The 72,089-nt window shown below is 28.5% G+C and overlaps 6 protein-coding genes and 1 pseudogene across 15 annotated transcripts in view; 3 read left to right on the top strand and 4 right to left on the bottom strand.

Moving 5' to 3' along the window:
• Positions 1-17,669: 17,669 nt before the first annotated feature.
• Positions 17,670-22,468, top strand: LOC111031009 (cyclin-dependent kinase 1-like). Its single transcript, XM_022310777.1, has 7 exons — positions 17,670-17,856; positions 19,277-19,480; positions 19,557-19,692; positions 19,761-19,919; positions 21,177-21,340; positions 22,101-22,242; positions 22,308-22,468. The coding sequence occupies exons 2-7, from the start codon at positions 19,287-19,289 to the stop codon at positions 22,422-22,424; spliced, it is 912 nt and encodes a 303-aa protein (XP_022166469.1). The 5' UTR covers positions 17,670-17,856; positions 19,277-19,286; the 3' UTR covers positions 22,425-22,468.
• Positions 22,469-24,912: 2,444 nt separating this feature from the next.
• Positions 24,913-32,090, bottom strand: LOC111031008 (protein AATF). Its single transcript, XM_022310776.1, has 5 exons — positions 31,784-32,090; positions 26,969-27,033; positions 26,696-26,903; positions 25,223-25,624; positions 24,913-25,147 (listed from the first exon to the last, which is right to left on the bottom strand). Exons 1-5 carry the CDS (start codon positions 31,948-31,950, stop codon positions 24,949-24,951), a joined length of 1,041 nt encoding a protein of 346 aa, XP_022166468.1. The 5' UTR covers positions 31,951-32,090; the 3' UTR covers positions 24,913-24,948.
• A 7,394-nt stretch (positions 32,091-39,484) lies between these two features.
• On the top strand, positions 39,485-45,381 carry LOC111031006 (dual specificity protein kinase CLK2). Of its 2 annotated transcripts, none has more exons than XM_022310775.1 (10): positions 39,485-40,649; positions 42,238-42,319; positions 42,806-42,872; positions 43,313-43,429; positions 43,496-43,586; positions 43,658-43,828; positions 43,903-44,029; positions 44,092-44,236; positions 44,305-44,410; positions 44,474-44,766. In XM_022310775.1, the coding sequence occupies exons 1-10, from the start codon at positions 39,960-39,962 to the stop codon at positions 44,657-44,659; spliced, it is 1,782 nt and encodes a 593-aa protein (XP_022166467.1). In that variant the 5' UTR covers positions 39,485-39,959; the 3' UTR covers positions 44,660-44,766. The 2 variants fall into 2 exon arrangements, with proteins under 2 accessions (XP_022166467.1, XP_022166466.1); XM_022310774.1 differs by having other exon boundaries at positions 39,960-40,649; positions 43,900-44,029; positions 44,474-45,381.
• Positions 45,382-45,541: 160 nt separating this feature from the next.
• LOC111030993 (kinesin-like protein KIF3A) lies at positions 45,542-49,847 on the bottom strand. Of its 2 annotated transcripts, XM_022310746.1 has the most exons (9): positions 49,504-49,841; positions 49,221-49,427; positions 48,954-49,159; positions 48,547-48,737; positions 48,353-48,492; positions 48,088-48,285; positions 47,258-47,980; positions 46,046-46,168; positions 45,542-45,727 (listed from the first exon to the last, which is right to left on the bottom strand). In XM_022310746.1, the coding sequence occupies exons 1-9, from the start codon at positions 49,504-49,506 to the stop codon at positions 45,638-45,640; spliced, it is 1,881 nt and encodes a 626-aa protein (XP_022166438.1). In that variant the 5' UTR covers positions 49,507-49,841; the 3' UTR covers positions 45,542-45,637. The 2 variants fall into 2 exon arrangements, with proteins under 2 accessions (XP_022166438.1, XP_022166439.1); XM_022310747.1 differs by lacking the exon at positions 45,542-45,727 and having other exon boundaries at positions 46,167-46,236; positions 49,504-49,847.
• Positions 49,848-50,570: 723 nt separating this feature from the next.
• LOC111030994 lies at positions 50,571-58,850 on the bottom strand (annotated as a pseudogene).
• Positions 58,851-62,587: 3,737 nt separating this feature from the next.
• Positions 62,588-71,227, bottom strand: LOC111031003 (probable serine hydrolase). Of its 6 annotated transcripts, none has more exons than XM_022310766.1 (7): positions 71,180-71,227; positions 68,749-68,825; positions 68,253-68,413; positions 67,698-67,930; positions 67,418-67,604; positions 65,696-65,988; positions 62,806-62,915 (listed from the first exon to the last, which is right to left on the bottom strand). In XM_022310766.1, the coding sequence occupies exons 2-6, from the start codon at positions 68,816-68,818 to the stop codon at positions 65,719-65,721; spliced, it is 921 nt and encodes a 306-aa protein (XP_022166458.1). In that variant the 5' UTR covers positions 68,819-68,825; positions 71,180-71,227; the 3' UTR covers positions 62,806-62,915; positions 65,696-65,718. The 6 variants fall into 6 exon arrangements, with proteins under 6 accessions (XP_022166462.1, XP_022166458.1, XP_022166459.1 ...); XM_022310767.1 differs by lacking the exon at positions 71,180-71,227 and adding an exon at positions 69,742-69,789; XM_022310764.1 differs by lacking the exon at positions 71,180-71,227 and adding an exon at positions 68,928-69,054.
• A 311-nt stretch (positions 71,228-71,538) lies between these two features.
• The window catches only part of LOC111031005 (protein anon-73B1), a 1,693-nt gene continuing 1,142 nt past the window's right edge, over positions 71,539-72,089 (top strand). The window contains exons 1-2 of one of the 3 annotated variants that reach the window (XM_022310772.1): positions 71,539-71,795; positions 71,867-72,062. The gene's annotated coding sequence lies outside the window, so the exon portion shown is untranslated. Of the gene's footprint in view, positions 72,063-72,089 lie in introns of all 3 variants that reach the window. The other 2 variants (XM_022310773.1, XM_022310771.1) reach the window with 2 other exon arrangements.

Consider the following 72,089-nt stretch of genomic DNA (forward strand, 5'->3'; position numbering starts at 1 on the left):
GTGGTCAAAGTGTTTCAAAATAAGTGGAGGGATAGAAAAGGAAATTATAAAATGTGGAGGGATGCAATTACACATTATTACCAGAACCTAAATCGTAGCGCCGCAGATCAATGCGACTTAATCGTCGTAAACCTCAATTTAAGATTTTGTATTTACCAAAAATTATTAAAGCTTAACACTTTGTGCATACCGTCTATTTTCTAGATTTTCGTAAACATAATATTATTTCTGCGAACTTATTTTCGACTCCTCGATGCAGGATGAATGTAGGAAAATTTAATAAGATAAATCAGATAGATTACCCTCAGTATTATATTATAATAAGAAAGTAATAAAAATTATGTATGTTTATTGTTTACCACAAATTTAATAACTTTAAAATGAGTGGAAAAGGAATGAGGAGAAAATCACAAAATCAAAGACTTTTTGCAGAACATAGTATTTTTATACAATATTTATCTTAACTATTAGCTATCAAAATATTTGGTTTGCAAAATATTTTAGTTGCTATATTTTTATTAATGATATACTATGCTCACTGTTTGTATTAAACTTTACTTATTAATTTGTGAATAATAAATAATTATATTTATTGAAATTTACATTGTTTAATTTGAATGCACATTGTAGGGAAAAAAATAATTCGTATTCAAATAAATGTTTAAAAAAATATTGGAAGAAAATGTCTTAGTGGGAGGAGAAATGTCTGAGTGTGGATTTTTCATTTATCCGCTTGCTATACAGCTCTATTATTATTACTACGTTGTTATTAGGTAAATTGAAGAGAGAGAGAGTACTCCGTGTATGCGAGTAAATTCGATAGTAAAAAACTTTGGCAACGTTTGATAACGGCGAAATGCTGTCTTTCCATCCATCTGCTAGACGGCGGAGTAAACTTTATTAGCAACCACATTATTGAAAACACCGGGAAATGATGACTCGTTAGCAACGTTGGCGCTTATGTTATTTAATGTTATCCACATCGACTTTGCTCTATGTATATTATGTATATTATGTATATTCAGTGGCGGCTCGTCAGGGGAGTCTTTGAGACGGCGACTCCCCACAAAAATAAAAAGTAGGAACGCAATATAAAAGTTTGAAAGAAATTGTATTATAATTTAATATTTTTATGTTATATCCATTCTGAAAATAATTATTATGGTTTTCGATATTAAATATTGATAATATTTTGTATTCTATTTTTACATTAATAATGAGTGTCATTCAATAACAATACAATATATAAAATATATCGATAACGACGATAACAATAAGGGCTAAATATATCGATAACGACGACGGTCGCTAGTTCGAGAGTCTGCCGTCCGAAAGACTCAATTATGTATACAAATTTCATATGCATGACAAGGCGAAGGACGGGGATAGATTGTATAGATGTTATTCAGTACACTGAGACTAGACTCATTCAAAGTTTTTGCCGTTCGCATTGCGGTCGTCACATATTTTTCTGTAAACACGAAAACTGCAGCGTGTCGTACGTCCGTATTAGACTATTAAATTTAGCTATTTGACATTGTATAGCAGCGTGTAAGTAATTAAATTAAGTTTTTTTTATATTATTTGTATTCATTTTTTTTTTAAATTAAATTTTCAGTCTCCCCAATGAATTTACTTGCGAGCTGCCACTGTGTAAATTATATACATCGATAAAAAAAAACTTAAATGCAATTAGCTCATTTGATTTTAAAATAGAGATACTATAACGACTATATCGTAGTAGTACTACTCGTACAATAATCAGTGGAGTACATTACATTTTCTAATTGGGAGGGGGGAGGAGGATTCAATTATACATAATATGTTAATCGGAGTACAAATGCAGTAATGTGTATCCGGGAAAGCTTTTGAAAAAAAAATAAATTTTGGATTGCTGGTGTAGTGCTAACCAAGTGCATTAAGATTTTAAGACTGTTCACAAATTAAATCATACAAATGACTTCCCTTTCAGATTATTATTTCAGTATTTTCTACTAGTATTAATGTGCGATATAATATCACTCAGACCGGACAATCAAATATCGTTCGTGTGTTAAACAAAGACAGAAAACCACGGCATCGAAATATCGAATCCCAATTAATGTGTAAGGAAAGAAGAAATCAAATTATAAATTAAAATAATCCCCCTCCCCCCTATTTGTACGCAACTAGCAATAATAAACATTGAGATTTTCACCATGTTTGCCAGACGGAGAAGAAGGTCACTTGATCCTTTTATCTAACACTGTATAATGTACAGTGAACATAGTATTCCTTCATGAGATTATATATCAACACCTCTCTCGCTATTTCCTTGACAATCGTGGCCTCGATGCTTCGAAAGTAAAATTATATTTTTAAGTCAGTTTTCAGTCTTCTGCGTTAAATAGTATGTCATATTGTCATTGGATATTACGTCCGGCGCATGGAATTTATATACATACGTATACAGCTGCACTGCGGCAGTAAATTATTATAAATGACGCTTTTAACAAATTGGTTTTTTTTCAGATTGTTTATATAGGACTACTTTTTGTAAGAATTATACCCTGGGCGGGTGAGCATCGACAACAAATCGTTCATTATACGATTCAGTGAAGCGGAACAAAACAAAACTGTACGGCGCAAGTACAAATCACCATTAGACTAATTATGTAAGGTTCATAAAATATGTAATGCGATACCAACTGTACTATATTGAAGTAAATTTATCACTAAGAAATATTTTTTTTTACTAATTATTACTATTTTATTAAACCAAACTAGCTCTTCGAGCGTCGATGGGGGAGACCTCCAGAGTCCAGACCCCCCGTGGATTTCGGTCCAAGGAGACTGAGTCGTTAAAAATTAAAATTATAAAAGTCGGATCCGTAGGTGGGTTGAACCTCAAAAGTCAGAGAAGGTGATATTATTTATTATTATCTATTATTTTTTTTTTTCAAATTTGTTTTCCACCGCAGGTGGATTGCTTACCTGATTAGTTGTAGGACATTGACTGCGATCCGACGAAGTCGAATTGCCTACCTATAGGTGGCCGACTTGAATGTTAATGGATTTCACTTGAGGTGACCGACTTCATATACACTCAAGCGCGGATTTTGAATTTACATTTTTTTACATACGATAAAGCACCCGACATGCGACGGGGAACCGTATTATTCAATTGCCGATTTTCGTGGGTAAAAAGTGAAATTTCTAGACACTGAAACTGGAATTTCAAACATTCCCACGCTCAAAACGAGACCTCCAAGACTTATCAAAAATCCTTATCACTTCCTAAATTTTTGTTTTTTAACCACCCATGACGTCAACAGGAGTGAGTTCTATAAGTAATCTCAACAACATTGTCGTCTGCATCGCTGAGTCTCACAAGCCTCCGAGTTTCATTGACAGCTAGTGTTATTATAATATTATAGTATATACAGTGATATTTTGATAATTTTAAAATTTAAGCAATAAGTCGCTTACTCGTTTTCAAGTTAACTCTATGACCGTATTTAAACATGTTTTCACTTTTCAGACATTTTATCCGATAAATAGTTCACATACTACAATCTGCAAGATATTGATACTTTAAAAATAATAATAATAATCATAATTTATCATGTGGTGCGTTTTATCAACTGTGCTTCACGTGTGGTAGAGGGCCGCAATTAATTTTACGTTTTACACTTCTGTTACACACACAACTATGAACACTTACTCATAAACACACACGACACACAGTTACACGACAAGCACACAAAATACACTATCACTTTGAAAATTGACTATTTTAAACTTCTTAAAAACTGTCGATATCAAATCCCGTTTGTAGTCCTGTTTAAATCTGAGCAGTTTTTTTGATCGACAGTAGGTACAATGTTATAATTTATAGTCACTGCGCTTAACAAAGTTAACAATATGTATGAAATATAAATTTATATTAATCATATAAGTACTACAAACGTAAATACGTGATTATATAATACGATTGGTTCCAACAGCATCGCACGACCGAGAGATATTGTCAGTTATAACCCTTTCCTCAGTCCAAAAATAAATATAGGGTTGCGGCTGCTCTGCAGGGTTCTGTGATCTATTAAAATAATGATCGTGTACAAGTAATATGACCTCCACATTTTGGAGAAATGTCTGTCCGGGCACAGACGCGTAAACATATAAGCTTTCCTAGACGTCAAGCACAGCCTTCGGGACCCGGAGGGGTTGCCGTTTGTCACGGTGCGCCAAGAGTCGAGACATGGTGCATCTATAGTGTGTGGTTGACACTTGAAGTACTTAGAAAAACGTTTACCTTAACACATCGCCGAAAATTTAAATACCACATTATTAATAGGTAGTGAATTTATACCTGAACCTACAGTCTCGGTAGTGATAATATTTCGAGTAAAATTACTGACTATCATATTCATACACTTTACATAGGCGTAACTATAGGTCTCTAACTTAAAGGAAACTATAAGTTAGGGTTAGGTCAGCGTCGTCAACCCCTATCAACCATTTTTCGAGAAATATGGGAAAATCCTTAACCCCCCTCCATTTACCTCTCTAAAAAGTACTAACCCAATTAACATATATTATAATAATAATATGTAAGCCTATACACAATTCTGCCATGGGTCGATACCGCTAGCATTAATTACAACTAAAATTTACTATACTACCTATAGTATTATAAATTATAATGTGGTAAATCCGCGCTATATTATGTGTACCTATGTTAGACATATACTTATGTATTTATTAAAATTAAAACCATGATTGGAAGGTAGAAATTGTGTTTCAATTTTACACCACTCCTTGAAGCTGTTTTTATAAATACCAATAAATATAGACAAATACAGCGGAGAATATATTTACCGATGGTAAATTCTAAATTGGAATGAGCTATTGGAATATTTATAGATAAAAAATGTGAATACTAATATAGATTTCCCCAATGGATAAATAAACAACGCAATGTTCTATAATATAAGTATAGGTACTATACAAATACGTTAATTGCTAATAGAAGGTACTTATTGCGTTATTGCAATGTGTTAAGATAAGACTCAACATTACATACGATATAGGTATCATAGCTATCATGCTTTCAATATTTGTATCGTTTCTACGTCTTTATTTAAATATACACATTATTATGGTTAAAACAAAATAGAATACCATTAATACTTACCGTGATTGTATGTATTGTTTTATACTTCATTATGGGGACTATACTCTAAATTTGATTAATGTCTTGCTGTGACAATTTATGCACCACATAATATTCTACCAAGACGTACTACAAAGACGACGATATTTAACTTTTAAAATATTATTCAGTTATCATGAACATGAAAAAAGAATTATCATGGTATTGTCGTATTAACTATTATTGAAATAATTTTCTGTCAACATTTTGTTCTAACCTATTTTTTCAACAAAAGTTTTGACCTTATGAAAAATAAAATTTTCATTTAAAATTGAATGTTTAGTCGACACCACCGGCAAAAATGTCAGAATTCAATGGAAAATTTAAACATGAGATGGATAGGTAATAGTTTATCATTAATATAAGTAATATAATATTATAATATAATATACAACATTTATGTCTACGGTAATTTTGTATGGACCTGAATACCTGATACTGACGCGGAATTAACTAAAACATACGTAAACTGCTATATAGGCTGAAAATGAAAAGTCGTCAATTATTTGGCACGTATTCCTCATAAAATAATAATTTCTATACTATAAAATAATAATTCATATGCCATAAAATTACCTAATTCATATTCGTATATTTGTATAGGTGCCTGCATAGGAATATTTCGTAATTACTATTAGTATTGAGTTAATAAAATATATAAAATATATTTATATTCTTGTGATAGAGAGAGAAAATTAAATTTAAAAAATACATAGAGAAAAACATTATTTGCACGGATGAAATTGTCTCAATATTATTCACATTATAATAATATGTTGATGATATTGTCCCAATATTTGAAATATTTTAACTATTAAGTGCTTTGATGATTGTAAATTATAATATACACAGCCACCAAGAATATAATAGTACATTTAAATTTTAAATACAATTTTATTTTTTTATGAGACAATATTTGAACAATATAAATTATAATTTATAGTCATAAAGTATTCAATTAAGAGTAATCATTTAAATCTATGTGAACAATAATCAGTACAACATTATCAATTATCAACAAAATGTATAATCTCTAATAATCAAAATGTATTTATATAGAGGTATCGCTAATTGATATTTAAGTTAAAAATATTTACATATTACTACCTATATTAGGTAAATATTATTAAAAATATTGATGTGCCTTAACATTATTATAATTGCAAGAAAATAAATTGAGAACTTCATTGGGCTTTTTATATGTTTAACGCATGTACTTGTAGCAATACAATTCATTTACAGAGTGTTCGCCAAGAATGCATTGTTTTTCTTTAATAATGAATTTGTTTGTATTACTTAAGGAGTGACTTAACTAGATTAAGAACTTCGGTTTTTTAGATGAGAATCTCCTTTTTTTACTGTAAATTATTTAGTCAATTATTTTTTGAACATATTGATATGATATCTAATTCAAAGTTCGAACGAGTAGTTCCTAAGTTATTATACAATGTTATAGATAATAGTCGTTTAAAATGGTTTAAAAAAATACAAAATAGATTTGATACTGGATCTAGTATTTATGATACTCTGGCCATTTTTACAAATTTTGCATGTTGACAGATTAATATTAATTACTAACAGTTTAAAATCAATGTGGACTATACATACCCATATGAATATATCTTACAAGGCCATTATCGTGAACTTATAATCCTTGGTACACAAAGTTCAATAACTCAAAAACTGCTATAAACATTTTCATTTTAGTATTTCATTTTCACAAAAAATATCTACTACATTTTTTACATTGAAAAAAGGAGTTCTCATTATAAAAAAACAGTAGTTTGTATCTCGACAGAATACTCCTTCAGGATTCGATAATACCTACGAAGAGTCTCGAGACTTTGAATATTATATGGTATATCTTAAAATTTTAAAAATCAGATTTTAAATAACTCCATTATTAAAAAAAATAAGACGAGCATGCATGGTGAATCACCCTGTATATATATATGTAATATGTAATATTAATATTTTGTACTTAAATATAAAATAATAAAAAAAAATTTTAAATAAATAATATTTTAGGAACGTTAAAAGTTTTAATTGTTAAATTCCTTTTTTATTTTATTAGTAAATCACAAAAAAAATAACATACACACAAATATTATATATTCATTGTTTTCCAAAACTTTGGTATAATTAACAAAAAATAATGAACATTGGGCTTAAAACTTTGACAAGAGATTAAAAACATTACTAAATAAGAACATCTTACCTTCTTAGTATTTAATATATATATATATCATTATAATTTCACTATATAAAGCAGGTACTAAAACCTTAAGTAAAAAAAAATGCGGGTAAAGAAAATCTTACATCATAAAATATAAGAATTACTCTCAGTCTAAAATTAAATTAATTTACACATCCCAAATATTAATTGCATATTTTATTGATCCAAGCGGTAAAATGTACGATTGTATTCGTTTAATCTAATAAATTTAATACATGGCGTTGTCATCTGAGAGCCAAAAAATGAAAAGAATTTTTAAAGAACATTGTTTGGCTCTAGTTTCCCTATGATTTATGACCAATGTAAGAAAAAAAAGATATAATACTTTTACCCCTTCAAAAAAAGAACAGGTCAGATACAAGGATATATACTGGCCCTAAATCTCACCTCGCCGCGGTTGAATAAAAATATTATCTCCTAATATAGTTACACGTGGAATAAATTAATAGTTTCAAACACAATAAAAGAATAATTCATCCCTACAGTAAACAAAATGTAAATGTCAAGTTATTATTTCAGCCAAATTTAAAATTAACAAAATAAAATATATTTTTTTGAAAAATAGTTAAGGTAATGCTTCAAATTTAAATATAATGAATATTTCAAAACCATATTATGAGTAATAAATAACATTCATAGGCAAAAAATGCATTATTAATCATTACATATTAATATTTAAATTAAAAATATAGGTAGATAATTTCAAAAAAAATAAAATTATCTTCAATTCTTGCTGACAAATAACAAAATCTATTTCAGTAGGTAATCTATTTCTGTTTATAAACTATTAAAGATGATCGGTCAAATGTCTTGATAGGTAGGTGTACGAAAAACCTCATGGATATAAAAAAAATGGTCAAACATTACGATAATGCCACAGTGGGAACAATTTTAGATTTTTAAAATTCCACTCAATTAATCATCTTTGAATTTCTTGCTTTAAAAATAAGTGCTGGTCGATCGAATCCATCGGTCAAATATCGAAAATACATTAGACTCGATTTTAGAAAAAAAAGTGGCATGCTGTTTTTTAGATATATCTGTGAGTATTATTCGTCATCGATATATATTTTTATGGGGGGACATTATATTAGACCTTTTGGAAAAAGTATGGTTTAAAAAAAAGCTGTAACCCTTCATTCAGACTTTAATACTGATTAACCGTATACGTATACCGTGCGTCGAAGAGCATTAACGCTAATGATTTTAGTTAATCAGATTTCAGACATTTAATAGCGTTATTTGTTACAAGTTTTTCTAGAAAAAAAATGTGAATAATATGATTCGTAGTTTCAAATGTGTGCCTATTTATTTATATACATCTATTTTAATAGTATATTATTTATAATTTCAAATTTTTATAAACGATAAAATAATATGTATAGGTACTAATATTATATACGATATTATAGATAAACAAAAAATAGTATGTATAGGTATGAGTTTCACCGAATAGAATATAAAGTATAAACAAAGTTTATGCATAAAAATGAATTTTATTACAAAAAATATTCGTTGTATAACAGATTACCTCGCGATATTCTGGCCTTTTTTAGACTCGTGAAAGGTAAAAAATGACATAAATCTGACGAGTAAAAAACATCAAAACGTTGCGAATCGTGTTGTATACGAGTATATATAGTCACATAGGATAGAACAAAATAAAAAATGTTATGTATATTTTTAAAAAGTAGACTTTTTAGGTTTTAGTAATAAAAATGAAAAAAAAAGAGGGAGAGATAATATATAATACCCAAATTATCCACTTGTGTCTTATGAATATGCATAACGGAACATTGTTACACATATAATACATTGAACCATTTAATATGTATGTACCTAGGTATATAATTTATTTATACATTATATCAGCACTCTTGAATATTTCTCTCGTATCATAAAAAAGTAATAGGATATACTATACAAACATTTCAGAAGTGTGTTGTGTGTAGGTACATTAATATAATATCTTAGCTACATTCTAAAATTACATTTCTAAATATTTTATTAATAGGTATACTACATAAGATATGATATACAATGTAGTATGAGTACTCAATAACTGACAATATAATATTGACTTTTTACATAAAAACAAAAGAAAAAAACACGAAATACAAAATGCATACGTATTATAAATTGTAATATACATAAAAGAAACGTCCTTAAATTTAAGGCTTAAAAACATATTTATTATAATTCAGTAAAAACAATGACAGTTTTACATAATATATAATTTAATTATTATAAAATATTAAATATAGGAAGTAGCGTCATAGCTATATATAAATATATAAATCCATATAAGATATTAATATTATGTTTAGAATTAAGTGCAATTCAATTTAAAAAAGACTACGTCTACCTCATGAACCACTACAATAGCTTAAAAAAGCTACGAAAATAAAGAAATATTCATCTCGTACCAAATATGTATAAGTATAAAGACATCCAAAATTCCAGTTGGTTATTTATTATACTTAAATAATAATAATTATCATAAGATATACAATATACCTACATCATGAACTCATTTTCATTTTATTAAATGCTAACTGCTCTTTGGTTTTTACTTTTTATGTACTGTGGTTTAAGTACTCAAAAAAGTCAATAATATAAATTATATTATTTACCCTTAGAAAGCTAGAAGCTTCCCCTCTATTGGAAATCGAATTTAATTGGTACTTAAAAAAAGTATTTTTTTTCAGTAATAATTATTCTTAAGCTTACAAGGAAAAACTTCAGTTAAGTATGAAAGAATCAAAAAGTTAAGAAATTTAAACAAGCACAGAATCATTTCAATGCAATTATTTCTATCATTGCTTTAAAACGATATAATAGTATTATAACAGAGAAGAGACGATCGAAGTGAGATGATAATGCTCAATACCCGGTTATTCAAGTCTTATAAGACTTTGATTTCTTTTTTCTTTATTCACGAATCTAATAAACTCAAAAATTATGTTAATTGTTAAATGTGTTCAGCCTAAAACGTTTCAAACATACTAATTATACAATTCTATAAAAAAGTATTATTAAAAAGAAGTAAATTAAAAACCATTTAATTCAAAGCCCATGGTGTTTCTTAGAAATTTATTTTTTTTTTTTTATTTTTACAAAATAAATTATGGTTTATTCTCCATTAGAGGTACCTACATTAATGAAATTGAACCATTTTTTAATTTTGTTTTATAGGTTTACTAATCTAATTCAATGATCATAACTTTTGATTGAAAAATAAACTGAAACATATTTTACTATAGTGAATAGTAATTGTTTATTTTCAAAGTGAATTAATAATTATTTTTTTCAATATACCTACTTGTGTTTTTATAAAATGAAAATTTGTTCTATGTACTCTTTTAAGTTCCAAATATTAACAACCTAATGAATATTAATACCAACTAGGCATTACTAGTATAGTAGTATTATATATTAGAATTACGAATTTAATTAACTTAAAGATTAGATTGATTTAATAATATTCCCACTTTCCCAATAAAAAGTCCTTCACAATTACAGTAAATTATTAATTATAAATGAGTGTGCAGGACGAGTAATCAAATTTAGGAAGTTTATTTTTTCTTGGTATTTCGATCACGCGCAGACCGTCAGTAAGTTAGAACACCTGCAGTGGGCAGCCACTGAACACCGAAAACGGTACCAAGAGTCAATGAAAAAACGAACGTCACTATTTTCCTCCATACATGAGATACCGTATTCTTCTATTGTTTATTTTCCTCTAAAAAAACATAGCAAATCTATACCATTTTCCTCCACTTTTTAAATAAAAATTTGTCACTCACTTATTAATTTTAAAATTTTAATATATCATATAATATGTGTTTTGGACTGGAACAAATTTGTTTTCTTACTGTTACAGTTGCCATGGCAACCAAACAATAACAAATAGCTACAGTTATACCATTTAATCATTACTAGATTATATCGATTATTTCCTTAGAGATTTTATGTAGCATAATTGCCTTACAATTGAAATGGCATTACCAAATAAATAAATATCTAGTATTTTGTAAGCAAATTTTTTGCTACACGATATAAGATATTTTTCGATTTATTTTAATTGTATTGTTGCTATATTTGTTACATAAGAAGAGCAATCACCAAAAATATATATAATATGATTCAATGTTTTTCCATGTAGTGAAAAAATATCAAATACTTTGTAATCTCTATACATCATGAAAAAAACTTGTGTCGAATCAAAACTCCTATTTTTTTGGCGAACAAAATACATGCAAATGCATGAACTCACCACAGCCTGATAACAATTGAAATAATTAAACCAATCGGCGCTCGTTCACTTTCCTTTTTCCCTTCGGAAAATCTAATATAGTAATATCCCAACGATAATAACTGATAAGAACGACGTAATAATTAATAAATCGTTTAAAACGCTTTATACGATAAACCGAGCGAGGCATTGAATATACTAGTAAGTTAGTTATACTAAGTACTATAGTAGTAAATAGTAATATAGTAATTATTTAGTAATACAATAGTTATATACATACGTAATAATCATTATTGTTATGAGTTATTCATTCATTGCCTATTATATTTTATTATTTTATGTAAGTACTTTTGATCTATTATAGTTATAAATCTATCAACTACTAAAAATAAAAATATATTTGTTATATTCTAACAGTATAGTCTCAGTATCACTCTATAGTCTATAGTCAATAAATCGTGTAAAATATTTTATGGGACATGACTATATAATTATTAGACAATATTAATTACCAATGTTGTACCCGAGAACAGGATTTTGTTATAATTACAACTTTTTATTGATAAATTATTAATATTCGACAATTTGTAAAATTAGGAATAATAAAATATCATGAATTTCAGTGAATATTGGTTCTAGTATAATTATAAATTAGTTGTTTTAATTTATTGTTAAAACTTACAAGCATAATTTTTTTTCATTTGTCACAGGGACTTTTTTTTGAATAAATAACGAAGAAACGTTTTACTATTTTGATTTCTATTTAGATATTTCGAAAAAAAAATATTTTTTATTACAATAAATGAATAAAATCCTTTTCTTAGCTATGACTACAATCATTATTATGATTTATAAATTATAGCGTCTATATAATATCTAAAACTAATAAAATATAAATAAGTGGTTTTAACTAATAACGGTTAGTCTGATGTACCAGTATACCACGTAAATATAATACAGAATCTTTTTAACATATCACGAAATATCACCTTTTTCGCATTCTCTAATTCGTTTCATTTCGAACATTCCTCTACGATTGCACATTTACAGATTTATCCTTTATTTTGGTAGGTACAACGTTCCAATTTTTAGTAATAAAACTCAATTAAAATTTAAACATTTGACGCGTGTTTCTTCGTCAATATTAGACACTACGAAATAACTTGCTACTAACGACCCCATACGGTCATACGTACGAAAAACCACAATAGTCAATTACAAAAATGACAATAAGAATAATAATAGTAATATACACATAGCTCAACACAAGTAGGTACTACAACACACCGACGACGCGCGAAGCCAACACGAAACGGGCACACACACGCGGTAAGCGAAAACTATTGCTAGTTACTTACAAATTACAATAGTTACAAACTTACAACTGATGTAAAAAATAATATAGAAGTCGCTTATTTAAGTGAGCAAGTCGTAAGCACCTAAATAATATTATATTGTTGTCGGGAGTTATTATTTCACGAATATCCAATATCGGGGTTTAGTTAGTTTTTACTTATTAGGTAGTGCTACAATTTTTCCACTAACTAGGTGTAATAGGTATTCCCAAGTTCTAACAGTTTTTAATATTACTCGTAATATTAACTGGCATACTATCTTGATTCTTGGTACGTTATTCTGACTATTGACTATATATCACAGTTAATCAACGATTCTAATAAGTTATAGTAATAACTAATAAACTTATGCAAATGTACTACTATAGTCTATATTAGAGGTCTCCACCCTTTTTCTACGGCTGGCCAAATTTCAAATACGCTTTGCCATCGAGGGCCAACATTTTTAGAGGAATAGATAGGTTATAAAATTGAGGTATTGATAAGATTTATTTCGAAAAATGTTGGTTTGAATTACCAGCTTCGCTTGTAAATGTTCGTCACTTAAGTTAGTTCTGTACTTAGATTTTAGGTATTTCATTTTCGAAAACATCTGCTCACATAAGTATGTTGAGCTAAGTATTGACATAATTTCAGGCTCTTGTTTTTTGATATTTGGAAATGATTCCTTTGGCTACATGGTGTAAAATTGTTGGAGAGTATTTTCCTTGAAATAGTCTTTAAAATATGTGTTTATATATTATGTTTAATATGATATTAGCTCTATAACTTCAATCTTAAGCTTTGTCGGTAAGTTTCGAATTTTATTGAAAAAAAGATTTTCGAAAATTAAAATACAGTCTTCTGCAAGTTTGAAATTTCTAAACTGGGTCTGGAACTGCTTTTTAAAATAAGTGAGAACTAGAACAGCAAAATATATTACAGTAGACTTGCACAGTTTGTTAGAAAACCCGTCGATCACAAGCTCGATAGCGTTATTATTATAGCGGAAAAATTCGATCGTATCTTATCTGACCATTGTGTAACTTCCGAGTACAATGTAAGTCGGATAAGTGTGATTCACGAGTTTTTCTATTATTATTATATAGTGTCAGTAAATAATATATGAATGACTATTATAAGTTGTTACGATTCATAACTTATGAAAAGTACCGAAAGAAAAAATAATAAATTAAATTTGTTTAATTAGAATTTAAAAACGATGAAAACTTATAGGTATATGATTTTCAAAACATTAAAGCTTGGCGGGCCGTAGGTTTAAGACCCCTGGTCTATATGATTCATAATATAATATTTCTATACTCCTACCTATACCGGCTACCCGCCATTTCAACATGAAATAATAAAGATTAGACGAGTTATAATACTAAATAGGACTGTCTTTGTAATGCACTACTTAGCACTAGTAAACTTTTGTATGTGCATAACACTTGTGCATTGTTAAAAATTAGAGGTTACATATTCTGTTACTACAAAACATCAAGTATGTAACATCAAGTATGTTATTACAAAGTTCAGATACTAAACCAACTTTTTTAAATTAAACAATAATTAAAAATAAAATACTATTTCATATAAACCTTTGTCAAGGTAGGTAGCTGTTGTGTGCAAGCCATTAGTAATACAGCCGAGTAACTGAACTTATACAGCTCTATAACTCGAAAACCTCAATGACTCTAATTGTTTTCTTGTCCCTTGAAGTGTTTTTAAGAAGTGTTTGAGGTATATAATTTAAAAAAATATATGCACGTCAAATTTATTTTAATTCCCTTTGAGATTTGAGTTACGAGACTCGACTATATAAAATATCGAAATTTGACTGATCCGAGATACAAGAAGCCTCACATTGTTCTCTATGACCGTTTCATCCAACAGTCAATATTGCCTTTAGTTAAGTATATTTAATTATATACCTAGTACCTAGTACCTACACATTCATTTCAGAGTATAAAAATAAGCATTAGGTACTTTTTTCCCTTTTCACAGTTAATACATTATTATTACGCATTAAAAATCTTAAAATGTGCACTTTTATGAAAGAACCCAAATATTTATGTTATTCCCAGTGTATGTTATCGTTCCCTTTTAATTAGGTTCGCAAGCACAACACATCTTATTTGGCACATAGTATTATATTTCCAAAAATAATGTTGATGCATAATACCATCATATCTATCACCTCAAATCAGTCAAATCTTCAAATAATCCAAAGTAAAATGTTTGTTTATAATTTTACATGATGTTTATTTCTTAATAATATAATATATTCAAGGACATTACCGTAACAAAACCGTCTTAAAATCAACACAATCAATTTCACCTTCTGCTGAACGGCGGGGGGTGGCGGCACCCCCTCAAAGCTGCCATTCAACTCCCGGCAGTCGACCGATGTCGTTAATAATAATTATAAAAGTTTGTAGATTGAGGTTTTGCTGTCAATGCGTCCAAACCATAGTAGGCAATACTCAAGGCCCGGACTGGGCAGACGGGATACCGGGAGTTCCCCGGTGGGCCCGCTTGTACTCGTAGGGACGTTTTTTTAGGTTTATCGGTTAAGGCTCATCCTGCCGAAAGACGTAGACGCATTTTCTGATGCGATTGCATTAGAAAACTGTGCAGTGGCGGCTCGTGACTGTCGGACATGGGTGTGCGACAAAATATTTAGGAAATTCCTTAAAATAGATTTGAAAAAATGTATTAATTGTAAAAAAATAGATACTTGTGTCATATTATCGTCTGCGTTAATCAGTAACCCCTACCTTATAGTAACGCACGTCTGCACCACCTAAAATGTGCGACAATTTATTATCATCACCCACCTATTCCTATTCCGGTGCCACCGAAATCATAATCGACACCACTTTGCAAAAGAGCTCAAACGCCTCAAACCTTAACAAATTGCTTATTATGTATTAATGTGTATTCTGGAGTCTAAACATATGTATTTTAAATAAAAACATTTCTTCGTATTAATGACATTTTAATTTTTTTTAATTTTTAATAATTATATTAAGTGTTTAAATTCTCAAAATAATAATTATTATACTATCATTTTTTATGAAAATATTTGTTTTTGCGGGGTAGTTTTTAAAGATAACTAATCTATTAACATAACCTAAGTGGGCTGATTTTTTTTATTTTCCCATTAGAAATGTTTGACCCAGTCCGGCCCTGACAATACTAGATCTATTAACTGAAGTAAAACTACCAATATAATAAATGGTAAGATTTAAGTATATTTTGGTTCAAACGATAAGGGCAGCCCCATCTACAGCACGGTGGTTTTAAACACGAATAACCACCCACACCACCGCTCGCTTTTGTCGCTAGATGGCGCTACCTTTAACAGTTCTTCTATTAAATTATTTTTTTATATTTACGATTTATACCTAGTTACGAAATCCGGGCCAACAGACTCCGGAGTCCGGAGGACCGGAGGACGGAGACTTGTCGTTTTCCATGACAATTATATTGTTATATCGTTTTCTTTTTAGCATAGCTAATATTACGTTTCTGGATTGGGAACAATTTTTTTTTTTATAAATGTAATAAATATCAAAAAATTTAAAATCTGAAAACGGGAAGTTGGAAGTTAAAATTTAAAAAAGTGGAGTATTATATTTCAAGTATATTTTGCGAGAATTTAGATCTGTTTCCAGAAATGTTATTGCTTTATTAGTTTTAAAGTGTTTAAACGATACAATAAACAAATAACTATTTGATAAGTATAGAAATTACCGATTGAGCAATACTCTGCCGTTTATGATTCGACCAAAAAGGAATTCTTGACGATATCTTGCTCTGTTAATCAGACCATTTACACAAATTTGTTACTACTGATGTAACTGTAAATGTAAATACACTAGCCACTAAGTCATAAAGAAAAATTGTTCACACCGATTGCCTTCAGCAGTTCAGCCTACCAACAGTCATCAAACACTTAATCATTTATTAGTTATTCATTAGGATTTAGAAGATTTAAAGTTTATATCACGGGCTAAGATATATTTAGTGAAGATGTCCGTGATTTATACCACTGAAAATTTTGCTATCTAGCCAAAATGTCAACAATACCGTAATAAGTTTATAAGTAGATATGTATTCGTAATACCTACCATTGAATTGGCCCAACTGAAGTTAGTACATTTTATTTTAAACGACATAAAGATGTTGCGTAGGTATGTTATTTAAACAAATAAGTATTAACCATTTAAACGATCAGAAACTCAAAAATTAATCAGACCATTCGTATTTTCAATTTCAATAGGAATTTCAAATTTCAAATTTGCATTTTTGATAACGACTGCCTCCGCCCCACAATAACATCGTTCGATAGAAGTTGGTAACACCACTGCCGTGTTATGTAGCACAATAATTTTATATTGTAAAAAATCTAAATTGTGTCCAATTTCGGGCCAACTTAAAATAGACATATTAATTTAAATTCTACCAAATGGCTAATAATTTAATAATTTCAACGAAATCATGAGATTTGCAAATTTACACAAATTAAAAATAGGTGGTTAAAATATTTAAAATAATAATAATATACTGTTAATAAAAGTTTGTTGGTTTGGTAACCACTGGGCAGTGGGCTGGCAATAAGGCAACAATAGAAGGAGAGACACAATGTACTTTATTAACCGTCATATTTATCGGTTGGTCAGGACGGGTTTGTGTTTGAAAAGTCAGAAAATAATAATTAGTAAATACAATGTTTTAGATTTAAGTGTCAACCGTTAAGTGTCGAGTGTAGACTTTTTTATCCGTTATTAATTTGTTTTTATTTTTTATTTGCAGGCTGACAATTAATTAGGTAAGTCCAGTTCATTATTATACCCGACGAAATAGATAGTAATAACTAGGTAATGTAAAGGTCCGTCACTGATTCGAAAATAGTCGTATTTAAGCTGTACTCGAGATCGCTGAACTCTTTTCTGATTTCGCCTTACCCCGTTTTGATATTGGTCGATTTTCGCCGCCAACCACGATAGAGAAAATAAATATATGCCCCAGGAGTTTTAGGAATCCTGAATAACATTCTGCTGTTCTACAACGTATCTAGATATTCATCTAGTAATTTGCTTGACTAAACCGATTTAAAATTATCCCACATTATGCCTCATCAAGTTAATCTAGAAATTCGCTGGACTAAACCAATTTTAAATTAACTCCGAAATAATCTAAATGATACAGTCTACACACCACGGTGCATTGTTTTTCACACCAGCTTGCGAATTTCTTCTATGGCAATTGCAATTAAATACATCATGACCTCATGTGTTAGTTTTGGGAATTTTGGTAGATTGGCAGGTCCAGGATCTTGGATGCTTAATTTAGCCTTAGTTGTTACTCATTAATCTATGCCCTCGACCATCAATTGTGAAAATGTTAATACATAACATATATCTCTTAGAGATGATCTCTTAGAGCTGTTGGACATTATTAATTTTTTTACTGCATCCATTTCAAATACAATCAGACACTGCTAACAGTTACAACACACTTAGGTGCAGTAAGTACATAGGTGTCATAACTACCTATTTATTTTATGCTGTAGGTTGAACAGCATTCTAGTATTGATATAATTAGATATCGTAGATTAAAATATTACTAGTTGTCAAAATGGGAGGGTGTAAGGTGGAGTGTTTCTTACTGTTTCTTAACATGTCCCTGTATGTACGATTGCTAGGAGGTGTGTGCGAAAGGATACTAGCATTAGTTTCAGATAAATAATTTATGATTTTATTGTAACTTTGAAAACCTGAGGGTTGTACAATGAGATATTATGGAGTTGACTTGCAGATGAAGCCATTTGGGCCAGTGATGTTTACTTAAACGGTGTTGGATGTGAAGAAGTTTGATATGTTTTTGATGTGAATGAAAAGAGCGTAAGGTGTCTGTACATTGTGATGTTTGTGAGATGAGCAGCCCGGATCATCCGGAGGACTATTTGAAGGTGTGAAAAATATGTTGTTATCATCTGCTTTGAGTAAGGAGAAATTGATATGTTAGACAAGTTTCGTTTGGTGGCTTTAAAAGTACATGGAAAGGCCAGGCCTTCATTCTGAGATTTATTCATAATAATTACATTATATATTGATTTAAATCGGTATAATAATAAAATAACTTAATATTACAAGACATGGAGCACGGACGATTACGGCTTAAGTGTGTTCATGTTGAATGTTGAGGCCAAACTACATATTTATTAAATTATATAATCTTATTTTTAGAATTATTATAATGGATAATTATGATAAACTGGAAAAAATTGGAGAAGGAACATATGGCGTCGTATACAAATGTATGGAACTTTCATCAAAAGAAATTGTTGCTGTAAAAAAAATACGCATGGAAATGGAAGATGAAGGTATACCTGCTACAGCAATTCGAGAAATTAGTATTTTGAAGGAACTCAATCATCCTAATATTGTGAAGTAATATTTAAGATGTCAAATGTACTCATGTGTAATTAGTATTTACTTATATATTATTGAAATTTTATAATAATAGTCTGCGAGAAATTCTTATGGACGATTCAAGATTATATCTTGTATTTGAGTTTGTTCCTATGGATTTAAAAAAATTTATTGATTCAAGGCCTAAAAAACATTTGGATGAAATTACTACCAAGTCATTCACTTATCAGGTAATAGTTGTATTTTATATCTTTAGACAATACCTAATTAAAATAAATATTTTTTAAATTTTGTACAGTTATTAGTTGCTATATACTTTTGCCATGTGAGACGAATTTTACACAGAGATCTTAAACCACAAAATATCTTAATAGACACTAAGCATAATATACTGAAAGTTGCTGATTTTGGTTTAGGCCGTACTTTTGGTTTGCCAATACGTGTGTACACTCATGAGGTATTTATTTATACAAATATTTATTTAATATTTCTGAGTTGATAATTGTTATTATTAAGAAACTATTAAATGATTTTATATGTTTTATCTGTCAATTTTATTGACCTAAAATAACCACATATTAGTTACACTCTTTGGTTAATTCTAGGCAAAACTTAAATACATTTTATATTCTTATATACCTATTAAAATTAGATTTTTTATTTATTTTTAATAATTCACATAATATAAGTTACTGTTGATCGCATTTTTGGAAATATTGTGTACAATTTATGTACTGTTCTGGACAGATAACTAGTTTAGAGGATGTCCTACCGCATGTGTTGTCTGAGTCATAATTTATCAAAATGTTTGTCCAGTATTTGTGTTGTTTTCTTAAATATTAGAGTGTAACAACCCATTATCCGTGTTTGTTTTTACAATATTTTAATTTTTAAGTGATTTATGAATATGTAAAATATTAATATGTGAAAATGATCATAATTCTTTGAGTACAACATCTTTTTAAGAATTAAACTAATATTGTATGTATAAATAACAAAAGATTGATATACTTTCCTTGCATTATCATTTTTTTGTAGTCCCAGTGTAATTACTAAAGCTTATAAGTTCATACGTTTGCATATTAATCTCTCCAAGTTGTATTAAAAGATAGATAAGACTAACCATAGAGATTCACTTAAGGATATTTTGACATTTTATTTGGTATATAACTATATCATATAACAAAATTTTCGGGAAATTTGGACATAATTGTGCACTTAAAATGTTTTAATTGATCATTTACATTGTTAATGATTTTAATATAGGTAGGTGGGTGCCAGTTTTTTCTTATGTCTATCAAAACGACATTTTTTCTGAAAACTCATTAAAAAAATATTATCAGTATGAAGATTGTTAAATGATTCAAAATAAGACATTAATAATTATGGTGACCCACAAGTCAAATAAAATTGATTATAAATGAATGCATAAACAAAATAAAGTATCTAGACAAACAAGTTTAAAATTTAAGATATAAAAATTAAGTTTTACTTATAAATTATTAAAAAAATTAATCGACATCATGTTTTTTTTCTTATTTATTAGTTTATTGTGGTTATTGACACATGCATAATTAAATATTTATAAATAAATTGTTAAGTGCGCATTTAATCATTTTTAGGACCATAGTTATATTCATATCCAATTGTTTTTTAATGAATGAGCTTATTTGCCCTAGTAATAATTATATATCCTGAGAAATAATAATTTTAGGTAGTAACACTATGGTACAGAGCTCCTGAGGTATTATTAAACACACAACGTTACGGCTGTCCAATTGATGTTTGGTCTATTGGATGTATATTTGCAGAAATGGCACAAGGAAAACCATTATTTCAAGGGGATTCAGAAATTGATCAATTGTTTCGTATTTTCAGGTAATTATATCTGTTGTATGGTTTTTGAGAGACAAATAAGAAATCAACAACGGCAATTAATTTTGAATGTATCTGCCTATCCCTGATGCCCAGCTGTCATTTTTTTATCATTATACTTAATTTCCTTTTTTTTTTTTAGTGTAATACCTGCTGTGTGTTACTGTAAAATATTTCTCTCGTCAAAATAATATTCTGTAATAAGTATTTTCCTTAAAAGTGTATAACATTTTTATTTTACTATTTTAATTATTTTATTCTAAATTATATTTTAATTAATAATTTTATTTTTGTAATTCTATAATATTATCTTGTTTAACATAATTAGTTATAAGTTTATAATACTAATTTTTCTATGATCTAAAATACTCTTAAACTAATATTTGCGGTAGATGAATGATTACTAGATACTCAAATACAGCTTGTTTTATATTATTTTACATAAGAAAAAACACAAGACAAGCCCCTGGCACTGTACAACAAGGCATTCAAAATTAGCTTTCAACCATTTTTTTACATTAAAAAATATTCGCCAGACATTGGTAACAACATTACAAGACCAATTCGCTCCATAGATAACTTATAACATTTAATTAGGTACCTCAGTTTAATTCCGACCAAGGGGAACTCAACTCAACAATGTTCACTTACGACAAAGTGCTTCAGAGTTATAAATTTAAATAGTGATTTATCAATGTAGTTCAGTTAATTTTAACCATTGTTAATATTTGTGAATATGATAGTTTGAAATTCAATTTTATAGGATTTTGACTACTCCAACTGAAGATACTTGGCCAGGTGTCTCCGATCTTAAAGATTATAAGCCAACTTTTCCAAAATGGAGTGATAATATGTTGGCCGATTCAGTTAAAAACCTCAGTTCTGGTGGAGTGGACTTAATGCGGGTAATTTCAACTAACTTGCTCATCATAGTTGATCATTAATGTATATACATTTTTTTTTATTTTAGCAAATGTTGGTTTATGATCCAAGCAAACGAATCAATGCAAGAGATGCACTCCAACATAGTTATTTCAAGGATTTAAATAAAAGTATTTTACCAGCTCTTCCTGAGATTAAGTTATAAATGTTTATTTGCATGTATTAATAATAATTTTAATTTGATGATTATAAGTTGTAATTCATTTAAATGTACAATACAACCTCATTTTAAAGTGTTTTTTGTACATTAATAAAAAAACTAATAACTGTTATAAATGTTCAGGACACAGTTTCACCTCCCCTCTTCTCTGAAAATGCATACCTTTGCAAGCTGATATTGATTGTGATCAGACAGGTGGAACACATGAATGCGCGCTTCATATCAGAGAGCATTCTATTAATTTGGTGTAATTATATCAAAGATAGATTTCAAATCTATGACCATTCACTTAGATTAATTCATAAAAAACAATCTTTAATTCATCTGAAAAATTATTTTTGCATTTAAAATTTCCATAATTATTATTTATTATTATAGATTTTTTTGATAGTTTGATAAAATGTTTATTGTTTATTAAAAAACTTTAAACTATAATTTATATTAAATGAAAGAAATACTAAATATATTAATTGTTTTTTGTGTGAAATTTTAAACATCTTTTTGCTGATTGATGCCATCAATAAATTATCTAAACTATTAAATTATGATCAGAAAACTTTAACACTTTTAAACAAGGTGGCCAGAACAAAAATATTCTTTTAAATGGTGGTAAAAAAGTACTAAATTTAGATAATTTCAATAATTTAATATAATAGTCCAATAAATTGCTAAGTAAAATAGAAATGTGTAGAGATAAAGCTTGTTATTTTTACCAAAAGTATAAGCATGTGACACCCCAAATTAAATATCTTAACTAAATGAATACTGATAATATATCTTTAGAATGGAATAGTTGAAATAAAATATAAAACATCCAAACATTCAACATGTCCGCAGGCTGATACTTTTGTATATACCTAACTATCAATCCCTCTGCCATTAATGAATTTGTTTTTATTCACATTGTGGTCTATTACAATATCACTTGATAATGTTAAAGGTATCTATGAATCTGATTTGATAAATTTGCAAATTAATATATATAAGTATATTTTCAATATTTATGTTCATATAAAATAGTAGGTTAAAAAGTATGCAAGTCAATAATACACTACTAGGTTAATCATAAATTATAAATTCATAACACCATGAAACCCAGCCCTACTATCCAGTAAATAAAAATAAGTGTTACCTTATGATAAGTTCATACAAATGAGGTAGATAAGAGTTCCTAGAGGTGTCCCTATGGTAAATACCAAAATAATCAGAGTTCACTTAAAATGTACTCGGTAAATCACCAAATAAAATATTTGCAAAACATTTACATCTCTAGAAATTTGTTTCAAGTTGTAACTAATTTAAAAACACCTAAACAAATTGCATATTTTTGCCATGAAGTTTTTATGAAAACATGCATTTGGTGCAATGTAAAATATTTCTTATATTCTAAAAAAATTTGATGACAATGTCTCAATAAAAGAATCCAAAAAACATTTTTTTAATCGAAATATTGAAACCGAGCTTGTATTTATTAAATTAAACTTTGTATATTATCCAATTTAGTTACAAGAAATTTCACAAGTAGATTCTATTTATATAGTAGAAGAAACATAAACAAAATTACAGGAGAGATGGGGGTAATAATTTAATTAAGACTAAATCAGTTTTATCAAAAAATAAAGGCTATTAATCAGTTATTAAAATATCAGAAGTAAAAACTATACAAGCACATCACAATGAGCGTTCATTTTCCATGTAGGTACCTACAAAATTCTACTCACACCCCCAAACAAAATTCATTCAAATTCAAAATATTAAAAGAAAATTTATCTCGTCTACGCATATTTTCACGATTTTAAATGCAATAAGAGTCCTAGTTAAAACTAATTTAAAGTAATACAGAGAAAATGTTCTAGTAAGAATATTATGATGGTTACTCATTTCTTCAATAGCATTAACCGTCATATTCTCACCAGAACATTTTACTATAATACTATGGGAGATATGTGTAATAATCAATTGTATATTTTAAGACTTATCCCAGTCAAAAAAAGTAAACTACTTATAATTTTTATTGTTGCTAGTAACTGATAATGGTAAAATTGAAAAATGGTATAAGTGGCCTGAAAATACGTTTGCCAGGTAAAAAATTTAAAATCAATCCGCACCAGAAAAATTTGTACAACAATAAATACGAAAAGAATAATGTAAGATATTGGCGGTTCATAAAAAGAGTAATTTGAAGAAGACATGCCCACTAGAAATACTTTATTTATAGATATTTCCTTCTAAACAGTAAATATCTACAACATTTTGTTACAACAAAAAATCATGATTTCCATGATAAGTTGCCTAACCACTAATAATATATATATTTAATATATATATATATATAATATCATTTATAGCATAATATTTTAAGTCTATTACTACCTGAGGAATTAACATAAAACCTGCCTAAATATACCATGAAATACAGTAAAAATTTTGTTGAATTATATGGAATAACTAATAAAATATGTAACAAATAACATAATGTGAGAATATATTTAATTTATTGCAAAAAACGTCAAACAGAATTTTTTTTACCAAATAAAGAATTGTATAAATCCTGTTTAGCTTCATCAGACCACGGGGATTGGTCATTGGGCGCCATGAAATTCATCAATTTCGTATGAACAGTATATCTGAGCTTCCTTCCTTTAGTTGATCTGGTATCAACTTTACGCTTCATTTTACTTCTCAGTTTTTGTAATTGTAACCATTGTCTGAAAATAATTTTTTTTTAATTTATATACAATTACTTTTATAGTTATTCTTACTAACTTATATTAATAACTTACTTCCCTAGTTGAGTTGAATCTGTAATATCAGCAGTTTTATTTTCAATATAGTCTCTAAGTAATTTGTGATAGAAATCATCATCGTCAAATATTTCTTGATCAACTTCGGTGTTTATTGATTCTGGATTACCAACAATGCTATATTTGGATCGTTTGATTTGAGTACGTTCAATTAACCTAGTCTTATCAGCCATTATTTGATCAATTTGTAATAATGTGGGTTGATCAAAAGCTGAGAAATCTGATTTTGCAGCTTTTCCTGATGCGAGCTTTGTTCGTTCATTCCAAAATTGTATTGTCTCATCTCTATAAGGTTTGAATATTTCATGCTGTGCTTGCAAGACATGTTCAAAGTCTTTGTGATTCAGTTTATTTGTCAATATAGTAGCTTTGTCTTTATCACTATAAACATGATTCACATAAATAATATTGTACTAGTAAGGTTTTTGTGATAAATCTAGTTTATATACCCCAATCTCTAATGCAACTCTGTTCAACTGAACTTAATTGTTAATAATTATTAAAATATAAAAAAATCCAGTAATATAAATGTGTACATTTAGGTTTTCAGAAAATATGGAATTAAAAATAAAGTATACAACTTAAACATTATTGAATTATAACTGAATTATAATATGCATTCTACCAGGCAGCTGCGGTACATGATTTTTACGGGAAAATACACAAGCTTTCCAAATGTTAGAACCTTGGTTATCACAGGTGCGATTTACTTAGTAGTTTATCTTTAGTACTTAATTTAAGACTTTTGGCAGAGAATAAGTATATCCGATTTAACTTATGCATTTTTTAGAGATAAGCAATGACCAGTAACGAAGATATAGTTACATGGGCTGGAGTTCTAGAAAACCAAAGTTTAAAATAAAGCCACGATGGACATCTGAGCAAAGCCTCCAACACCACTAATCAAGGGCATCACTAGAGACTAATAGTCACAGGAAGTCCTGTAAAATCAAAATTGAAAATAAACCATTAAACAAAAGCATCTAAAATGTCTCTCCTAGTCATTAAAAAAATGTAAACAGTAAAATAACACGTATAACATATATGTTACAACCATATACACCTATATTTAGATACAAATGTTTATAAAATATCATTATGAACAAACATATTAGATAAATCTATTTCTATATATATTATAGCCAGTTCACTGAATCTGTTCTGGGTCACAATCGAACTGATGTGTATTTTGATTCTTCTCATACATACTTGTACATCCTCAATGTTAATATAATATATGCTATATACATTTATAACTTAAGTATTTTAGACATAAAATCAATGACAATTTTTTATATGCAAAGATTTGGATTTGAACTAGGATGGACTTCTAAATAAAAAACAAACAAATAGAAAGGGGACTGAAAACATCTATGGGTAGGTTGATGAGGTAGCTAAACTAGATTTATTTTATATAAGTATTAAGTTAGTGCTTTATATTTAAAATCTTACATCATTTTAACATTTTGATTTTTAGCAAGTAAGTCTGTTTGATATTTTATCACCGTAATTAAATACTGTTCTAAATCTTTTACAGTGTCATAGGCGCATTCTTCCTTGTCTTCCTTAGTAATTTTGTCCAAGTCTTGTGGCAGAGTATTGGCAAGTGAAAGGCATTTTTGTAGCTTTATGCGAAGGAGTAATAGATTGTCATAAAATTCTAAAAAGATAATAATATTATAAATACACTTAATTAATATTATTAATATAATATAAAACTATTACCCTTATGTGCAATAACAACCTGGGCTTTTGCCATATCAGTCAAAGGTTTGGCAATATTCTGAGTACTAAAACAGAAATATATATATTTTATATTGTAGTAATATTCTATCTTAATTATTATTATCATCATATTATTATGTTAGATGTTAGTAACTAGTAGCTGTAGTGCACGCGCCGATGAAAGTGTTCAGCATCGTCACATATTGTTTTGCAGCTTATTAAGTATTAATATTATTTGTTTCTTTGTTCAATTCTTTGTTCAATAATAATTTCAATATAATTAATAGTACTACTAATAGTGTTTTATTTACATTCCTGACAATTGCTCAGCAGACGTGCAACTGCCGGTACGCCACTACAATATATATATACATAACAAATGTACGTTCAATAATAAGTTTAATAATATAAAGTGCATTTTTGAGGAGGCACCAAGAGCAATCAAATTTTATGTCAAATCTGTTTACTAAAATGTTTGCTCCTATCACTAACCAACTTTTTCAACAATTTACTAAACTTTATAAAGTTAATAACAATGTTTTTGACACCCTTGATTAATGCCAAAAAAGTACCTATTAACAAAATCACATAAAAAACCATAATTGTAAATTGTTAAATAATTATTTTTATTTAAAAAACATATTATTTTATACTTATATGCTACCTGTATACAGTTATACTTCATAAACTACAATAAAAATCTTTTTTTAATTTTCTAATATATTTAATCAGATTTCAGAATTGATCAATTTTAGTAACACTCTTTTCTCTAGTTTTGTCTTACAAGTTACATAAAACAAAATGTTTTAAAAATTTTACATTACAAATGTAAACACATTGTGTGAAAATACTTGGAATTATAATAATATATGTTTATGAACAATAAGTGAAACTAAAAATAATAATAAAAGTAATAAATTATATTCAATCATTAAATTATACTTTAATCAAACTGCAAAATCTTTAAAGAGCAAAGTTTTAATCTTTTTTTTTTACGTGTAAAAATAAGAAGTTTCAATAAAAATGATAATTAACAAATGTACAATTAGGGTTTTTATAATTTTATTAATTGGTACTTTTTTCCGGCAACAATTTTACCAGGGACCTTTTTTCCGTCTGCCCCCTTGATAATATATTTTCGTTTTGACGAAACTTCAAATATTGTAATAGTAAACAGTCAGCAAACTATTCGCTTTCGTTACCTCAAAAACACGCCAAGTGGGTCTTTTCACAATGCAACTTGTGTTTCTTGGACAAATTGGCGCCTTTTTTTAAATTTATTATGACCACAGTTGTTTTTTCGTTATTTATAATCATCAAAATCAGCTGACGGCCCATATCATTTTGATACCATTATCAAAATAAATTATATTATCATAATATTAATTTCAAAAACGTTTTTTTTTCATTTTCATGTTATGTTTTAAAGTAGTTTAAATAATTTTTAAATGTGATAGTTAGCCACATAATTACACATTAATAGAAATTAGTTTAATAATTAACAATTCATACATTTTGGACATAGTTGATTGTAAAATTCGTTCATAACAATAGTAACAACTTATGCCAACCTCAAGGAAAACGTTTATAACATAACCCCAAACTTCCAGCGATCGGCTATCAAGACGTCGTAGTGTGGCTCGGCACTACATATTTTGAATTTTGTTCGGGGAAGGATTCAATTTACTGCTCACAGATATAAAGAATATATATATATGTATATATATTTATTCTATATATCTGTGTTGCTGCTTTTCTAGACATAAACATGGTAGTATTGTTGAATACCGCTTAGTAACCGCAAAACTCAACCAATCACGGTGCCAGTTTTTACTGAAAACACGGTTCACGATATAGCGGAGCAGTAGAAGTAACCTTATTTCATAACCTAACCTAAGATTGAACGTATAATAATATATTGTTTACATTCCTGGAATATTTAAACCACCTGTAGCAACCAATCGTGTTCACTGTAGTACACCCCAGCTACCGCATACAACGTATCACGCTAACACGCCTTCATGTCAAAAGCACGATTAAAGATAAAGGTAGTAAGAACTTAGAAATCTCAAATCAATAGATTAGTGTTGACGGTTTGCCACTTGCGTCGCTCGTTGCTACGTTACCGTGCCGTGTATTGTGTCATAAACTCAATTTTTTGAAATGTCTTCCCGCCAACACCCTGACATTCAAGCGCAAACTAAAAACGTTATTTTTAACGTATATACTTATTTCAAAAATTTATCAAAGGACTCATCTCATCCCGAAGTCGCTAATTTTTTCATTCAAGCACAACAAAAAACCTCGGAAGCATGTGGTATCAGTTTATCGACGATAAGACGAATAACATCGGAAGGTTCTAAAGCACCTTCCGGTTCAGAAACTGGACCGCGCTTTACCTCCCCACGTAAGACTTATAAACGTATCAAATATGCAACGGATATCAGTGACTTCGACAAAGATGTTTTACGGCGAACCGTTCATGCATTTTATGACCAAGGCGAATTCCCTACGTCCGTAAAAATTTTATCGAAGTTTAAAGAAAAAACCGGTTATAAAGGATCTAAAACATCTTTATGGAGAATTTTAAAATTACTAAATTTCAGTTACAGAAAATGTATAGACGGTCGACGATTTATAATGGAACAAAATAACGTAGTTGATATGCGTGAACAGTTTTTAAGGAAAATGGTTAACTTCCGTCAAAATAATGATGTTAGACAAGTCGTTTATTTAGACGAGCTTGATTTACCTATAGGCAAACATGATCGACTCATTATTTGCAAAGCGAGTTCAACTTCGTATGGGTTTGTGAATAGTACAAGGTTAGACTTTCGTTATAAATCGGATTCATCGGAAGAGTATTATCAAACTCTAACAAACTCCGTAGATGTTAAAGACTGGTTTATTACAACTCTACACGATTTGAAAGAACCTAGTGTCATTATTATGGATAATGCTTGGTACAACTGGGTCCATTCGAAAAGTTACCCTAAGAGTAAAGAAGTCACCCTTCAAAAATGGCTTATAGTAAAAGGAATTGAGTTTTCACCACTAGCAACGGTAACGGAGTTACACAAGATAGTCGAACAGTTAAAACCTAAAGGGAACGAACTTAGTGAAATTGCATTGTCAATGGGACATGAAGTTGTACAGCTACCGCAATATCACTTTCAATACAATCCCCTCAATCTTGTATGGGCAGAAATAAAAGAAAAATATTTAAAAAAAAAAAGTTCCTTACGAATTGATGAAATAGAGAGATGGGCTTATCAGACATTAAATTCGACGACTATTGACGAATGGAAAACCTATGTGACACTTAGTCACAAACAACAGGACGACGATTACGTAAAGGAGGTCTTAAGAGATAAAATATTGAAATCATTAATTAAGACGACCAATCCCGACGACAGCAGTGAATGCGAAGATCAGAACGATAACTCATAAGTAATTATGTGCATTTAATTTATGTATTATGCTAAATATGCATGTTCTGTTATTACTAATTAATTAATAGTCAGTAACTTTACCCATCGGGATCAAAGTAATATTATAATGATAAAAAATATCATATTTGACTAATTTGTAAGTGCCTACCTGAACCGATATAATGTCGATATTTTTTTTATATACCTTAGTTTTAAATTATTCAAAAATAGTTAATTTTAATAAAAAAAATATGATTTATAAATAATATTATTTGTGTTTTTGTTAACATGTAAAATTTAATAATACATATTTAATTTTAAATTTCCCGCGCCTTTTTATGCATTATTTCAGAAACGAAACCGTGACAAAAAACAATCACGGGGAGCGAAATCATTGAGTCACAGTTGTTGAAAAACTGAAAATTAACGTAGTAAGTTAATCAAAAAAAATTGTATTTAAACCAATTTGTATTGTTCAGGGATGATAACTTACCAAATATGAACAAATTGAAGTTTAAACTTAAAATTAATATAAATACTTAGATTTTATCCCTGTCTTGTAAGATTATAGAAAATATTAATTTGATATTTAAGACCTATATTTTTATCATTTTACTAAGCTTCTTTATACAGATTTACTGAAAACTTTAGCCTATACGACACAATAAATACTTCATTTTATTTACAATTGAGCATAGTAGATACGTTTCTCATTCATTTGTACCAAATGTGTTTGAAATTAGCATAGAATAGATTAGGGTGGCCAGACTTAAGAAATCCGGGACACAAAAATTCATAAAAAAAAAAATGGTAAATCATTGAGCAATTTTTTGTTAAAATGACTAAGTCTTATAGACAGCATAGTCACTACGTTAAATAATGAACTATATAAAAATACGATACTATAAAGTATTTCGAACTAGCATACTACTTGTATCGTCACCAAATTACTGTATAAACTAAACTATCCATTCTGTTAAATACATATTTATAACATTATTTTTCATAATCATGTGGTTAAATTTAGAAAGTGATTATAACTGCGATTGTCGTACATTCCGACGATCGTTCTCGAAATAAATTAACTATTAAGATTAGATCATTAGGATTTGTTCAAAATAAAATCGATAACCGAGTAAGTAAAATTATAAAACGATTTTAATTTCCGGGATATTACTATGCAAAAGTCCTAAACCGGTACAAATCGGTGTCCCGAGAACCCTTGTCGGGACGCCGGGACATGGATTCCTAAACGAATGGCCACCCTAGAATAGAAGAAAACTCATTTCAATATTGAACTACAATTTTCATGAATTTTGTTTCACGGGTACTTTAATGAACCTAATAATTGTTGCATGGTTATTAAAAAACTCTTCACTCATACCTTGAACCATCATCAGAGTAGTTTTCTTCATCGCCAGAGCCAAATTCTTCGCCGGATTCCATTTCAACGTCTGAACCAAATTCTTCACTATCTACATCGTTATTGGAAACCATTTCTTCGTCAGAACCCATTTCGTCGTTAGAACTTATTTCTTCATTCGAAGACATTTCGAAAGGGTAAAAATATTTACTTTTGATAAATGAAGTTGCGAGTGTCAACCGTATGAAGTTATATCATAGAATTATATACTACTTCATTATTAGACATTAGTATGATTATTACTGTATGTCTGTATATTATCACGATGAAGATAAGAGCAGTTTGTTATTGTTGAAATCATATTTGGAGAAGATAAAAAAATTAAAATATTATTATTAATACATTGAGGTTATGCCTCATGCGATACGCCCGTGTGCGTTGGCCACACTGCTGCTCCTCCGATCGCTTATTCCATTGGCCTGTCCCGTGTCCATTTTATTATTCACGTTGTTTTCGTCCAGTTTCGTAAAAATTGTAGTTACGTGTTTACCACGGTCCATATTATTTTAGATTATACGTTACAAACTATGCTACTATAGTCGTCATTCGTTAGTCGTTACAAGAATACACGATTATTGTCTATTAATTATCTATTGTCTACTGTACGTCTCGAGTTATCGGCGTGTTGGTGAATTTTTCGTTAACAGTTCACGGTCAATTGCCGTTTGATGTCCTCAGCATTTCATCTGAAATCAGTAATTCCCACCAGTGCTCGTTGTCGAGCTACCATCGCTATTCTCATCCGCCGAAACCTGAACTTTTGACATTTTCGACTTAATCAAATTGACGTCCGGTTATTTGCGGCAGTTTATCGTAAGTACACACTCTAGCGCATTTGCACGTTAATTTTATGTTACTGCTGGCAGTTTGTCCGATTCCCCTCACCCTGCCCCCTCTTTACGTCCCCTGCCACATTAATCCAACATGGCGATTGTCTTCAACACGCATTTTTAAATATTAAAAAACAAATACTAAATTGCGACCCAGATTTTTAATTTTTCCAATCCCCTCGACTTTTCTTTACCGCGTGATCGATCCAACCCCAAAGCATGTTCTGTCACGACAACCGATCGACCCACTTATCGATTACCAGCCTTCTGTTATTCATTTTTTCTATGCCGTTGGTAATGCGGTAGATTTTAAATCCCTGCAAACATAATACCTTTTAACCTACATATTTCTTTTTTTCTGATGACTGAACAACGGATTTCGATTCCTTCGTTTCAACTCGTAATCATCATTACAGTACCTACACCTTACCTTCACTACATTCCTATGTTTCATAATTATAACATAGAATTTACGTTTTTTTTTTGTTTTGTTGCTGTGTTTATGAACAATTTTAAAATAACCTTATTTTTTTATATTCTGTAGGATAGATATGTATTTATTATATTTACTATTGACAATAAAAAGCAATTGGGAGTATAATTAATATGACCTATTGTACATAATATTAACACCTTTTTTCTGTTTAATATATTGCACACAGCTAATACCTAATATATCAAAAATATTTATTTCAGTAAACAATTTCTAGGTACCTATATATTATCACAGATTAGATAAACTATATAATTTGTTACTATCTTAGTAATTTTACCTAACTAATCTACTTAGTTAACTAAATGTTTTCTGATTTAATAGTATAAATATATTAGTTAAGAGAAACAAGTATAATTTCTAATTAATGTGATGTGTAGACACTTATGCTGTAGTAATAAATTCAACACATTCACAATAATTGATTTTGCTGTACATTATCTGGAAAATATTACCCCATGAAGACAATTTATAAGCTAATGATACACAACCATAATTTTATTGAATTATACAATGTATTTTTTTTTTTTAATTTATTCATTTATTATTAATTTCTATACATACTTATTTTAAATTTATATAAAATTCAAAAAAATTATGGTAGTTTCTAATGTGCGTTGATTATGAGATCTGAGGGTTTTCCACTCAACTTAGTATTTTTGATCTGTGCTTACTTGCCTATGTTAATGTCTATCTTACCTATGTAAATTAAGAATACATTGTGAACATTCAATAATTATTTTTTCTAAATAAAAAATAGGTAGGTATAGTAAAAATATCTGTTAAAATAAAATGGTTTTTAATTGTATAATTTTGTATTTCAGATGCCTAGAATATCTAGAAGAGCTAATTCGAGTTCCTATGAACCACCAAAGTCAATTTCCAGATCCCGTAGTCGATCAACTAGACGTAAACGTCGTCATGAAGAAGGAGATGAATATAACTCATCTTACAGGTATATTAATTTATATTGATTATAAAATATTGATATTTGTGTTACTCTATTTATAAATATATAAATTCAAATTATTTATCTTTTATTGTTTTTAAATACCTTCAGAAACCACCTACCTAAGCTTTTTATCTCTGTTTATTTCAGTTTCTAATATTGAGTATTTTGAAAGCCTAATAACTAGAGACCAGATTTACAATATACTCTTAAAAATAAGATGTTCTTATGCTTTATAGTTTCGTCAAACTAATTTTTAAATGCATGAATATTCATTTTTTGAAAAATATGCTTCTTTTGACTCTAACGTGACTAAGTGCTCAACCAGACTCGAGTGTCCTTCTCTCTAAATTTATTTTATTATAAATGTTATGTTCTTATCAATATTACTGTGTTTTTCTTCTTAATAAGGGTAAAAACAACTGATAGAGATCAAAAATATTTTTTATAAAATGTTAAATATTTTAACAAATAAATCCTAATATGGCGATGTATCCTATAAGTATATTTTTTTTGCACAAAATAATCTTCAACCATTAAATATGCTTCTTTATGAGCTAAAAAATATGCATCAATTCATAGAAAAATTAATTATAAGGAAGCTTATTGAAGTTGCATACTCTCAGTAAAAATATTAAAATCCTGTCTACTTATAAATCTCATGCCCAATGAAGACAATTTATTATGCTAAGTCTATTCTTTACTTAGTTGAATTTTTAATTTTTCAATAACATTTTTTTAGTTTTTCAATCATAATTTTTTTTTAATTCAACCAAGTAACAGAAGTGTCTATTGTGCCTTGATTATGAGATCTGAGGGCACTAACTTCTAATTATTGTATTTTTATGAAATAATCAAATTAAACCCCAATGTGGCAATATACTCCAAAAACATTATTTTTGCATAAAATATTCTTGAACCTTGAAATATGCCTTTTTATGCTCTACAAAATGTGTATATCGATTCATAGGAAATTTAATTGTCGAGAAAGCTTATCCAATGAAAATGCATACTCCCGGTAAAAGCATAAAAACCCTGTCCCTACTAATAACTGTTCATACCCAATGAAGACAATTTATTTTGCTAAGGTTATTCTTTACTTAGTTGAATTTTTAATTTTTCAATTCAAATTTTTTTTAATGTAATTTTTTCTTATTCAACCAAGTAACAGAAATGTCTAATGTGCCTTGATTATGAGATCTGAGGGCACTAATTTCTAAACATAATATTTTAATAGTTACTTATATTGTTAATTTATTAAGATGTTTTGACATTTAATAAAACATTTCAATTCAGTTCAAAAATGTATAGACATAATGTGTACAACATTACATTTTTATTAGAAAAATTCTTATATAAATGTAAAAAATAAAGGTATTTAACAATTTCCTATGCCTATCTAAAATAATTTCAAGTTAATATTTGCATGGTTACAAAGAAATACGTCAACAAGATTGATACATAACTTGTTTTGCAGTTGGTAGACAATTAAAAGCTATTTCTTACTGAGGATTAAATATTTTAGAAGAATGAATTAGTTAATAAAATAGGCGTGTATTACCAAGTAAAGAAGATAATAAGAAATATATCTTCAATCTGTAATTAGAATTATTGAAGTTAGAAGTAAAAAAAAACTGTTGGCGGTTTATTAAAGCATATTAATATTTCATCACATTTGTGTAGTTATGTTTATGTATAGCTAAAAATTCTTTTGCTTACACTTTTTTTGTAATAGTTTAAGAAAATATCATTAAATGTAGTTGATAATCAAATATTTCATTCAAGGACCATAATATGTTTCTTCCATAACATTTGAGATCTACTTATAAAATTTGAATACTACTTCATCGTATTATCTTATTCTGTATACTACTTTTTGTATCCAATTGCACATAATTATTATAGTATTAAATTATATATCCATAATGGTAGCAGATTACAATATCTTTCTATTTCTTCTAACAGTCATGTAGACAATCCAAGTTGTATGCATTAACTAATGTTAATTTCAAAGATATAATATTTGATAGATAATAATATTATTTAAGGAGGGCGAGGTGACCGAGTGGTCTGACACGGTTCGATTCTCGGCCACCAGGAATGGCAGAAACCTATGGGTGCCCACTAGAAATTCTGCCAAAAAAACACACACGTGTTCCAAAACCCTACAGTAACCCAAAAACCCCAGGCTAATAACCTCGTAGTTGATGCCATAAACAATCAATAATAAAAAAAATATATTATTTAAACTTAATTTTACTTTTCCATGTTACTGATCAATTTTATTATCTTTGGACACTTGATAATCAAACTTAATATCCAGCCCATACTAACTCACCAAATTTGTTCAATAGAACCAATTTTGTGTTGTTAATTCTTTCAACTTAAAATGAAATACTTTGTATGTAACCAAATCGCTATATTAAAATTTATAATGTCTATAAAAATATCCACATATTGTAGGAAAATGACAATAATGTAATGGAAGGGGTGGGAAAAAGGATAGTTACTGTTCTGATGTATGTTAGGTATTAAGTACTTTACTCTAATGGAAGTGTTAAATTTGAATTTAATGATGTAAAAGCATAAATAAAAAAAACAGTCTTAACGATCTGTCAACCTATATGACTAGGATATTTTATGCTAATATAAACATGACAATTTCAAGTATCTATGTTATTTGTTTTTGAATTACAACATAATATCAAAATCTATTTTTATAATTATGAATTAAATGATATTTTTATAATTTTATTTTAAATTATTCAATACATACCTAATAGCATTGTGTGTTTCAAACAAACAAATGTATCATGTTTAAAGTTTAGTTAAAAAAAAATTAGCTACCACCTATTTGTTTCTAATAGTTGCACTAATTTTTACTGATAAAAATCTAGGTTAATTTTATAAATCCTTTTTTTAAATTTTTTAATATATCGGTAATTTTAATACATTTTTTGTATATACCTAAAGTGCCTATATTGAACAAAATAATTCCAAATAACATCTTAACCTTGAAATAGATATTTTACTTGTATGAAATAAATGTTGTCAACTCTTGGTTGATGATTAGTTTTTTTATGTATGTATTATATGCCTATAATTTAGAGTATAAAATAACATTTTGGTAGTTGTGGTGCATAGTGTTCTAGTATTTTGTAAATATTATGTAAGATATTTTTTTCAGTGACAAGTAAGTTTCCATATTTGGTATGAATAGTTATAATAATGTATAGTTTGCAGTTTGTAAACGTATAATGGGTTATCTTCTACACACAACCTTGTATTATTCTATCACTATATTTCAATCAACAAGGCTGTTTGGTTGTGCTCTGACATTAATAAAAAGTAAAATAAGTAAAATAAAAAAAATCAAGCGAATTTATTACTAAAATTTTTAAACTATGCCTACTGTTGCTGAACTTATTTTATTGTACAGGTATTATGTTAACTATTTCACAATTATATTATTAACTTATTAATAACTAGTTTTTTAGAAATACCAATTTTGTAATTTAATTGATTTAAATTATTTTTTAGCTTTTTATTTTACCAAGTTTTAATACATTTTAACGTCTGAATAATTTTTTATTAACCTACTTCAATTTTGTTAGTTATAAGTTTTAACTTTTAAATTGTTTTTGTTTACATATTTCATACAAATACAAAATCCCAGATAACCTATGCGTCACAATATTACGTATTAATCATTACTCTCACACTGATCAAAGGGCACATTTTATCAAAACTGACAACACTATATGCTGAAATTTATCTCAGCTAGTAAAATGTTATATATTAAACAACGGTTGATATTTTATTATCTGAAATATACTACCTAATTTAATATTTCATTTTTTAAAAATAAACCATTTCTTTATAAATAATATTTATTATTATTAAACATGCAATTTACCTTTTACAAATTCAATGTGCACTTTCAGATTTTTTAGTTTATCATGTCATTGTTACTATGTTCATATCAGAGAAATTTAATTTTAATCCTTGTAGATAGATCTATGTAATCATAAAATACCTTTATTAGAATTTTGTTTATTATATAATACTAACAATAACTGTCGATCAATGCACTAAAATAGATCAAATATCTCTCATTTCAGTAATGAACGTTGTAATCGTTCACGGATGCATGATCAGGGAACGAGTGCAGAACGTCGATACAAGCGCAGTCATCGTAGGTCTCCTGGTTCAACCAATCATCAGCGTCGTAGACTTAGGCGTCATCCATCACCGGGAAGCGGAGATGAAAAGATGCATCATCGACACCATAGACATAAAGAACGGTCACACTCAAAGGTCAGTAGTTTAAAAAAATGCTTTTATGTATAATATCTGTCTGGTATTTGGAAATCAATAGCAAATGTCACATTAATTAAATAAATTTAAAAACGTAGATACAATTTTTGCAAATTTTAAACAATTGGCATTGTGCCATAACTTGCTTTCTATTAATACAGTTTATAGTAAATACTAAATAAAAATTAGATAGTTTAAACAGAAACTACTGTTAGGTATCTACTAAAACATGTGCGTAACAGACGTTGGGGTCCAATTAAATTGGTGTATACAATGTTGAAAACTGATTCTATAATTAGTAATATATATTTATCTAAACTCGTAGATTCACTGGGAGAGGGATTTTAATACTGAATTCTCTACAGTTTATTTTCCTCATTTGCAATCACATGCCATCTAAATATAAACTATACGTCTCCATAATTTATAATATCGAAACGCGCTCTCTAAACTTCTGGCTCAGTTTCGAAAATAACATCACGCCTCCAGTAGGCTGTTGGATGTCGTGTTTGCATTTATGTTTGTCGAGGAGCACACCCTCAGGCGACGGCCTGTACCACCATGGCATCACACGGATGGTGCTGTGGTCAGACAACACAGTCGTAATCGATCATCCAGAACTACACACAGAGTCAGACCACCCCAACCGCCAGCTGCTGTGTTAGTAGATGCTCATTGGTGGCCCGTAAACCCAGTCAGTATTATCGAAAACAGTATTTATTATTAAATTAGTTACTAATAAGTAATAACTATGAACACCTGTAGTTTGTGTGTTATTTTAATTTTAAAACCATGTATTTTAAATAATTTTTCATACAGTATAAATATGACAATAATTTACTATAAATATTGAAGTATAAAAATTATTATTTAGACATCAGAATGTCATGTAAGATAAACATAATTTTGGTTTAAAAAAATACCATGATGTATTTTGTAATGTACTAAGAAAATTATTAATTAGCTACTAAAAATATTTATTGTTGGAAAGTAACAAAAACTATTGTAAATAATAAAGCTGAGGCCAAAAATTAAAAATTTTAGCTATGAATTAACTTTTGAATTATTATTATTGTTTTATTAAGTTGAGTAAAATGTAAATCTACCTATTTTAGTGTTTTTTTTAAATACTCACCATATACCTAAACTTAAGACCCTGTTTTTTAATAACTAAAAAAGTATACATATACCAATATATATAAATGTTTTTCAAGGCCACTATTAGTCATTAATACTTAAATATTTTCATTTGAGGGGGAAGAAATAAAAAATTTTGTCAACAAAGCCTGTGACGCGTGGCCCACGTTTCACTTCTACAGAAGAGGTCGGGATTTTTTTCTACACTGTCCGGTTGACACAGAAATAGATTTTTTGGAAGATTGCCTCAATGTGCGAGGGCCGCTTCGTGTATGCCAGGTCCACAATACAGTTGACCAACAGTTTTCCGAACCAGGGCCATGTAGATACATTAGATCATTCAGTAGACTCAATTTATTTATTTTCAATTTATTTTATTACGTTTTTAATATAAATTCATAAGTTCGGTTAATGTTTCCTCCGGATATGAATGGCCACGCTCCGTCCGAAAAGCGCCGTACTAGGTACGCTCGATCGTCGACAGTTAGTGTCACACAAATGTTATCAGATTCTTGTTCTAGTCTTATTAACCGTATAACCGGACGATCTCGTGGTCCATCCGAGTGCATCCGTAAACCTGAACTGAAACCTGTCGAAACGTCGCGAAATCATAATATTCCTTCGTCATCGTCGTCGTCTTCCTATCTTCCTAGCCCGTTTCATTCATCTGGATACTCTGTGCGTAATGAAGATCGATATTTATCCGCCCTAGATGCCCATCGTTATCGAAGACAACAAAGGCCCCTCACCAAAAGTGCTACCACAGTTTTGTTATCAGAGAAGGCTTATCCGTTTGTTCATCAAACGCCACGTGAAAAGACCCCTTACCGTCGCCATAAACCCAACGTACTTTTATCCATACGTCCATTAAAACGGTCTCCTACAACCATCACTGCTACAATACATACACCCGAACCTGTAGCACAAGCTGCTGCAGACCCTGTGATAACGGAGCGTGAAGCCAGGCGTAAGGAGATACAGACATTGATTATGAAATATTCAGCCTTGGACAATGACGAGGAAAATGATGATACTCCTAGTGTTTTGACTAAGTGCCAACAAAAGTATTCTTCCATTCTTACCTCTTCTGTGGGCAGCGTTGTAAGTTTATCACGTGTGTTGTATGTGTATGATTTGCATACATAGATCTATTTTAATTAAAGAAAGCAGTTTAGTTTAAACTATCATTTATAACATCGAGTAGATGATGTAGCAGTTGATGAAATAATGATCTTCTATAATTTTCAATGAATTATAAAATAAAAAAGTTGGTCCGTCCTAAGTGTACGAAATACAAATCAATTTTTAGTTTGCACCAAAAAATCTAGAAAATTAAACTTTTGAAGCCTGATTCTGCTTTCTGAAAGTAACTCTTTTTACGATTTTTTCGAATTTATTCTAATTTATAAGAATTGCCCAGTAAGCGTTTTATTTTGAAATAAATTCGTTTTTAAATCATGCGGGTAAGAATCAAAAAAAATATATTTGAAAACTTATTTACGAAAATCGGAAAAGCTGCTGATTATGTAATAACTAATTACATATTCGTATTAGGGAAATCGCTCTAGTAAAGGGGGAGGGACTGCTTACCGCTGCTCGCCAAGAGTTCTCAAAATATATAGGCCATGCTGAGCTATCTATTTTCGCGCGTGTTCAACATTAAGTTAATATTATTTTACTCCTCCCCCTTCATATACCATGTGTCGTTTACGGGTTAAAAATGTTTGATTAATTACAAATCAATAAATGAAAAACGCCGCTACTTAAGTATATATTATAAGGTGTATTGGACATTTTTTGTAAATGGATATCTGTTGTAGGCACTTATATAGTAACAAGTCTATAAAGTATAAATGTACAAACAACAAAATTAATTGTATCAATAATATATTATATTTGAAGGCTAAAAACAATTTATGTTAAATTTAATTTAACAATATTGCATACACACAAATAATTATTGCTTCATGCTTATAGGCCATAAATAATAAGTAGCAAATAGTAACTATTATTTTTAATGTTTAATAATGATAAGACTATAAATTCTATAATGACTAACATTCTATTGACTACATTTAGTTTATAAAATAACATAATTTCTCTGTTAGTTAATAATTAAAACACAATGGGGCTTTGGCAATTTTCTAAAATAAAAAAGGTAGTATTCAAATATTCATTCTTAAATAAATTAAATATTTTATACTAATCTAATTAAAAATAATAGATTGATAACCGTGTATGTGTATCCATGATTTATATTAATGTGACATTTGTTTGGTTGTAAACTATTTAATATATAAAAAGGTAGAATATTTTTTTTATTGATTTTTATTTTAAACCCAAACATACACATTCACACACTATATTATAGTTAATTTATATATATTTCAACAAAAATATATGTAAAATAACACTTATATTTGTAAGAATATGTATATGTATATGAAAAAAGTTGTTAACGAGGCTTTCCTTTGCCTTGTGTCCTTCTGTCTTTATGATTGCGGGCGATAAAACACGCAACTGCTGAAAATGGGTGCGCCACCTGAATGTACAAATCCCGTACGAATACCAATCGGCCGTCAACAATTCGCGTGTGTGTGTGTGCCGGGCGTCTATTAATCAATTCCTATCAAATACATGATGAATATTGGGACAACAATTACGGCAACTGTTTGATCACCCTCAACAGCAGCGAGCAAGAAGTCCAGTCATTGTGGATGACGAAGAGGGACATCTGATATACAAAAATGGAGACAATCTGGCCGATAGATGTTCGTGAACCAGTTACATTTTACAAATGATTACTTACTCTTTCTAAAAAAAATTACAAAAAAAAACAGTAATGTACAAAAAATGATATGTGGATGAAACATTAGCGCGTGCATTTGTGGTTTTTGGCTGAATGGGGACAACTAAATACTCTTTTTCTCATCAACTTAATGTTTGGTTGTAAAATTTTTTATGTACATCGCGTTATCAATACTATTACTGTTTTGACTAATGAAAAGATATCCTATAATTTCGCTTAATTTCTTATTCTGATTTTTAAATATTAATAAGAGAACATTTTTCTCCGAATTCTGATGTTTAATTTTCTTAAAAATTTCACCTGGTCTTTGCAAATATGAGATTTGCTTAAATCTATTGAACTATTGTTTAATTGTTATGATATTATCAAGGTCCGTGATCCGTCCCAACAGAGGATGCAATCTTTTATTTATATTTGTATTAATCTAGTATACTTTGACAAATTTCAGATCAAATCATCCAAACCCTTGGTGAAGGTACTTTTGGAAAGGTAGTGAGTGCCAAGTGTCTGAAAAAGTAAGTAATAAGTCCTTATTTTTGTTTGAATATAAATATTTGTAGAATACTAAAAAAGTAGAGTTTTTAATCAGGTAATTGTCATTTATAACTGATCAATAACAGATTTATATTTAATAATGTTTATCAAGTAAATCGATATTATTTTGAAATACCTACCTTATTTCAAATGAAAAATTGTCTAAATCATTTTTATTGGATAGAAAATTAACCTATTTTTCAAGTATAATTTTATTCAGATATCTCAGCTTGGCAATTTCAAAACTGTATGTCTATCTTATATTTTAATATACATGCATTAATGTAGGTAGGGATGGGGACTGTTGTAGCCCATTTGGCATTGTGACAGATATTTAATTACCTTTAAATTGTAATGTTAATATAGGCCAAACAAGTAGAAATATAAATAATTTTATGTATTAAAATTGCAAATTTTTCAGTCGTGATGAAATTGCTGCAGTTAAAATAATAAAAAATGTTGAAAAATATCGAGAAGCAGCTCGTTTAGAAATAAATGCCTTAGAAAAACTAAATGCAAAGGATCCAGAAAGTAAAAAGTATGATTTTAAACTTTAACTATTAAAATCTCATTGTTTGTATATTATTTTATATTTTGTTTTTAGTCTTTGTGTTCGAATGATTGATAATTTCGAATTTGGAGGACATGTATGCATTGGATTTGAATTGTTGGGACTAAGTGTTTTTGACTTTTTGGTAAGCTGAATCAATAATATATAAACTAAATAAATGGTAGTTCAATTTAATTATTTCAATAATTATTACAGAAAGAAAATAACTACCAACCATACACAGTTGACCAGGTGCGGCATATATCTTACCAACTATGTTATGCTGTTAGATTTTTACAACGCAATAAATTGACACATACTGATCTGAAACCTGAAAATATACTTTTTGTGAAATCTGAGTATGATACACAATATAATCAAAAAAAGGTAATGTGTAATATTATGATCCTTTTGTTATCAATTATAAATATATTAATTCAAATTAATGTTGCACACAGAAGCGTGCGTATAAAATGATCAAAGATACCGAAGTGCGATTGATTGATTTTGGTAGTGCCACATTTGACGATGAACACCATAGTACAGTCGTGTCAACAAGACATTATAGAGCACCTGAAGTTATTTTAGGTAAAGTATTTCTCTCCTCCCTCACTTTAACATTTATTTTCATGTTAGTATTTATTTTTTAGAACTTGGGTGGGCTCAACCATGTGATGTATGGTCAATTGGATGCATTATTTTTGAACTTTATTTGGGTATTACATTATTCCAAACACATGATAATCGTGAACACCTTGCAATGATGGAGCGAATTCTTGGCTCAATACCTTACAAGTAAACATTTTTTAATTGATTATTTCAATAATTCATAATTAATAATTATGGTTTATAAAATTGGGTAGGATGGCCAGAAGAAGTAAAACAAAATATTTCTATCATAGCAAATTAGATTGGGACCAATCCAGTTCTGCTGGACGATATGTTAGAGAAAATTGCAAACCCTTAAAGGTTAGTAAAGGTAATTACATGTAATTAGCATTAGTAATTAATATACTTTAATTTCCTTTTTAGAGATACATGAGCTCTGAAGAGGAGGACCACCGGCTATTGTTCGATTTGATCTCTCAATTGCTCAAATATGAGCCAACTCAACGGATGACCATGGAAGAAGCTTTAGATCACCAATTTTTTTATAAACTACCTGCTCACCAGAGACTTCATGACAAAGAAGAAAGATCACATTCACTGTCAAGATGAAAATGTCGTAACAGCCGTGGTCGCTAAACATGCACCTCTGGCTTGAGCTTCTCTTATTATTGAGATGCCAATTGTTGTTTTATTTTTTTTTAACTGCCCTAGTTAAGTAACATTAACTAGGATAAGATAAAGAAAACGGTATATACATAAATTGTATATAGTTACTTTTGTAATCATTCGCATTAAGTGTTAGTAGATTTATGAAGTTTAACTTAAGATATTATTTCCCTCCCACGAATAGAAATATTTTTAATGTATTCAAAATTCTATGTTCTTAATTACATTTGAGTATACAGGTAATCTAGAAAATTGTAAAAGTTTTATATATTTAAAGAAGTATAAAACATTTACAATTTCATGGACAATGTTAATAATTTGGATAAGCTTAAAAATGTTATACCTATTGTATCCTAATAATTGCAAATATTGTTAGTAATTTCTATTCAATTGAAATTTCACAAATTATATTACCCTAACTAAAAATGATACATTTATACTAACAGTGAGTTTTTTTTATATATTTATTACCCCAGTTAATTTGTTCAAAACTCACTGTTATTTTCTTTTTTATTTACTGATTATTTCTATCTATAAAAGATGCAACATCTAAAAAAAATAAAGGTTAGCTAAATCATAATTTGTATTTTAACTTTACTGTGAATATAATACCCATTCCTCATAACATATATGAAAAAAAGTTAAATACATTATTTATTAATTTATTCATGGTCGAAGCTGTATGTTACGTATTATAATAAATCCTAAGTAAGATGAAAACAAAAAAATGTTTGTATGATGTGAATATTTAAACAAGGTATTTCAAAATAAAACTAAATAGACTGTGTGAACAAGAATATATTTAAGTATGTGTGTTATATTAAATATACTAATATATTTGTATAAAAAGAAAAAAATATGACTAGGGTTTGGTCTCCACTGAAAATATTTACAAAAAGATACATTATAAAGAGAAAAAAATCAAGTTCGTTTTCCAGTTCTTGACTTAGATCTGGCCTGTGCTCTGTCTTTGTAAGTCAAATACACGTGTGAAAAATCTGGTCTGCATGTCTAAAACACAATTTCATTTTTTATTTTATTAATAATAGTTTTTAATGAATTATAAATTAAATGTGTAATGATTAATGCAATTCAATTACAATAGCTATTAAAATGATCTTAATACAAATAGCTCAAATATTCAAATGTTGAATAGTACTATCATTTTTATTCTTAAAATAAAAAGTCTATTTTAACTTATGAACTTAAAAAGGTACCATCTTTTCTTGTAAGAAATTGAACTTGTGAGCTTAGTTTTTGACATTTAACTAAAATAATAGTATAATACTATGATCTACAACAAAGTAATAGGAATTAGTGATAAAATACCTCAAACGTAATTTCTTCATCATTGGGCAACTCTTTTGCCATGTTATTCCCAGTATATGCTACACATCTTAGTTCCCATTCTCCAATTTCTTCGTTCCAGAATGAGTTCTTCTTTATGAGTTCCTGAGATGAGTAAAACATTATAGGGATGTGTGTGATGCATCATTTTTTAATGGCACAAATGACCTTATCTAAATAAGATGAATAAAAACCCATTCATAACTGATAAAATGATGTATCATCAACCGTAGTTTTAACCCTTCAAAATCGTTAAGAGTAAAAATATTTATGGCAACAGCTACTAATAATTATGGATTGAATAATTAAATTAGTTAGTTCCTGGCGTTTGTTAGAACTTCTAGTTAATCAAAGAAAATTCAATTGAAACATCCATGTTAAAAAGTTGTTTAGACGGAGAGTATACATAACAAACCAAAATGTATGTTCAGCAGTTCTAACTTTATCTGATCAGCTTTAAGAGGTGTCAGTGCACCGTTTTTCTCTTTCTGCCCTAACATAGACAAAACTCATTAATGCAGAATTATTTTTATTATGTTAAGAAAAATCACCTATTGCAAAAACAATATAGAATACTTTGGAGAGTATAATATGGATTTATCTAAAATTGTGTCAAAAGTATTATCCTCTTTAATTTTCATAATAAGTTAACACTAAGATTACTCAAAAATCTTTAAAAAAAAAATTATAGGTGAAAGATTTTTAACAATGTTGCGTGTGGGTCTGATAAAAAAAACAAATATACGCTGACATCATCTTAATAAGTGAGTGAATTGACATTATTATTAAGTATAATATTTTAAATTATAAGTGAGTAATTATTCATATACAAAAATGCTACTAATACCATACTGATAACACAAGTAAAAATTTTAATATTGTAAAAATCCAATAAGAGAACACATATTTTCCTTCAAAATTTATAATAGGTCAATCAATTCTAATATTTAACTATTTAAGTAAAAAAGACAAAATTGAAACTGCTAAAAGTAAATTTTGGTATGTAATGTGTTATTAGTTATTACTTATTACAATGTAAACAACACACACAGTTATGATGTCCTTTTTAAATGTATTGTTGGGTAAAACTGAAGTTCTTGAAATACTTAATACTTTGAAAAATCAACTATCATCATTAATTACAATAACACCCTAATAAAAATAATTGGATTCATTTAAAATTAAATAGCTTACCAAGTAATCATCAGGGACAAAATGCTCAATAATGACTTCTTGCATCTTTAATTCCTTAGAAGTCTGTTTTAGAATCTGTTTTAATTCCACTATTTCTCTTTTGCTCTCATCTTCAGTATCTTTAAGGTCTTCTTTTACAGCTAAAATGGCTGCTGATAATTTTTTCAATTTCTTACTTAATGCTCCTGATCTCTCTTGCAGACCACTATATTTATCTTCAGTGTCCATCTTTTCAGCTTGTACTTCTTGTAAACGCATGTTTAAATTCATCTGTCTAGATTTTCTATCTAATAGCTCTTTTGCTGAATCCTCTAACAACTTCTCTTGTGCCACAGACTTTTCTAATAGATTCTCGCCACCCACGATTATTTTTTTCTCCATATTCTCCAATTTCTCCTTTAACCTAATCATTTCTTGGCGTGCTGCATCCAATTCTTCACGTTTGCTTTGCACTGCATTAGCTACCTCTTCAGAAACTCCAACAACCAGCCCTTCTTCTTCTCCCTCCTCCTCACCATCGTCATCCGCTTCACTAAGACCCTTACTACTGTCATCTATTTGTTTTTTCAAAGCTTCAATTTCCATTTGAAATTGTCGGAGCAATGCTTCCTTAGGATCTTCATTAGCCTTGGATGTATTTTGAATATTCTTAGCTCGGTTGGCATATCGTAAAGTGCTAATAGTTTCATCATAGTTAAAACCTGCTGGTCCCACAGTTGCACACTGAAAAAATTCAATAAATAACAATAATACATTTATAAATGCATGGATAAATATAAAATAAATAAAAATATACGAGATTACAACTGTAAAATAAGTTATTAATTTACCATAACGGTTTTTGAGTTCCCTCCTAAAGAATCTTGTAATATCCGTGTGAGTTTTGAGTTGCGATATGGAATGTGAGTAGACTTGCCATCAACCAATGCAGAAATGACATTGCCAAGAGTTGATAAAGATAAATTAATTTTTGTTGCCTCCTTAAATCTTATACCAAGAGCACCTGTTTTTGATTGTCGTTCGGAACCCTTCATGAATAAATGTATGCAACTTAATGATATGTCAATGACAATAACAACTAACATTGAAACTTACTGCCAAGTCAACCAATCGAAGTCGGCCAACTTTCACATGGTACTCGCCTGTAACATCAGGTCGACTAGTTTCTATAGTAATTGAAAATATTGCATGTGACCTGGAACTTTCAGAATTCATAGCTGTCGCAGCAGTGGCACCTAAAAATGAAACACAAAATTAGTTGTCCTATATTCATTGCTTAAAGTACTTGCGATTTTTGTTTCCAGTCATCAACAGTTGGTGCATATCATCTGCATTATTTACCACATATGTCGACAAATCTTTCACATAGACACCAACATCTGGTCTCTCTTTTACTTCCAATTCAGTAGACACATGTTTACTCAACAAGTCGTAAACTCCTTCATTATAGATTTCAAAGTAAGAAACACTAACCAAAAACCTAATAAAAACAAAAATAAATAATACATATATGTTTAGCCAAGAATATAACGAGACAGGTAAATTTTTAAAATAACCGTAGTGATATATCATTTACCACACATTTTTATTTTTATTATTAACTTTTTTTAGATTAGATCTATATTGGTACATCTGTCCACTTGTGAAAATTATTTAAATATCATTCTATACAATATGATGAGTAAAACCTACTTACTTGACATCTTCCTTCGCTTTAGCAATATGACCAAATATATGGGCAAACGAATTAGGAATTATTCCGTTTAGCTCGGGAGATATATGAGATCCTTCCATTGTAAATGTTTTGCCTGTACCAGTCTGTCCATAAGCAAATATTGTTCCATTGAAGCCATCAAAAACTTTGTCGACAATTGGTCGTGCAACTTCATTATATACATCCAACTATTAAATATCACTCGTTTAATGATAATCAATTAAAATTATTAACCAAGCATTAACTCACTTGTTTCGAATCAGAATCAAATACCAAATCAAACATGAAAGTCTTTGGAGGACCAACATGCGATGGATTTGGATTTTGAACAAAAACAGCTGCATTCTCAGAATCGGCCACTACCACGGGAACACAACCTGAGGATTTCTCTTTTTTGCTTAAAGGGCGCAAACGTACCGCAACTCGGACATTTTCTATTTCTCCTGGGCTGTACACCTTTCAAATAACAAATTACAATAGATATACTAAAAATTAAGTCAATGAGACTAATGATATTGATTATTCAACTTACCATGGTGTTTGTCGTTTGACTATATTGAAAATTCAATTATACTTAGAACATATTTACTGTAGTCTGTAATTTACCCTAAATTCAATGTTACATTATTACAATGAACAATATTAACCTAATCTAATTAAATCTATTAAATAGATACCTATTCAGTACTGCTATTATTTTATTTTTTTTAGGCAATAGCTCCATACAAGGGTTGACAATTAGTTGTTAGTGTTGTTTCTTAGTATCAAAAATTGCAATAATATCGAATGATAAGGTTTCAACCACAGATATTGAGATATATGAAAACATTAGTATTTGTATTTTGTATATAGGTCTATGATTAAAGCAAAAGTGCAACTGACCTAGTACAACTATACAATCATCGAGTTAGTACCACGAATAACACGAATTACAATATTATACGTATAAACTTGGTCCAAATAATTTTTATTTCAAGAAATAGGAAACACTTTTCTTTTTAAAAATTTTGTGGCGGGACAATAGATAAATCACCTGGTGACAGACAGCGTGAAATGTGAATAACTATTTATCTTTGAAATAATTTTTAAAAACCATTGTATTTATTTAAATACCTATACTTATATGGTTATACCTAATAAAATAGGTACCTATCTATCTATAATTTGGATGGTTGAAAAAAATTCCATAAAAGTTATCATAATACGTTTTAATATTTTATAGTTGGGTTACCAGCTAGCAAAACATAGTTTACAGGTACACCTGGGTAGGTACTCATAATAGGTATCTACCTATATGGTCTATTTTCTATATAAGTAGGTAGTAGGTAACCTACTTATTCATGTATTATGAACTATAATAATAATCACTTATGTCAGACTCAGACTGTCAGTTATAATACAACATTCATCACGTTATATTATATTATTCCAGTGGCTACTATAATAAATACACTCGTAGGTGCTCACTGCTCATCCATAGGCCCAATTTTAAGAATGGATGAGAGGGAATTTAATAAAATATACATATGTATTATGTATAGGCATATTTTGTAGATTAAAAAAAACACGTCTTAAAGAAAAAAAAAAAATTCGAACACATATTTGTATAGCTGTTTTATTATAGATAAGTACGTACGCCAATATAATACCTGTATTATATTACAACTATATGCGGGGGTTAAAGGGGGAGTCAGTTCCCCTACCCCTGAAGGTGTTTTAAAAGCTTTTTCTTCATAGTCAAGTTTAAAAATATAATATCATTTGTAATTTAAAGTTTACATGAAAAAAATAAAAAATTTTAACATTATTCAGGGTAAAATGAGGAATGAGTATATGCTTACGCGATCGCTGTTTATACAATATACATGTGTACATTAGAAATTATACATAAAATTAAATATGGAACGGTTCAAACTATAATATGGAGACATCAGACATCAGGTACTACATTAGTCCCCCCCCCTAACATTTTTTCCGCTTTAAGGCTTGATTATGCGACACATAATATATGAATATGCATATTATATTATGTCGTCTTAACATAAAATAATCAAGCCACAATCATATATACCTAGGTATTTTAATATTTATGTTATAATAGTATAAAATATATATTCGTTTAAACTTTGTACTTTTGTAGTATACCCATAATCTATATAATATAATATATAAATATATTATGAGTTTATGTTAAATCATTATTATGGTATAGTTAAATAGATAATCAATAATCATAGATATAGTTTAATCTTTAGCTGTTAGACACTTATGTAGGTACTGCAGTACATGGGTACCTATTTTACAATAATGGTATATGTTTGACAAAATGTAAAATGTTGTTAAATCATAAGACAATAATAAAAACATGTCGCAATGATCAGAGTAACGCTCGAATGTAGTTTTCCACCGGATGAAATCGAACCGCCAGATTTGTCCATCCACGTGTCCCAATACCCGTCGAAAAATCGAGGGTCTGCCTTGGGATCGGTTTTCGGGTAGTTTTGCATTGTCATCTCATTTTTGAATTGTGCCAACATGTCCATCGTCATGTCAAGAGCAACCGGATTTCGGCTTGCTATGTTTTGATACTCGCAAGGGTCCTGCTGTATATCGAACAAGCAAGGGCTGTCGAAACATTCGAAGCGCGAGTTGGGGTCTGGGTCAGAGATTCGTTCGGCACACTTGCCGTCGATCTTGGCCTGGGAACGAACGTTATAGAACAGATCGTAAATGGTCAGAGTGTCCATGCAGTCGGCTTTGGACGTGAAACAGTTGATTTTCGATAAACGCGAACCAGCCAGACTTTCTGCAACGGCGGTCATATTATAGTCCGGTCCTACGTTCCCTGGTTCACCACTGTATTTCAAATAATAGGCAATGTCACTCGTGCGATTACCTTTAAAAATAAAATTGGGTTGGATTATGAATTATGTGTCGGTATGTCTTGAAAAATCTATTAAATGTTCAGGTATTATAGCTGTGGACTTGTGGTCTTGGCGGCGGGGGGAGGGGGAAGAGGTTCTCGGTGCATTAGCTAGTTCATGAGTAGGGTGGGCAGTGGACTGCATGTATATAGTCGTATAAGTTAGGTAGGTTTTAAATACCTAAATCATAGTCTAAAATACCTATATAGTTTTATTTTCTATTTATTTAACTATTCATAGGCCATTTATAGCACAGAACAATGTTTATAAGTAGGTCGTATAACACTGTCGTGAGTACAGAAACAAAACACTTTACTTTTTACAACTTTCCAATGGTTGAAAATCAATGCTTCCTCTCCACTCGTTTCGTCGATATTGATTAAAACCGTTGATCTCGTACGTTTTGAAGTTTCGGTTAAACTCTCCCATTGATCGACACCATCAATTTTACCCAAGTCTTCAAAATTACCACCTAAAATATTATTAAATTATTAAAATTATAAATTTAAAATTAATTTAGTTAATAACTATTCACGAATTTAACGGTGAATTATAATATAAATCATAAAAAATTTCTATGTGTAGATTTCGTCTCCTAAAAAATCTTAAAAAGGTATCCATTGCTATATCAATAGTTTTTAGTTATTTACATTCAATCCGTCCCAGCAGGAAATTATTAACACCACAAGAGTTTATTTCAAAGAAATTCGAGTTGATATCACTATATCAGTATAATAATAACTTAGTTAGATCACAACATCACAAGCCATGTTCGGAAGACTCCCAAATGGCCAAATGTAAATATTAATACATACTTAACAAAGTACAATACCGGTCACAGTGATAGATTAGATTAATTTTTGTAATGTGCTTTGTGCATCAATAAGTTTAAAATAATTTACAGATAAATAATAAAAATAAAACGTACTCTATTACCTATTTATTTTTAGGGGTGTAGTCAAGGTGGTCAATTTCCCCCCTCCTCCCCAATTAAATTTATAACTACCTACGCCATTGGGCTATAAATTATTGTTTAATAATATAGTGATTATAGTGTCTTACTATATAATTACCGATGACTATTAATAGAATACAACTATAGCCTTTGCTAGGTGGGTCCACTGCTCATACTATTTTCCGCTTTCAGCAAATACATTACTGCAGGGAAATAGAAAAACGTAGTGTGCCAACTTGTAATTATTATCAATGATATTATATATTTATAAACCTATACCTACCAATTATGTTTAATGTGTATAGTGTATTGCTATTTGCTGAAGTACCTAGTGCTGAGTAGTGCAGTATAATAATATTAAGGAGAATAGACATAATATAACGAATAATTTACTAATCTCTCAATTCAAATGTTTCAGAAAATTAAAACATTTAAAACGGTATATTTTATATTATATTCACCTGCAGCAGTGTATAGGGTAGGCAACCAATCAGTTATATGAAACAAATGTTCAAAAATTCTGTGTTTCTTTTTCAACCACGGACTCCATATGGCAGCCACTCCGCGTACTCCACCGTCAAGAACTGCTCCTTTTTCCTAAATCAGTTTTTGGTTAGTTAGTAGTTTGTAGTTACATTATTATATAAGTTTTTTTCACACAACACTAGTAAAAATTAGATACTGAACTCCGAGCGGAGCAACAAGTTTATTGATTTTACAATTATGTGTTTTTTTTTTAATTTGTCTGCCATCACTCTTCACCTTTTGAGTTTTGGAGCAGTAAAAATGTTTGATTTTATACTTCAGTATTTTTTATGGTAAAAAAGTGTACCTAGTTGGTACTCTGGGGGTCCAATGTAACGAATTCCTAATAGTTTTCAAAAACATCGGGGAAAACAAAAGAAAAATATCAAAACAGAAGAATTTTTACGCAAAATCAGTTTTTAGAGGAATTAATTTAGTTTTTTTTTTTTTGGTGTAACTGTATATAGTTTTTTACTCTTTTTTAGCTATTGAGCCATGAGACATTTTTCATTATTTTTTTTTATTTTCATTCTGCAAATGTTTAAAATGTTTACTCTCTCAAAAACCTTGGAAATTGAGTACAAGGTTCCTCATTCTTCAAAAATTGTTATTAAAGCAATCTAAATATATTATAGAATCATATAGTCACGATTTATTTTATAAGCCTTTGAAGTTCAAATTTTGACGAAATTCGTGAAAATCAAGAAAATCTGCACATTTTTTTGTAGATAAAAATGTATGAAACACGTTACAATTACATGTATCGATTTAAAGTCGTGTGCTTAAAATGTGGCAGTATATTTAACAACGATTTTAAAAAACAATACGAAGAAAAAGTAAACAATGGAAAGTCAGTCAATATAATTTAATATAAAGCTTGTTGGTGCACCCGAAAATCCTTTCAAAGTGCAGCTAAGACTTAAAAAATCATAGAAAAGTGAGATTTGGTATGAATGGTATGTGTTTGTAGTTTGTTATTAAAATATGATAAAATATTATACCACAGATTATGTTTTTGATTCCCTTCTGTTTATTATGTGGTTATACCTACTATTATATTATTACCATGTCTGTAAATTGCTATCGTGTTGTTATGTTAATATTTATTTATTAAATAAATATTATTATTTATAGCAGTTGTGTAGGTTCAACAATTAGGTTTATTCGTAGTTTTTTATTATGTTATACACTTATATGGAGCAGTTATTTTATAAATAAAGTAGCACATCAATGGTCGATTAAAAAAAACCGGCGTATACAAATTTAGTGTTAAATTTATTATAAATATAATATGTACATTTTGTAGGTATAAAAATATTTGAATATTATATTCTAGTCAAAATGTGATGAAAATATATATATAAGAGATAGTAAAATGGAGAACATAATAAAATATGTCTACTGATTATTATGCATGTAAGTAAGAGGTAGTTGTCGGGTGAAGCTAGAAAATTTTTTTGAGTTGGCATCTCAGCCCCCCCCCTTATTATTTCTTTTGGGGCGGCCCTGCGGCTACATTATACATAAGTGACTTACTCCATGGCAAAATACAATCAGCATACGATCAGCACCTAATGTACCTGCGGCAATGAAGTTACCTACTTTCCCTCTTTTTTTTATAAATTTCAATCATTATCTTAATTTCATTTGGCAGTATGCGTTAATTATTCCAATTTTCAAAATACTGTCATCTGTTTAATGATTTATGAGTATATTGACTTAATATAATATTCTTATTCATACCAAATGCCCTCGTAAAAAGTACACATGGAATAATAATATGTTAACGGAACTTTTACTGTATTATGTAGATTTGTTTTAATTACAAGTATGACGTATTGACATAAATAAACATACTCCTCTCAATGGCCAATTAGATCCTGAATTCCCATAACCCCATATCGGATCGTCAGCCGGTGCACCGTTATCAGATATAAACAAAACAATTGAGTCTTCTAGCATTCCGTTATTATCTAATGATTCAATGACACTACCAACAGATTCGTCCAATGAAGTCAACATTCCTGGAATTGTATAGTATTGAATGAATATTTATTTCAGAATCGAGTAATATACATTATCATTAATAACCTAGATAGGTAAGCCAATAAATCTAAAACGTCATTAGTCAAACAAATTTGTATAGAATAAAAAGTTGTTGGCTTTTAAGTGATACAATTTTACGGTGGCGGATGGGGTGTATTATTTTTAAATTCTAGCCTTGGTCGGGGTAGGAATAATCAGGTTGGTGTGCATTTTAAGCTTTTCTGGAACTATGCCATACAAATCTAAATATATTTCAATAATATAATTAAAGCCATCAAATGCCAATATATATAGACTATAATCTCAATGGTAATTATTTGAAAATCATTTTAATTCTTAGGTCAAATGACAAATCTAAATTGAGAATATAATATATCATATTAAGCATAATTATTATACATTTTACGCCCAAGAACTATCATGTAAATATTAATATAAGTATTCCCAGCTAAGTAGTTGCCAATTAGGAAGTTATTAGTAAACAAATTAAGGATTAATTTTCGTGTTCAATTTATTCATTTTTAGCATAAGCAATTTACTCTAAATTTTGATTAGAATTTTTTTTTATTATTGCAAATCCATTTACTTATCTTTTTTTTTGTTTTATCTCTCACCGTGCTTAGCTTATATAGTACTCTTGCTCTTCGATAAGAGGTTCCACCTCAGTGAAGAGCAATGCTAGTTTTTTTTCTCTCGTAATTTTTCACCTGTAAAATATTTTAACTACCTATCGGCTAGGAATAAATAAATTATTATTATTAGGTGTCATATTTAAAAAAAATATAGGTGCCTATAATTATTTGAAATTTTCACGGACTTAAGTATAATACAAAACATGTTTTTAATTCCAAATATTAACCTTGCAAGCTATACCAAAATGCAAAATATATATTTTGTAATTGGATAACCTACCTATTAATAGGTCAAACATTTGTTACCTATATACTTATACAACTTACAACCAGTTTTGTTCATCAACTGTGTATTACAATTTAAATTAGTCGAACGTAATCCATGAGTTTTAAGTACATGTGTTTGAAAGTAAAATATGTATGCAACGCTTATCTCAATTATTGAGAATTATAATAGGTATGTAGGCACTAGGCAGGTATTGTAAATATTATCTTAAATTGCGTACGACAATTTATTGATTTATTTTGTAGCATTAAGATTTCAAAAAATTTGGTCAATTTGTTCTTACCTGCATACAGTCTTCTTTCTTTGTTTTCAATATAATTAAATCGGATATCGTTGTGTGTTTTATTTGAAACTTCCAAGATATCTGGACCAGGTACTCCTGTATGAACGGCTAAATGACTTACCATTAAAAACATTGGTTTTCCCTGATTTTTACATAACTAGATAACTTTATTAGCTTCGTCAGTGAAAATGTCTGTTGCATATCGATCGACCATCTCATCACCTGCTCTTTCGAACCCACGCCTGGCATCTTTGCCAACCATTGATCCCTGTATATGATAATTGTTCAAATACAAATAACTATTTGTAAATAATAAACATTTTTAAACTTTTATTCACCGTAGAATGCGTACTGTTTCTATAACTTATGAATCCATTCCAATAGCCAAAATGACTGTCGAATCCCCTTTTTATGGGTGTATGCTGGTTTTTATTTGCACCCAAGTGCCATTTCCCCACCAAATGAGTCGAATAACCCAAATCTTTCAAATACTAAAATGTCAACAATTAGCCAGGTATAACTACTTAAAAAACTACATATTCAATAATAATAATCCATTGTTTTATTTTTATTCAATCAAATATTTATATTTACTTGTGGTAAAATTTTTTCATTTAACGGAAGTGCCAAGGGTACACCAGCAATAATGGGAAATCCTTGAAGGCCTTTAAATGTAAAAAAAAGTGCGATACAATAATTATATATGTGATGATAAAACTGCAGATGGGTTTTCGTTCTCTTCGAATTTGAGAACTTTATTTTTTAAGTAAATCGAATTCGAACAGAATAATTAAGTTCAAAATTGTCAAGTATATAAGACATTTTAAACTGGAAAAAAATGTAAAATAAGATTCAATTTTGAGTTAAACCGTGGTTCGAAAAAAACGATTTTTTATTCAGATTTGAGTTTATGAAAATTTTAATTTGACCCATCTCTAGTTAAAACAATCGACATATATTTCATTAATTAAACAAAAATTAAAATAATACGAATGCGTATTGGATTCGTATATAATAGTATAATACAATGTAGTATTAACTACATAGGCGTAGGTTAATAATAAATTAAGTTACATTTCACCTCATAAAATTATATTGCATTCAAAAAATAATAAAATTAAGTTATTGAATAATTATTTAGTACATAGCATTAAAGGTACTTCATATTTCATTACCATATCGAATCGGATATTTTCCGGTAAGCAGAGCAGCTCTCGAAGGAGTGCAAGTTGGTTGAACATAATGGCGATTTAATATTACACCATTATACGCCAAAGCATCAATATTTGGAGTGGGTATTTGAATTGAACCATGAAAACCAACGTCGTTCCATCCCTATTAATATGAGCAATAAGTATAATATTATATATTATATACTAATTACTAGGCATATACTAAGTATATAAATATATAATATAGGTACATCATATAAACGCATTTACGGAAATACCTAGTTAAGTACCTACTATTATTACTTAAGTTAGGTACATTTTGCATTGTGGTACAGTACAGTAAATTATATACCCTCCCAAAACTTAACTTATACATTGCCACAAATCATTTTAAAATATATATATATTATATTTTATTTTTATTAAATAATCTGATTTTATAACCCCCTACCCCTATAAATGTAATCCAGTGTACTCCATTGTCAACTATGTAGGTATCTAAAATATATTTTATGAATTTTATTATGGAGGTATACTTTAATTAACAATATTAGTTTTTATATTATGTAGCCATGTATAGGTACCATTTGCGAGGAGAACTCACCAAGTCGTCAGCAACGATGAGAATGATATGTGGTTGCTTCTTATTAGGTCCTCGTAGCAAACTGCAGTCAGTTAATAGTGAAGAAACAAGTATGATTAGGATACGAGTAGAACAGCTAATAGACAAACACATGGTAACTGAAGTGATCTGAAGTGTATATTATGTGAATATGATGTGACAATATGTTTTAAAAAAAATCGAAATCACTTTAGTGTTTAGACTGAAACCTATAGATTATTGAGGAAGGTAGCTTAAAAAGACGCTACGTGTTGCGGTAACTATACTTTAACGAGGTCAGATATTGAACTATCAATGCCACAATACAATGTATTATAACAATGTGACGTCTATATAATATGCCAATATATTGTATTGGCAATATAATTATAAGAATTAAAATAGGGTACCTATCTAATCGACTATCGACCACGATGCGTAAAACGAAAGAAGTTGCTTAGTTGCGGTAATAAAAACATTATTTAAAATTGCAGATGATAATACGCTATAAAACACAATAATCCTATATATTATAAGCAAGCGCGTCTTAAATATTTAAATGTTAATAAGTAGAGAGGGCAAATTGTTATTTAATTAATTTCCGAAGCCTCGGAGTGGAAATTTAGATATTAGGTAGAGGTATTCCTAAAAACAAAAACCATAATATTATTAATAAAGTATATTTCATGTCCATTTTAAAAAGTATTTTTACAAAATGAATGTCCAAGGAGAAAAAATGATTATCACTAACCAAGTAACTGAAACAACTGTACAGTCTATATACCTAGGTAAGTACCTAGGAGTACTAATGACATTACATTTTAATAAACTTTATTTAAAACTTCAAGTTTACCTACTCAGAAAAAAATAGTTCAAATTTCGATTTATATGCATCAACATTTTCAAAAAAGATATTCTCCTTAGCTGCAATTAATAATAAAAAGGGCGGTTCATATTTGGAAAAAATATATACACTATATACTATATATACATTGCACTCAAGGCCATAACCGAAAACGAATTTCGGAGGGGATCCAACATTTTTACATTATAGATATAGGTACAGAAAACTCTTTATTTTCGTTATTACTGCTCCAACGAAAACATACAATTATTCCCAATACAATAAAGTCAATATATAATATGTGCGGTTAAAATGTTTTGCCTCCTTCAGTTACGGTATTGTCTATTGAGGACACTCCTTATGAATTGTATGAAAAATCCAAGTAGGTATTTAAAGATATTGTGGCTTAAGTATTAGAAGATTATTAAAATGTTATTTTAAGTAACATTATTTATAATTGAAAATTCTAAAAAACAGAATTTCAATTAATGTTCAATAGGTAGGTATTAAAGGCATGTTTCCCACCGGTGTAGGTATTTAAGATTAGTTAATCTAGTCTAACTTAGTAATCACGATTATATTTGTAATTATTGGCAATTTTAACCAGTAACCAGACACAAGAAGGAGAAGGTATTAAATGAAAAACAGGGATAAACCCCTTTGGCGACTGTACCTTGTGTATGTGCCAGTGCCAGGCATAGGTACGAGGTACCTATAACATTAAAATGTCTTACAGTGAGGAATTCTTTTTTTTTGAACGACGTTTGATGTGGTGCTAATATTTTAATTGTATAACGAAGTCTAAAATATCCAACATATAGTTATATATCTACCAATTACCCATATGTTATAGGTATAGGCTATATTGTTTTATTATCTTATTTTGTCATCAGTCATCATTCGACACTCACTTATACCAAATAATATGTACTATACATTAAATAATTTAATTGTATCAAATAAATTGAATAGGTAAGTGACTAAAATCGAAAATCAAATCTAATACATTATTTTTGATTATGTTTGAATACCTAACTAGTTTTGTGTATATCCCCACACAACAAGTTTAATAGTAATAATAATTAATTACATTAAAAATACGAAAAATAAACATTCAATCTCATCAGAGGCGGATTTATCTTTTTTACGGCTATAGGCACCAAAAATTTGCCGCTCCTATAATAGGTGAAAAAGTTACAATACCCCTCCAAAATACCTACTCTAAATATTTAATATATAGACAATAGTAGTGGACATCCATTTTAATTTTTAGACTATTTTTTTCGCCTGAAGTTATTTACGACACGCGACTCGATGTTTCAAACACAGATTGCGAAATAATATAATAATTTAATAACCAAATTTTTGATTATTATTATCATTATTCGTTACAGTTCTGAGTTCATATGATTGTCATATGTCGAATTAGTAATATAGTGTGGCAGTGTGAGTATTTATTTTTATCGAAATTACGACGACGCGCGACGTCGATCCCCGATAAGAATAATAAAACCATTGTTGCTTTATATATTTTTATGACCCATGCGGGCTCTGGGTGGACTATACCAACGTGTTAAAATATATAGTATTATCAAAAACTGTTTTCTATATAATTGTTTACTATAATATTTATAGGTAATGACTATAAATTATAATGAACCAAAATAGATTGGTATACTGAATATCATATACGATGTACTATATGTTTGATGTTTTTTAATAAAACACTACAAAATTTGCCGCCCCCCAAATTTTGCCGCCCTAGGCAGCTGCCTACAATGCCTAATGGGAAATCCGCCTCTGAATCTCATACACGAAATTAATATAAGTAAATTAATTGGTGCGGTGCTAATGTTGTATGTTTACCTATAGCTAGGTATGTTACGATTTATGGTTTAAAATAGAAGTAAGAAATGTATTAGTAGACAAACGATGTTTTGGAAATATTTCAAGAGACGTGAATGCATTTTCGAAAACAAACAATTTTTGCTATTATACCTATGCAGTTCAGCACCAGCTATATATCCTAATATATAATCTTATATAAGGTATGTTTAGATTTTTTTGTGCATTTTTTTGGTGGAAAAGTCAGAACGCTCAAAAAAACCGCTTCGTGCTTCTATATAGTCGGAAATAGAGTTTATGTTTATACTTATTTACTATATAAATAGTAGGAAATAAGTAAATACTTTGAAAAAAATATGTTTCTTTTAGTTCTAGACATGGATAAATAAATTTATAATCGTGATTCTAGATAATTATTGGCAACACCTACCTAAGCACCACCATGATGCATCGAGGACATTAACATAAATAATACATTTTTAAATTATTCAAACAATAAAAAAAACGGTAAATTGAATATTTAATACAAAAATTATAAATGTTTTATAGTAGGTAGATTTAAGTACCTACATATATCTAATTAATTTTTTAAATATGTTGATGACGAAAGTGATATAATGACTATCAATAACCTCAGCTATATTATATTATGTTGATAATATATTTACAATCGATTTCCATTATATAAGGCAACGCCTTTAAATAATTAAATACTTTATTGTAGCTTCTTTGTTGGGAATTTTATTTTTAATACAAGAATCATAAATATCCATTATTCTGATGATGATTTTGACCCGAATTGGAACCTAATGAATAGACTAATAAACTAAGAACTAAAAGACCAAATTCAATATCCATTATCCAATAATCATTAGGTTTCGATGCTGATAGTGATGTGAAAAATTCAAAAATGTAGAAAAAACATTACATTTTTCCTTGTGGTGAAAAATAGAAGTAGGTAGATACTAGCTATACGATGGATGCGTCTTGTGTATGTAGTCGCTAATAACTCTATATATTATATTATTATTATAATTTTCACCGCTCGCTACAGACTACATTTTTTATAATATATTAAAAGGTTTTCTTTAGTTTTGCTATTCTTTAATATACATACGTACCTAGGTACTTAATAGTTCATAGTAAATTACGTCCAATATTATCAAATAACCTTTTCACATAAGTTAACCAATAATAAGTTCTATATATTAGGGACTAGAATCATTTTTAACCGTAAAAAAGTATCCGAGGTTAGATCTACAATATGATATTGTGTTAAATTGTTTATATCATTGATTATAGATAGTTCTATACTATCTATAATAACTATCATGGTAACATGTATAGGTAGGTGCCTATAGAGGCTACAGCTAGGATTAAACAAAGACAACACAGCTTAGATGACAGCGAATAATCGTCGAGGTTATCGACTAGCGAATAAATAATAAACATTTTAGCAATCATCCACGCTCGTTTATTGTATTTAATGTATACATTATAATTAGTTATAATTAGGTACTTATGTATTTGTTTACTTGTACCTATAATATATAATTAAAATTACAAATTACAATTAAGCAACATTTTTAAAAAAATTTAAGATGTGTGGAACAACTTTGGTAGCGTCATTTAAATGTACATGATGAGACCCTTCAACTTCTACGTAATTAAAATCGGCTGTAGATTGTTTTATTGTATCTAATATACTTTGAAAAAGTGACCAATTATCACGCACCCTACCCGGAACTGCTTTGATCATTAAGTAACGACAACGAATCTGTTTTGCAAATTCGTTTGTAGTGTCAAATGATGGTAAAGCGAACCTGTTGACCTGTAAAACAAAATAACACAAATAATCTAGTTATTTGTGCAAATAATTATTTAAATACGTACATATAAATTAACGGTAACTTTCATAAACACAATATATGTACAAATATACAAAATTTATATTATAATTTATAATATACCTATAAATATATTTATGTACTCTAATATACGTATTCAAAGTGATTTCAAGCATGACCCACCCTCCTATCTTTCCTTAGGTAATGAATTTATTAAAGTTCGGATTCTTGAAATTTTAAGAATACTCAAAAGCTATTTTTCAAATGAGAATCCCCCTTTTTTACTGTATATTATTAAATAATTTTTTTGAAAATGCTGATGTTCTTAATTCAAAATTTAAATGAGTACTCTCTTAGTTATTAAAATGATTATACTAAAGATGATGGTCCTTAAAAATGGTTTAAAAAAAAATACAAAAATAGATGTAAAATTTTATGCAGTATTTGATTTTTACTATACTTGGGGGTCATTTTTACAAATTATTAATATTTATAGATTAATATTAATAGTTAATGACTACAATTTTCCACAGCCTCCATATTTATTATTAATTCAAAGTTAAAGAACTCAAAAACTATTCGTTATACGCATTTTGAATCAGACACCATCAACATTTTCAAAAAAATTATCCACTGTATAATTTACAGTTGATTAAGATTGTCCTCATTTGAAAAACAGAATTTTGTACCTCCACAGGATACAGGAGTACAGGGCAATCCTTAAGTAGTACAAAAAACCTCAAGAATTTGAAAATAAAGTCTTAAAGTATATACCTAAAAACTCAAAAAATCTGGTTTTGAATAAATTTATTATAATAGGGAAAAAACGGGTGAGCATGCTTGATGAATCACTCTGTATATTCCTAAATATAGATTAATAATTCATTGATATATCATTATAAATGAACCGATGTGATTATATGTGGGTAATTCGTAAATAACAAATAATGTTTTAACTCAAGATTGTGCACGATTATTATAATAAAGCAATTTTTTAGAACAACTGCATGGTCAAGGTTAGGTCTTAAGGCCATTGGCGATTAAATATTTAATAATATATTATGTAATATGTTGGTAATCAAAGCATGGTACATTGATACCTATATTATAAACTCATAAGTCTTAGGTATATATTACATACCATAGATTCAGATACGTTTGCATATTTTTTTTTCTGAAACGTTGCTAGAAAAAAGCTACAAAAAATATGAGTTTTAAGCAGCACACCCAATGCAAAATAAATCTAGTTTCAAAATAGATTAAAACAATTTCCTTGCACCTATTGTGCGTACGATGTACCTATTGCTGCACGCTATTACTATTATTTCGAGATTTTGACCACGAAACTGGTTTTAGGGTAATGTTGGTCGATATTATCCACTAACAAGTGGTGACGATCGCATTTTCGCATCGTTCTCAAATTGTATTACCCATCGTGAGCTACGCCCTCGTTAACACACATCAATTACATACTACCTATATTGTTAATAAGCAAAATTCATATAATATACAACACATAGATTGGGATAACAATTTTATTTCCAAAAAAAAAAAAAATTAAACATTATCGTGTCCCGTTGTTTAGTTATTCAATTAGCTATTAGATTAAAGTCTCACATGGTTTATGGCCCACATTTGTACATCAAATTCAAAACTCCAGTCCCTATAAATGGTCGCTTCCGCTTACTTTTGACCCCCCATTAACCTATAAATATATAATCTAAATTATATAACATTTAAACATACAATTCAAACTCATCCCCATGGAATCCCCGTTCCGGATATGTGTGCGGATCAGCAACAATTTCCCACACTAACTGAATTCAACTTTTCATACAAAAAAACATATGTAGGTACTAAACAAAATCTCCTCTATATGTGTCAATAAATTAATTCAATTCCCATAATGACAATTTTTCACATTACAATAGTCCATGGGCGCCCATAGGTAACATTTTAGGGGGATCAAAATAAAAAATTTCGGTTATAAGGTAATATTGTGGTAATATTTATTGAGCTACAAGTTCATAATATTTTTTTCCAGGGGAGGGGGGGCAAGTGCCCTGTCTTGCCCCTCCCAATGGGCGCCCATGCAATAGTCGTTTATGTAGTCTAAACTCATAGACAAATGTCTCTAAAACCATAAAAACTACTAGTAACACAACTCTGTGTGAATCTGTCTACAAATATTTTAAGTGATCTTTAAAAAAGGGGTGGTGCACTTATACAAGCCAGTATAAAAAACTTTTTTTTTATTGAGTTTGTTGGACGAGGATGCTAGACAATGAAATAACGAGTGATGGAAGTCGTGGAATTCATCATAGTTGAATATGGTACATTGGTACATGAAGCACATCATATTTTGAGCCCCCGTACTAAATATTTTTGAGGGCTCTGTAAAATATCATTTAATATAATATAAGAATTCCTTTCAACATTTCAAAAATTATAAATTTATTTCAATGGGCCCCTGTACTTGTGGTGGCTGTCCTGCATGAAGCCATGATGGTCTAGGGATTGAGCTCTAACTAGAAAGTATAATTCGGTAGCAACCTAGATAGGTAGGTCATAGATATAATATGTAGTATAGACCTGTTTAATTATAAGTTGTATACTTATACATCAAATACATTATAGTATATTATAAATATTCTATGTATAAATTATATTATTACTAAACATATGATGTGTTATGTATACCATATAGTATGTATATGTGTTATGTATAGTATAGGAAAACAAATAGGTACTATTTTATAATTACATGTTATATGATATGATATAATATCACAGTGATGAGCTGATAGACTGTTGAATGAAAGTTGCGACATCTGAAGCTAAACACTCTGGATTATTGAGATGTAAGTGATGAGTACCATCATATTCCTTAAAAACAAAGTCTTTTGCATTCATTTTTATAATTTCCAAGACTTGTGAATAGACTGGCCAGTTGTCTAATGATCTGTATGGTTTAGCTTTGATATTCATATAGCGACATGTTATTTTACCAGCAAATGCTGTAACTACATCTAGAGATGGTAAACCCATCCACGCAACCTGTACATGCAAAATTTAATATTAAGATATTAGATAGCAATCCCATTAGCTTTTAGATATTTTTGCATTGATACCTACCTAACTCAATACTTTAGAGTACATTACTTGACCACTAAACCACAAATTCAGTTTTAATAAATACAATTGAATTTTTAATGATATTATATTTAAAAATTTTTTTACAATATATAATATACCTAAATGCAAAATTGTTAAATTGAATTTACAATTTAGAATAATTTAAATTCCCCTAAGAAAATGTTATATCAGAATGTGTTGTTGCCGTCGTACATGAGCTTTCAGATATAAAGCATAGCAAATTTATATTCAAAAATCCATTTTATGTTGTTAGTATAATTGTATAAATACTTACTACAGTAAATTGGCCTATTATGAAACTGAAAGATCAAAATATTATTCAGGGAATCTTGTAAGCTTTTATAAATATTTTTTTTATAGACCTAATCCTAGATAAGTATACATAAATTATTATATAACCCAATAACCCATAGTTTATAGGTTAGGGATAATAACTGTAAAATATTATAATTTTTAAATGCTCATATCTGTCATTAAAATTTAAATATAAATAAAAACCAATGAGAAGCCTTAAATTTGCACCTTTTAGTTTTATGATTAAATTTACCATTAAATTACAATAATTGTAGTTCTGGATTAAAATAGCATTATTAGGCGTTTGTAACCTCTCCAGAGTCTGTGATAACTTTGTTTGTCCTTTATAATTATATCATTGTATAGAATATAATTTGGACATACATTTTTTTTAAAAGTTAAATGTATAAACCATAGTAAATATATATAAAAAAATAATATAAATCAATTTCTTCAGCTGTGAGCAATAATTATAATCGAGCTACTAATAAAATAAGAAATCATAAGTTAAATTAAATAGACATTTTAATTTAACTTATATAATAGTATGAACATACCATTAAAAAAAAAAGTCAAGCATATAAATTATATCAAATAATAAAAAATCATAATTATTTTAAGTAAACATAATGTTGACCAGAGAGAGTTTGCATAGCTTGTATTTTTATAGTAGAATTTATGAGGGATCTAGTAACATAGCTATTTTGTAAATTGATTTTCATAAATGTTTTGCATATTTTGATACTTATTAGATTCATATTATTATTTTTATTTTATTATAACAATGAGTTATATTTGAATAAAAGCTTAAATAGACCTTTGAAAAATAAAAAAATTATTTGTCATTTCAAATAAAAAATTATTAGGTATAGTATATCTAATAGGTACTATTTCTAAACACATTAATTATGTATATATTAAATTGATGAATAGTTAATTGCACTTTTGTACTGGACATAAAAAGAGTATTTGTTAAAATTAATTATTCCCTTATAATAAATGTATACATAAAAAAAATATAAATTTATATATTTACCTTAAGACGTATATCTCTAGAAAACAAATATTTATTATCATTAACACGATACATGCCACGTCTCATAAGTATTTCACAAGATTTACGAGTCAATGTACCATGGTGTCCATCCACGACTAAATCAATCATATCTGAATATTTGTAAGAAGGCATTTTATCAAGTCCTAATGCATCGTAATATATGAGTCTAAAATATATTTTAGATATTATTTACTTATTAATCATATATTGCCATATTTAGTAATTTATGTAAAGAAAATATGTATAAAATAAAACTAACTTATCAACATTTGGTCCTGTATTTTTAACAATTTCACTAGGGTCAAAAATTACTGGTGCTACTGTATCAATAGATATCAACATTTCTGTATCATCGGGGTATGATGCTGCATATAAAAATCCAATAGCTGCACCCAAAGAATGGCCCATAATAGAAACATTTCTCCAATTATAATGTCTGACTATTCTTCTTAAAATAGCTAGGCCATCCCAAAATATATAATACGGCAAACCCTATGAAACATAATTGACTATATTAATCTATGGTCTTAACATGAATAATTTATCAAGTTGTTTCATGATTTATTTAAAATATTACATCATGTTTAAAATAAAAGATAGAAAGTTTATAAGATTATTTTTCATATATAAAATAAACTATAGCAAATTTGTAAAGAATATTATATTATCTTATAAAGGAACAAAATTACTTATCACTGGATTGTGATTATGTGAAATTCATGCAAGAGATTATTCTGTTATAAATCTTTTTTGTACTGTGTAAAAAATTAGATACAAATCATAATTTAAATTTAATGAAAAATGACATTTTTACCAAGGGAATATGAGAAGATCGTCCATGTCCTGGTAGATCGATACATAAAATAGACAAATCTTTTGGTAGTAATTCGATTAAAGGATCAAACGTCCCAGCATTATCTTGCCATCCGTGAATTGCAATTATGGGCTGTTTATCTTTTGGTCCCCACCATTTACCTAAACAGATAAATAATAAATATTATACCAATATATATCGAAAATATATAATTCTGTAAACCCATAGGTAGAAACAAATAAACATTGATCATTTTAAGTCACAATATGTTAAAAAATAGTGCCATAAGAAAATGTACATACCTTATCTATTTACTAAATTAGAAAATTGACATTCTGTGTTAAATGTTACCTACTTTGTGTCAACAAATGGGTTGTACAAAAATAATTTGATGAGGTGGCTAAAGTAAAAAGAGCGTTTAGTAATACTACTTTGTAAATATAAATACTCGTGTCTCCTAATAATACTTAATAACAAAACATAGATAAATACTTACCACTTACAAAACCAAATGGTACAGGAATTTGAATTTCTTCAAATGTTGGTCCACTAACAGATGGTTCCATTGTAATTCTGAAATAAAAGTTATTATACTAATACTTGAATTATATTATTCATAACTAGTATAAACAATTTATGGTAAAAGGTTAAAAACTAGAAACTAAACTTAATTACCAATAAAATTGGAAAAAACCTAAATCACTGAGTAACCTAACAACTTTTATCTGGTTAATCGTTATTCCAATTAAATAACAAATGCCAAATAGTTTATGGATATTTAATCATAATCAAATGAATTACCAACTTATAATATTAAATTAACTTTAAAGTTATATCATTATTCATTATTTATAGAATGTCATGTCAAAGATTAAAATTTTTTTTTCATAATCTTATCTAATACCTATATTTATGTAACAATATTTTTTTAACTGTTACAATAAATAATTTAGTATGCCAATTTAAATTTACATAATTATAATAGTCATTTTTTAAACATAAATATTAGGATTTTTAAAAAATTGTATTATGCTTGAAAAAAAGTTATTTATTATTAAATATTGGTTCAAAATAATAAACAATTTCTTAAAATTATTATACCTTCGTGTATTAATACTCTTAACTATTTGAAATATCAAATGCCATAATTACAAAAAGCTTCCCCTAGTAGATATTGATCAATTTAAATTTAACTAGGTATATTATTCCAGTTTCCATTGACCTATGTTAATTTCAGGAGTATTCAAACAAATCATGTAATGAAATAATATATTAAACACCTAAATGATCTTTGTCATTTAATAAATAGTAAATAAATATTTTAAAGAGTATTTAAATTTAAATTTTAACGGGTTTTTCCTTGATAACATTTAAATTATTTTATATAAATACAATCCTCACATTCAATATACATTAATTGTTAGAATTCATTATTAAAAACCATTCTATATAGCATAACAATAACAATGAATTATCAATAGGTACATACTTAGAGCAATTTGGTAGATCAATAAAATATTGTTCCAAAGCTTATATCATGGTATGGCATTATTATTATTTAACTTAACAGTCATAATTGTATTACCTAAAAAAGTATATTTTTTTTATTTTTTTTTATTTTTTTGAGGTAATATACAATCTATACAGAATAGCACAATAAGTATATATGAAAAGAGAATATAAAATAACAGGTAATATGCGTGGTTAAGAAGTCACCCAATAGTAACACTTAGCTTGATAGGAATAAAAGTATTAACTAACAAAATAATTCACTGTCTGTACTTCAGTAATAATTTGCATAGTCAAAAAAAAACACACTCAATCAGTATTCACTATTCAGTAATGTATTGTAAATATAAGAATATATATATATATATATGAGTGTATTGTTTAACTATTGTTCCCTATAGATTTCTGGTATTAAAAAATAGACACAGGTGAAGAATAAATTTAAATAACTCATTAGCACAAAATATATTCACGAAAGTATTAATTAATTATGGCCATGGTAAATTTTAAGTTTATACATGTGACTTATAAGTCTAAAATTATTTTTAAATAACCAATAATAAATTTTATGTTTGCAGCCTAGTTAAATTCAAAACTTATTAGATATTTATTTAACATTGAAACTCATATTTTGAGTACAATACCTATTTTATAAAATAATTTAGATTATTATTAATTACTTAATTAAAATTTGTAGGGTTATTTCATATTTGTAAGAAATTAAAAATAATTAGGATACCTATCAGACAAACGTTTATAAAATATATAACAAAAAAAAATAGTTATAAGATGTGTTGATTATAGTTTTTAGATATAGACATATATGTAAATGTAATTAAAAATGTAATAAAATAAACAAAACAATCTCATAAAAATTTTTCTTCTTAAATTGTTGGTTGTAAGTTTCCTTAAATAATTATGTATAGGAAGGTCAATAAATGTAATTTATGATAATGTGGAATTTAAACAAACAAATTCTGTATAGTTAGAAAAATATAATATGAACGACATTGCCTTGAATTCAAACGTCAAAGCTTTTAGAATCAAATCAAATACATTTTCAAGATTCTATAAGAGCTTAAATTTTATAAATAAAATCATCAAAACTAATGACAATTATATTATGTACATAACTGTTAATGATTTTATTAAAAAATTAAAACATATTTTATACATAACTAAAATTTTAAAATAAATAAACATATTATGATTACATGCTTTAATTTGTATGAAACATTTTAAGTATAAGCAATGAAACAGTGAAAATACTATCAATATTAATAACAACTTAACTTAACTATAATAAACGTATTTACGTATATAAATTAGTGATCACTGATCAGCCTAAACTAAATAATATTGTAAATTAACAAGTACATTAATACATTTCTGTAGATGTAAAATAATTATGTACATACATGAAACCAAATCTATGAAAATAATAATACTTTGAAGTACAAAACCATATAATATAGAAGAACAAAAAATAAAGTTATAAATTATATGGTGTCTAGTTAATTTTTATAAATACAAAAATATTTTTTTTATTTGAAATTTTGAGTTTATTAAAACATTTAAAACAGATAAGACTAAAGAAAAAGTATGAAAATGTTAAAAATCAGAAACAATTAATGATAGGCTGAAAATTGAAATGAGCTTTAACCCTTTTTCTATGGCTTATACATGATAGCAACAGTTTTAAATGTGTTTTTTATTATCAACAACGTGTATCAACGTGTATTATCACCATGATTACAAGAATAACACAAGACGTGATAACACGTTCATGAAAATCAATAACAAGTAATTCCAATATTTTTTGTTATTTCTTGTTATTTAATATTATTATTGTTATGTTGATATTTGATAAACGAACAACGAATATTTCGTGTAGAGCGTAATTATTGTAAATTTGAGAATAGGTACTAGAATTTATTGTCAATGGCGATGATTGGCTATGACACACGAATAGAATTTCAGTATTTTAAATAAGTATTTTGTTTTATTATTCAACATTTTGGTTGATACTAACATGTATTTACGATTTGTATTTTTATTAAGTCGATATCATTGAAAATTACTTATAATTTACATTAATGTTTTAGGTCTGAAAAGTGTTTGCATTTATACTAAAACACATATATCATACATCACCTTTAATGTCATCTTATACATTTAAATCAGAATAAATAATATTCCATTACAACGCCAGATTTTTAAGATTGTTTAGTGTTTGGTTAAAATTGTTTTACAAACCTTGTGGCAACTTTGTATTCAAGAGGACATTCAATCCAAAAACTGGTATTTGGCCTGTTTAAATTTTAATAA

Source organism: Myzus persicae, unplaced genomic scaffold, assembly GCF_001856785.1.
Source record: "Myzus persicae strain clone G006 unplaced genomic scaffold, MPER_G0061.0, whole genome shotgun sequence".
NCBI lineage: Eukaryota > Metazoa > Arthropoda > Insecta > Hemiptera > Aphididae > Myzus > Myzus persicae.

Bases quoted from the DNA above. Each gene is read 5' to 3' on its own strand.
- LOC111031006 (XM_022310774.1), top strand. From the start codon at position 39,960: ATGTTTCCTCCGGATATGAATGGCCACGCTCCGTCCGAAAAGCGCCGT. The intron at 42,320-42,805 runs GTTCGTGAACCA...GACAAATTTCAG, and splicing joins AGACAATCTGGCCGATAGAT to ATCAAATCATCCAAACCCTT. The intron at 43,587-43,657 runs GTAAGCTGAATC...TAATTATTACAG, and splicing joins TAAGTGTTTTTGACTTTTTG to AAAGAAAATAACTACCAACC.
- LOC111031009 (XM_022310777.1), top strand. From the start codon at position 19,287: ATGGATAATTATGATAAACTGGAAAAAATTGGAGAAGGAACATATGGC. The intron at 21,341-22,100 runs GTAATTATATCT...TCAATTTTATAG, and splicing joins CAATTGTTTCGTATTTTCAG to GATTTTGACTACTCCAACTG. The intron at 22,243-22,307 runs GTAATTTCAACT...TTTTTATTTTAG, and splicing joins GTGGAGTGGACTTAATGCGG to CAAATGTTGGTTTATGATCC.
- LOC111031003 (XM_022310766.1), bottom strand. From the start codon at position 68,818: ATGGAACCATCTGTTAGTGGACCAACATTTGAAGAAATTCAAATTCCT. The intron at 67,931-68,252 runs GTAAAAATGTCA...TATGTTTCATAG, and splicing joins GATCTTCTCATATTCCCTTG to GGTTTGCCGTATTATATATT. The intron at 65,989-67,417 runs GTAAATATATAA...TTGCATGTACAG, and splicing joins CTAGAGATATACGTCTTAAG to GTTGCGTGGATGGGTTTACC.
- LOC111030993 (XM_022310746.1), bottom strand. The intron at 48,738-48,953 runs GTAAGTAGGTTT...TGTTTTTATTAG, and splicing joins AAAGCGAAGGAAGATGTCAA to GTTTTTGGTTAGTGTTTCTT. The intron at 48,493-48,546 runs GCAAGTACTTTA...TTTCATTTTTAG, and splicing joins GATGACTGGAAACAAAAATC to GTGCCACTGCTGCGACAGCT.
- LOC111031008 (XM_022310776.1), bottom strand. From the start codon at position 31,950: ATGTCTTCGAATGAAGAAATAAGTTCTAACGACGAAATGGGTTCTGAC. The intron at 27,034-31,783 runs GTATGAGTGAAG...TTTCTGTTTTAG, and splicing joins TACTCTGATGATGGTTCAAG to TACTCAGAATATTGCCAAAC. The intron at 25,148-25,222 runs GTAAGTTATTAA...AATTATTTTCAG, and splicing joins GATTCAACTCAACTAGGGAA to ACAATGGTTACAATTACAAA.